A 72089-nucleotide genomic window follows, 5' to 3' on the forward strand; every position below is an offset into this window, starting at 1 on the left:
CTGAGGCTTCGGCAGAAGGAAGGGATGATACTGCATTGTCAAAGTGCTCAGGGGCATATCAATTGCCATTCCAAAAAACCCATGGGAGTCAGGTGAGGGTAAGGGGAGGGTCATACCCCCATAACAACATTTCTATAAGGAGTAATTTGGAACCACAAGGTGAGGAGGAAAACCAGCATCCCCAAGGGTCATGAGGTTCTTTGAGAGGTAAAGAAAGGGTGCAGAGAGACAAGGAAGCAACTACAAGCAACAGTAAAATGACAGAAGACTGTGCATTCCTTTAAACAAAAACATGCAATGGCAGCCAGAAGAATGTAGCTGGATGAAGCAATCACAGCCGAGTAAAATGACAATGTGTGTGTGTGTGTGTGCATATTGATGCTTTTCATCTATAGCAACTGTATCAACCAATTTATGTCTATTATGCGCTTCCCACTAGGCACCAGTGGTTTGATAAATTCACTACCCAAAACCTACTAATTGCACTAAGCACCAATTAGATTTCACATGTTGTAGTGAGAAAATGAACAAAATGTTTTAATTTCCAGTTTCGTACTCTCTATCCAGGTCCAAACTTTTATGGGCTACACACTGCAGTGCTGCATGAAAAGCTAATTAAAAGCATCACAGTTAGAGCAGTGAATGTGTGCAAACGTTTCAGCATCACGAACCTTCAAGCAGTAAAATGTCTGTTATATTGTACAGAAGATATACATGGATGGTAATTTGTCATGAATAAAAGTCCAATTAGATGGAAAGGATGGAGAACACAGACAATTATAGACCCCAATGACAATTTCCCGAGTCTTAGATACCGACGCCAGTTGTTAGCTTTTGATTAGCCCCTAAAGGGTTGCCTAAGTTACTAAGAAGAGCTGTAAAATGATTTTTGCCAAAAAGATTCAAACTTAACTGCAGTAAGCATTGTATTCAAGCTACAGCAGGGACTTTAATATCACCATTTTTGTTGGCATGTCCAAAATGCTGCCATTTTGTGTGCAATCCTGCTAGCAACAATCAAATAGATAAGACTCAACTTCAACGCATGCCAGCTTTTAAAACCTGCACTAGGAAATTTGCAGGTTGCCCTTGAATATGTAGTTTGAGGATACCTAAACTTATCAAAGAAGGTATGCACCTAATAAGGGTATTCAATCAGACAGTTGTGATAAGACTCTAACAACGCATAAACCTTTGTCTGCACCGGAGGGAACCCAATTCCTCGTATTCACCTTTAGTTATTGAGCAGCTCTCAAATTCTTCACTTGAAGCAAAGAGAGATCCACCCCGCCACGGTGCAACAATCGGGCTGCAGATTAAGAGCCATAAAATCTAAACTGGTGAGTGGGCTAGTGACTTCCCTACCTTTAGAATCTTTCTGCCTCCCAACCAAAGAATGTTAACAACAAGTCTTACTTGTCCAGGGCGTGTACTTTCAGATCATATTCAGCTGGAACCATCGGACGAAGCTCCAACTCTCTTACAACAGCCATAAAAACAGAGACAACAGATGATAAGCCACACAAAAACAGATATTATTGAGCACAGAAAACATTGTCTCCCAATTAGTGCCTTGATTTGGCAGGCACGAAGCAAGGAACCTTACAGTCTTTCCTTGAAACCTGGCAACTTTGTTGTTCCACCTGTCAATACCACACTGCACAGCAATTTGAGCAATTTAGTACGCCAGAGAATTTAAAGACAGTAACAAAAGCAAAACCCTAACCTTTTATACAGAAGTGGTTGTAGGTCACGATGGCATGCACTGACTGCTCGCACTATGCACTCTGCAATACCGGCTTGATTCATGCCTATAGAGCACACAACCAGCAATGGAAGGTCTCAGCTATTTGAAAGTATGTATCACTTGACAAACAGGACAATCAAGACTTTCGAGGACAACCTAAATCTGCTGGATGAAACAGCATCTCTGGTACCAAAAATCTCTCGTTCGTAACTGTCAACTCCTGTGTAGCAATTTAACTTGAGACCCTTTCATCAAGATTGGCAAACCCTAAGTACACTGAACCAACCATTTCAAGGAAAATAATGTGCTGTTTTATAAGATTGGAAACACCCTTATAAGTCTTGAAGGTGCAATAGTGATGTTTGAAACAAAGCTCTGCTTGTACAGCAATCATGGTCCATCGACATGATCATGGACCACAAAATGTGGTTAGGGTCTTACTAATTATATACCACCCAAAATTGGCTACGACGCTTAATCCAGCTTTAAAGACAATCACACTCCAAGGTTTTTTTCTCTGAACTCTCCAGGAAGCAAAGAGAGTCTTTGCAAAGAAGCTAAAGTGTGTTTCTGAATCTGTAGCCAGAAATATTTTACAAATGAGGTAGCAATTAAGAAATTAGAAGATGTAGCTGTTATCATGTAGCACTAGTGGAAAGCATAGAAAAATTTCTATGACCGGATTCAAGTCATAAGCACCATCTTCATAGAGCATGCCCATGTCACAAACTTCCATACAACATGATGTACATATTGTTCGCAAGGTAGGTAGGTTATGAGCCCAAAAAATTGACATCATTGTCATCTGATCCGAATGTCCAGCATAGAAAATACAAGCAGACTTAGGCAACAAATGCTAAAATGTAAACAACTAAGCGAACCAGTAGAGCCAGCTAGTGGCCTATCTGCCAAAGCCTGATCTCCTTGGTGGGCTGTCCCTGTAAGTAACCTCACATGAACTCTCTCATGGGCCACTGCATCCTGGCGTCAATCTATAAAGAACCTCGTAGGAGCTCCTCTATACCTCTCCATAATGGCCTGGATGCAGCTTTGGTAAATAGGTTGGTGGCATCACGCGTGATCTGCAATAGGTGTCGAGATCTATTAACCTATGTAGCTCTATCTATAAGAGTTTCCTGAGCTGAAAATTGATGTGTCCTAGGGTCCTGATGAGAGCTACTGATCTAGAAGAAATCTATCACCTGCCTTTGAATGGGTTCCCATGTAGAGCTCTGTAACAAAGCATGTATGGCCTGCATAGCTCCAACCAGAATAGCCCCAAGGCATCTCTGGTCAATGTAATCCATTACCCCTCAACAAAGGACGGAATCCTTCTCTTAAGAGACAGTAAATTGTCCTCGTATCTCCTAATATACTGAGCATCGACATATGCAATGCTCGGTCTCTCGCTCTTAAGTCACATAGCCTTCATATCCCCTGCTCTCAGGGTACAGAAGTGTATCTACCCATCTCTATTCGCAGAGCTGATGGAAGGAGGTCCGAAGCTGTCCTATGACACATCGAAGCCCGTGGAGAGGTGTTCATCCGTGTATCTTGGTTGTCAAATAATCCATTCTTGGCAATGTGAAGAAATGCTAGAGGAAGAGTCATCCATGTCCTCTATGTATCGATCTGCGTGAGATCCTATCTGATAATCCTATTGATCTTAGAACGTGTGAGTGCAAGTGATGGTGAGTCAAAGGAGTACTACAGGGTGACCATCTGTCCATTGTAGAGCCATGCAATTGAAACCATGCTAACTTATGTGAATACCAACATCTAGAGTCTTCTCCCATGGCTAGTTGTCGAGTCGACTAGACATAAGGGGACTGCCCATTTGGGCTAGCATATCCAATGGTAGAAGGTGCAAAGTAGCATATGGCGGGTGATGATCCTTTGTCTGAACTCCAGTTCCTGGGCTCGCAGATAAAATACCTGGGCTCGTAGACAAGTTCTTTGTCTTACATTCATGAGTTTCTAAATATAGAACTATATCTCGCCCTCTAATAATTTGAGAGAAATGAAATGAAATGAAATGTTATATTAAATGTCTTCAAAAGGCCAACATGACCTATGAGACCAAATTGATACAATCCTTGTGGATCTAGTCCAATGTCTCGGTACAAAATAAAATGAAGTAAAGTGAAAGACTAAACTAAAAGACTAAAAGCATCATCATCATCAATGTCTCATGGCATTGTCCGAGAGAGAGAGAGAGAGAGAGAGAGAGAGAGAGAGAGAGAGAGAGAGAGAGAGATGAAATGAAATGTTATATTAACGTCTTCAAAAGGCCAAAATGACCTATGAGACCAATCTGTTACAAAATGGTGAATCTAATACCATGTCTGGGTACAAAAGAACTAGAACAAAGATACTACTACTAGAATTCATCCTCATCTGCACTTTGGATGTCGAGAGAGTATGGCTCGAATCCTCTGTTGTAGTCTTCGTCGATGCTCTGTGGCCCCTCTCCTCAATCGTGGCCGTCGGGATCTCTGTAGCTCCAGTGCTCGGTCGATGAGAGTGCCAGTAGTGGTCGAATGAGTGTGGGCCGAGCTCTGCAATGATGGCTGCTCCTCTAGCTGTCCCATATCTAGTGAAAAGTAATCTATTCTGTCTCTGGGACTCTCTCTCTCTATCTCTCCCCAATAAAGTGTCTCTATATCTGTGTAACTCAAGTAGAAATAGCCCAAGACACCTCTGATCCTCATAACTCATGACCCTAGAGAAAGGACCGAAACCCTCTCTGAATAAGCAATGGAAACTGCCCCGTATCTCATAGTACACTGTGCAATGACATATGTAATGTAGCTCTGTCTCTGGCTCTAGCTGGCATAAACGGCATATCTTGCTGTCTGCCAGTATCCCTCTGAATCTACCAGTCTCAATCTCCAATTGATGTGAAGGTGTGCGTATCTAACCAATGGCACACCACAAACCATGAGACATATGTGTGTCCATGTAGCTGGGTCGAATCACAAACCCATCTCCTGTGAGGTGGAGAAGATGCTCTCTATAGAAAGCCATCTTCGTGCCTCCTGTGGCGGCTCTATCCATGTCCTCCTGGTATCCAACTGGATCAGGTCATGACGAATGAGTCTAGTAATCTCCACCCGTGTAAGAGACATAGAGGGTGCCTGAAGAGAGTACTGGAAAGGGGGCAGCTTGTCCATGGTGAAGCCATGCGTCTGAAACCATGATGTCATCTGTGCATACCAACATGAAGTGTCCCCCTGAAGAGATAATTGTCTAGAAGACTCAAGGGCCAGTCTAGCATATCTGTCTCTAGTAGTATCCCACAAGCTGTGCACAAAGGAGACTGATCTGGTAAGCGCCTCAATCTCCATAGGAGGGGCAGCTATATCTGCTAACCGTTGTACAGTGTCTTCCCCATTGGGTGCCACATGCGCTTTGGTTCTCTTGCCTCGGTCTTTGGCACCCCTGCCACCAATAGCCTCAGTTTCCTCTTCAACTGTAGCAACAACCTCTTTGGAAGGCCTCCCCAATCCTAGACTCATCAAGACTGCAGAGACCCTTGCAAGGAATGGAGCCCTACAACAAGAAGGGCTTTGTGCTATCAATGGTGTCGAAGATGGCTATGCATGTGGTCTTTTAGTGGGGACCTTCTCACCTTTGCGGGTACTTTTGTTTTGCTATTTCTTTCCTTGTTTGTTCTTGTTTTTGGTTTTTGCATGCAATTTCCTTGCTTCGGGGTGTGTGTGTGTGTGTGTGTGTGTGTGTGTGTGTGTGTGTGTGTGTGTGTGTGTGTGTGTTGTTGTTGTTTTAAAGATAATACTTATACACAAAAGAATATCATGTTCAAAAGACAGCTAGATTTAAACAACAAAAAGGTATTTGCACATAAACTTTTCTATATTCTAATAATTTATGTACAATATGGTCAGATTATCCCATAAATTAGGACAAACAGTCATACTATAGATGAAACTGGTCTTACTGTCGTTTGTGCAAGCATCTGCGGCAAAAAGCTCTGCTTTAAAATCAGTGGCCATGTCCATGAGTGACTGCTGCTCTCTATGACATAAATACAAAGATCCTCCAGAAGATGCAACCCAAGAATCAACATAAAACCTATCAAGTCCCTCTAAGATGGGGAACCCTTGTCACTTAAAACCCCGAGAAAGGCCAGAGTCAGGCCCAGCAACAGACCGCTTATCCCATGCATCCAAACAACAAATCAAAATAAAGAAAAAAATCCAATCATCCCTTTCATTACATGCAATGAAAGTGATACAAAGAGCGTTCTCCACTCCAACGTCAGATGCGTTTTACACATTGTTAAAATCCCCACCGATAGTCCATGAATCCACGGAGCAAAGCATCTACGCGCCCTTTCTCTATAGAAGGCAATGCAAGCTCTTGCCTCACTACAACCATACCGACATGAAATTAAGCCCTACACCATATAGGTGTCCCAGGTACTAGAATATCATTGTCACATAAATAAGACAGCCATCTATGCCCCAAAGAGATGCACACACAGCCAATGCAGATCACAGTCCCTATAGCAGATTTTCAGAATGCCTAAGAAACTCCAAAGAAAAACTTCCACACTAGCGAGCATGCCTCCAACAATTTGCACAAAATATCAATGTCACCAAGCAAGTGCCCCTACAATTCTTGCCAAATTTCCAGTACGTGGGTACAATACAGATGGTACAGGACCATACAGGTCATCTAGAAGAAAAAGAAAAGTACAGTACAGTACAGATGGTACGGAGCCATGCAGGTAATCCAGAAGGAGTATAGAATGAAAGCTCTTTCACCATGAAAATGGAAACAAGTTTAAACCAGTTCTTGTACCAAACTTACTGAAACAAGATGCTTGTGATAACTATCTGTTAAAGAAGCTTCTTCAACTTTCAAACATTAAAGTAAACAAGGTGAAAACTACACGATATCTCCCGAATATATTTACAGTTAAACCTGCAGAGTGTATACATGCCTGTGCGTTGGGAACTGTTACTTTCTCGTCCTTCGCCATGGGCATATCACCTTGTGATTTTGGTGTATTGGTACTCTCAGGCAGTGATAGATGTCTATATGCCAAAGGTACAACATCTGGATTCTTCACAATACCTCTTTTAAAATGAAGCCCATCAGGAAGTATGTAATTGCATCGAATATAATTTTCCGCTCCAACTTTTCTGTCAAAAATTGCAGACAAGCCATTTACAAAAAAAAATCAAATGAGATAAAAAGGATAATTGAGATTAACCAACTGGAATCCTAGCACATATATCTGATAAAAAAATGTCATTTTGACGCAAAACCAGGCGCTGAGCTTCGGTCAAACGCAAATTATCACACAGAAATACAATCCTAAGACGGTGTATTCTAGCTTTGAAGCTAATTACAACACTGAAGTATCAGAATCTTGTGAGAAGGTTGAAGGCCAATTTTTTTATAATAAAAAATTGTAACCCCAGGATAAGACATCTTCTTATGCCACATCAAATACAGAGCTTAGCATACAACCTTTTAGCACAAACAAACAAAAAATCATTTGGCACTAGAACTTCTCAGCCAATGGAACGATCAAGTACATGGAATGAGAAGCAAGTATCAGAGCATAGTGACATCGTATTGAAGTTGCTATGAATGCAGTGAACAAATTAGTCAGTGCACTAAGACACTCATTTAGGACTTTATGCAAGTAACTCTCAACACAAGCTCAACTCTACAAAAACGACGCAACAGAAATCATCTCCTGATGTCACACATCTTTCTCTTTCCTTTCTTATGTGTGTGTGTGTGTGTGTCTATGTGTGTGTGTGTGTGTGTACAGGTGCTCCTTCGCATTGCTTTCTTTGCGCAATTTTGATTTGTACAGAAGCGAAGTTCTTTTCGAAAGTTGATTTTTCAGAGTCAGGCTTATTTAGTTCAGTGGGCAGGTGTACAGTTCAGAAGTGTACAAAGTTTGTTGTGTTCAGGTATCTACCAGGTTTCAGCTCGCTAAGGTTTGGCATTATTTTGGTTCTTTCATGACAGAGTCGGTCTGCGATCTCGATCGAGTGTATAAACGTAGGAAGCCGATGGCCGCAGAGTCCTCGGAAATGGGTGAAATCCGAGCTTGTTTGTTGGAAGATTTTGAAGGTGTGAGGAACGCCTGGGAGGGCCAGGAACCCACCACTGAGTGCTTATCCCTGTGCAAGCTCTCTTGGACCCAGTGGTACAGTATACTCTCAATGCGTTTATTTTGTTCTCCTGTGCTTGCTTCTTGCTTGGGGAAAGTGATATGTCCTCCCAAACTTGACGCAAATACAAATCGGTTTTCTGCTTTGGGACACAGATCTTCCCACGCCTCGGCAAGCGTCTTTTCAAGCTCAAATGGGGAAAATTTGCAAATTCATGTTTTCACTACGGTAAATTTGGACATATGCAATCTGAATATTCCGAGACTCATTAGCAACCTCCTCCTTCAACGGTTCCACAACTTGTTGTTTCCAATGGAAAAGAGGACTCTAGATCCCCCTCCATTGGGTCTCTACCTTGCCTGATGCTCTGCCTCTGGTTAGAGGTAAAGTCAAATCTATTGGTTCCCAAAACTCTCAGAGCAAGGGTAAGCTTGCAATAACTCAGGAGACACGGAATAAGGGTAAGAATGTCGATCCAGGGGAAGGATCTCCTTTGATAACCCCCAAGAAGGCCGTCAAAACACACTCACAGCTTTCTTCTCATAACTATGTACCTCCTGTAGTGAAATCTACGGTGCAAAAACCTCTTCCTTGTAATGACAATCGTACGCTTGTGGATGCATGGAACAAGGTGGTACATTCTTACAGAGATGCAGTGAGTCATGGGGCTTTTTCATCACCTGCAGGCTTTGTTTCCACTGATGCGGGTATGGAAGATAATATAGTCGGGCCACGGTCTCTTGATGTTGATGTGCCTATGGGCAAGGATGATCATATTCCTGGTTGCTCGATTACTTCTGCTTTACTCATTGCTTGGAAAGCGGTGACAGCTCATCTTTCATGGCATGGCAGACAGCAACCAGATGAGAATTCTATACGCTTGGAAAGAATTCACTGGAGTCTGGCATTCTCATTTTTCTCTTGTTGACCATTCGCCACGTCAAGCATACTTCCTCTCTTGTCGAGGAATATGTACGGTGGATGATGTGGTTGACACGTGTGAGAATATGCTTCCTTTCTTTCGAGCGGCTGACCGCTTTGGTTTGGGTACGCATTATCACCAAATTTGGAAAGAACTTCCGCAAATGCTGGCTGCTTTCCTGCCTATTCCGTCGTTGGCCAATGGAAGCCGTATGACAGATTGGACTTTATAAAAAACATCTTTTGATGCCATTTCTGCCAGTACCATATATGCCTCTCTTCCGCGTGATTCTTGGCTCGTTGATCATTGTAATGCGCTATGGTCGTTGCATAAATCTGATCTATGGTGGAGAAAGGCTCTTACTGCAATTTGGAAGAGCCATTTGCCTCTGAAGGAACGTTTGTTTCTTTGGCGCTGCTTGTTGGGAGTTCTCCCTGTTGCAACTTTCCTTGCTACACGTCACATCAGCTCTTCTTGTTGTATCAGATGTTCAGCTTGTGAAGAGACTGTTATGTACCTGCTTTGGGATTGTCGCTTCATCACGGCCTTCCTTGCCCGCATATCATCATGTATGCGCCTTCGATTTCCCTCGGCGACTTTCCACAAACAGTTTTGGGCTTTTGGCGTCCTCTCGACTTCCCTTCAACGATTTGCGGCTTTCTTCGCTTGGGTCAGATTTTGGTCCTTATGGTCTTTGTGGCGCCAACGCAATCTTCGCATGTTCCATCAGCAAGAGGCGGATTTCTTTCCTTTTTTCAAAATATCACTTAGGCAATCCTTACAATTTGCCCTTGATGTTGAGGACATATCCCCCGATATCCTACACCTATCCTACGTTTGCTTCTAACCGCCTTTACATTTCCGAACACTTCTGTGTTCTTTCCTTTTGTATCTATCTTTCTGATGGGTTTTCCTCACTCTGAGGTTTCCCATTTGTAAATAAGTCAAATCAGATTTACAACCAAAAAAAAAAAAGTGTGTGTGTGTGTGTGTGTGGTTGTGTGTGTGTGTGTGTGAGAGAAGAAAAAAACATGTGCGACCTATGTTGCTATGCGATCTTCACCCTTCGCCGTTGCAGGTCCTTCTGCCGCCCTCAGAAGAAGAGGAAGAAGAAGAGATGGGTAGTCCTTCAAAGCGTACACACTTCTTCTGCTTTCTTACAGATGCAAAAGAAGATTGACGGCCCAAATAACCAGGGTAGTCAGTCCCCTTCTTGCGCTTTTTCAATTGCTTTTTGGATTGACTGTTCACGTCCAAAAGGATTGATTGTTCGCGTCCAAAAGCTAACTAATCTGAGTCTGAACCACCTCTTGAAGTTCTTGTTCTGTAAACATCCTCGGAGAAGGAGGTTTCTTAAGTGCCGGTTTGATTGGTGGTTATGTGGCTTTCTGCCACCACTGAGTGTGCACTTCAGCGATGGATTGTTGAGACAAAAATTTCGCAAACTGAGTGTCTTTCGCAAATTTGATCATCTTCTTTGTGCACTCGTCAACCTGCTGTCGACGTTCCCCCTCTTGAAGTTCGTACTGAGTAGGCCGAGGTGGCCCGTACTCTTACTTTATTAAATCATTAAAATCTTCTGCAAGATCTTCTCCGCATCAGAAAATGCAGAAGAAGTCGACTAATTCTTTCCGAAATCGGTAAGTGTCGCAAAATAAGGGATCGGATTTCCGAGTAAAAGAGAAATAAGCCATGCTCTGATACCATTGTAACAAACTTGGACACCCCAAGTCAAGATTCTACCGCGACACAGTAGAGATTTACTTCAAAACAGTTCACAAGAGACACGGCCCGGCGTAATTCCGTGCCAAGAGATATTGGCCCCAAAGACTGGCGCCCCTTTCGGTATTTATTTTTATATTAATCTGTGTGCAAAGTACAAAGAGCCCGCGGGTACTCACTCTCAGTCTCTGCGTCCAAATACCCTGAGAAGTGAGGCCCTTGGGCTTATTTATTCTTACAAGGGATGCCCAAAAGCAGAGCCCCAAAAAGTTAAACTCAAAAGCAAAACTGCCCAAAAGCTGGCAACGTTATTTGCGGAAAATCCATACGGCCTGTCAGCACGATTTGCAGAGATCCGTACAATCAACGCGAAAAGCGGGTTTTCGTACAATTGCCACGTCATTCTGTCAACGCATAAAGCGTGCGTCCGTACACTGCCACATCAGCAGTCAATGCATTTTTCGAGAATCTGCCACATCAACAGTTGTGTGTGTTTATGTCCGAGGGCCTGCCACGTCACCAGTTTCCCAAGTACCCCAGTACTCAGTGCATGGTCATCACCAAAAGCGAGATGAATACTTTGCATGAAGGTGATGAGAGTGAAATTGGAGAAGACGAAGTACCTTAACCAGGAGGACCGTTTCAAGATCCTCCTCCATCCCCTTCTACGCCACAGATTGCACCAAATTCTATAAAGGCTTTGGTAAAGTCTATGATGGAGATGATGCTACAACAAGAGTAGCTCAGCGGGCCTCCATGGAGCAAGCACGCAAAGCTCAACGCATCTCTCTCTCTCTCTCTCTCTCTCTCTCTCTCTCTCTCTCTCTCTCTCTCTATCTCTATATATATATATATATATATATATATATATATATATATATATATATATATATATATATATATATATAATATCAACATTCACAGTATCACTCTTTTTTCTCTCTAGTCTTTGCACAGCTCTCATGAAGTAAAAGGAACTCTCTCATTCAGTAACAAGAATCCTCTCATTCAGTAAAAGGACCCTTGAGTACGTATTGAGCACTCATCTTGAGCATTCACCATCGATCTTGCACATTACATTTACCGCAATCAAATCGAACAGTTGAGAAAAATCTACTTTGACCACCGTGAGATTGTCGATCTTGAGAGTAGGACCTTCAAGTTAAAGAAGGCACTACCGCTTGCTATCTAAATTGAGGCTATTGCATTTCAACGTATGTATCATGATGATAATGCTAAGAACTTCAAGTATCACCGCCACTAGAGTGAATATCTTTAGACCCATTGCCATAATTTGAGCGTCTGAAGTCACCAAACCTTTCAACATAGGAAACTGCAGCTTGTAGGGTCGCCAGGTTGTATGTATGAAAATATGCATTTGCAAGTACAAACGCCTTACAAAGTGCGCATTCGAACTTATCCCATATCGGAGTGTTTTTGCCATTTACAATCCGTCATTGCCACCACAAAAAAGTTGTATGCTTGAGAAGACTTTAGGTTAAGGCAATTGTTTTATGCTCCTGCAAATTAAGGTGAGAGAATTATGTCTGCATCTTGAAGGTCCAATGATCTCTAACTTGTTTATTTCTTTGATCTTATGGTTCCAGGAGTTCAATGTTGAGCTTCTTGTTTTCACTCCCAGTATTAGCTTGTACAAAAGTTTAAGTTTTGGATTGTCTACCTATGAGATCTGGCGGGCGAGACACTTCTTATGCATGCACCGATGAAGATGTTGAGGTTGAAACTACCCTATCGGCACGTTTGCTACCCACTGCTGCTGGGCAGGAGCGTGAGGACCACTCTGAGTGCCAGGCTGACGCGGTGGCCCCTGCCTACGTCGACTACAAACCTGCTGGCAGCCCTCCTCTGCTTGAGCCCTAGGCTCGGAGGGTGGCTCTGCCTGTGTACTCTGTGGCTCTGCCTGCTGTTGTTGGCTAGCCTTTGAGGGCTGGAGCTGGGCTTGTGGTGTAGGTCGGGGTCTCCTCCGTGGACAGGCCTTCGCGAGATGGCCCATCTGTCGACAAATGAAACACTGATTTGGGAGGCCCGAATACTCCACGCTCTGTCGGAACCAACCCCCACTCACCCGAGGAAGTAAGACATCTTCGGGAGAGTGTGGGTGTCCCTAACCAGAAGTTAGAACACGTACCGAGGGAATGCCGGCTGCCTTGACAGCTACTGAGGCTATCGTGCGAGGTGTCTCCAAGACAGTCCCAATCGCTGAGCCTATCCTGGACAAAAGTGGTAGGTACTCCTTCCTCAAACCAGGAAAGCAAACGGAGATGGGAAGGTCTGCTTCCTCTACCAGAACCTCTGAAGCTGGGTCAAAACCACTGTCGAAAGTGGGCTCGAACTGCTCGGATGGTCAAGGGGCTCATGGCGATGACCTTGGACGCCATCTTGAAGGTCTCAAACTCGATCTGATAGTAGCCTCATCCGAGGAACTGTACATGCAAGATCTTACCCGCCTCGGCGAGAAGGCGGGCCTAGAGAAGATTCACGCAGCTCTCCTCTGCTAGGTCTGGTGCCGAGAATCTTGCAGATGACAGAAGTCGCCAGCAGGCGTTCCACCTCTGCGGCTAGGCTCACTTGCTCTGTCGGTGATAGAGCAAGTCAAATGGAGGGCTCAGCGGGGTCGGGCGAAGAACCACACTTGCAGTGCACCTTCTCAGCAAGACCGGCAGGACTCCATAGCGTTTTCAGCCATCAAGACCAAGCTAGCGTTTTCTGCAATAGATAAGCTCTGGCGTTTTTGCAGCAGATCATCTAGCGTTTGTAGAACTCCCGGATCAGCCTGACGTTTTTGCAGACAACAGAACAGGCCTAGCGCTTTTGCAACATGCAGTCCAACCTGGCATTTTGCAGATTCCCGGCGACAGATTCAGCCTTAGCTTCAGCGTTTTCAGTTTTCAGCATTTAGACTCCCTACCGCAGCCCCCAAGCCTCGCAGATCTCACCTTCCCGCAGCAGCTCCTCGTCGCACGATCTAATCAGCAAGCGTTTGCAGATTCAGTTCGCTATTCGCAGATACAAGATTTGCAGATTTCAGTCCTTAGCGTTTTCAGAGCCTGTCTCGTTGCTGTCCTCATCGTCGTCGGCAAGTCCATTGCATTTAGACCATTGTACGAGATTTGTGCAATCAATAGCATAGACCTCTCTCGCCATAGAGAGTGGGGCCCTTGGAGGAGGGTTTGACAACATTCTGGTGTTGTATTCTTTAGTCTGAGCACCTTCATTAACAGTGTTTACCACTTGTTTATGATCATTTGCACTCTCTCACTAAGCAATAGAAGGCTCTCCCTTCCGTAGTTAAAAGGAACCCTTGAGCACAGTTTGGTGCACTCATGTTGAGCAAAGTTCAACATTCACATCCGTTGCACCTTACATTACTGTCTTCCGTTGCACCTGACAAGTCATTTCGTCTATCAGTTCCTGCACTCAAACAAGTCAAGTACAAATCAATCAGTATCATTTTCATATTCGCGAATTCCAGTTCATAAAGTCATACAACAGAATATTGTCTACTCAACAGTATCCCTGAAACCCAAAGGGACATCAGTGACTCTATATAAAAGATAGGGGTAATCTACTGACAAAGGAGGAGAGTGACTCCCCTCTTGTGCAAACCCGTTGCACTAGATTCACCCTTACTGAAATCGGGGTTCTATCGGAGTAGACTATGCTAAACCGAATGCTTCAAGGTAATGTTCCACAATTTGAGGAGTATCTGCTAGGTCCTCCTCCATCCACTTCGCATCCAATGCAAGATAGTTCTTGAATTTAACCAAGAACTGCCTAATCACTTTACCTTTAATCTTTCTATCTTTATGTGCCAATATCTGTTCTGGAACGAGTATCTCCTGGTTGTCCTCCACTTCGGATTGCTCATCCGGCTCCCCATCATCGGACACATCGCCTTTAAAAGGCTTCAAGAGACTCACATGAAAAGCATTGTGAATTCTCCAAGTATTGGGCAGCTTTAGGAGACATCATTTATCTTTTCTTTTATCTGGATAGGTCCATAGTATCTCATGCTAAGCTTTGGAAAAAGCAACTCCTTTCCCTTTTTCTTTCTGAGGCGTGCCTTCTCAAAACGTAAAGAGCACCCAATCGTCTTCCTTTAATTTCAAATCGCGACGGTGTCGATCTGCTGCCTTCTTGTGTCTTTCCTAAGATTTCGCTAAAGCCTCCCGGACCTTGGCAAAAGCAGTGTCCCAAGTCCCTAGTGTATTGGTCGGCTTCAAAAATCTTATCTTTCGTGCTTAGGAAGGGTGGAACCTTCATAGCACCTTCAATAATCTCAAATGCCGCCTTCCTCGTCAAAGAGTGGATCGTGTTATTGTAGGCAAATTCCACCAAGGGCAAATTTTTTTCCCATTGAGTCTTCTGATCAGAAATGTAAGACTTCAATAAATCCAGTACAAGTGAATTTGCAATCTCAGATTGCTCATTTGTCTACGGGTGGAAAGATGACGAGAACTGCAACCGTGCGCCAATGTTCTCCAAATAGCTAACGTGTCAAGTGGCAAGCCACTGAAGAACAGAGCCAATCTGCACATCCCAACCGAGGGGCCTAAACCCTAAGATGAAGCAACATCAGAAGAAGAAGAAATCCTACCAACTTATGGGACCCTGTCCGATGAGGCCTAGGGGATCTAAAGGCACTGAAATTAAAGCAAGGCCAACACACACAAAGCGTAGAGAATGATGACGTGGCTGTTGTACGGAACTCCCGCAAAACACACTGACATGCTGACGTGGCAGACTGTACAGACAGGCCGGCAATTTGCGTTGTACGGATTTTGCAAAACGCTCTGACAACTTTTGGCCACCCGCTTTTGGACCAGATGCTTTTGAGTTTATAGCTTTTCATGTAAAGTGCTTTTCATAGGCCAAGGGCTCATTCTCTGGCATGCTCTGCGTGAGGTGGAGAAGATGGAGTACCGGCAATGTACTGAGTTCAAGCAATATAAAGAAATACCGAAAGGGGTGCAAAGGTTTGGGGGCATTGCTCTTTGGGGTGGAACTCCGCCACTCCCCGTCTCGTGTGTCGTGCATCACTTTCAGTTCAATTGTTATTTAAAGTGCTTAAAGTTGTTCAGTCTGTTCTTTTTCGTTGGCATGTGGTGCCCATCTCGTAACAATGGTATGAGAGCTTCAGGCGTGTGCTTTTGTGAAAGCATGCCGGCCCACCAAAGAGCAGACCGACGCTTCCAAAGTCTACTGGAAATTGTATTGAACAATCTTCGTGCCCCGACCCCGGACTTATCAGCCACTCCCACCCTTGCTTCATCGCGCATCGAGCGCGCTCCCGTCTTCACCGCTTTGTCTTATATAGTATAAGCCATAAAGATCACTGGCAAAGAAGGATCAAGGATTCTTTTCAAGCCGCTGTTTTTCTCAGAGGTAGTGCCATGCAGTGGTGGATGTTTATAGCTACCAAGCCGTACACTCTAAGGACCTGGCAAGCTTCCAAGAAAATTTTTGCCTGAAGTTACATGCCTTCAGACATCTTCCTTCGGATTGTAGCTTCTGGCAGAGTGGGGTATCCTGAAATGCTTGCCACAGAAACCCTAACAGTTTGAAAATTGAAATTTCTCGAGGTCTCTTTTGGAGCTGATAACCTTGGACTCTGGAGGTCTAGTGTGATTGCTATGTCTTGGGACTACGATCACCGCCACAGGAACACTGCCTGTCCAAGAGCTTATGGACCATGTTGTGGTCTAGTGCAGGTTTCAGGATGGAAAGCCAATTGTCTTTCGCGCTCGACTGATGTTGAGATTGCTTTTGAAGTTTGCGTTCTATTTGGGAACTTGTTTGGTGATTCTGTTTGGAATTTGTTTGAAATGGATGGTATTTGTTTTGAACCTGTCTCGACTCTCGGTGCCAATTTGAATTGTTTGACTCTGGCTTTAATACTGGTTTCAATGATTGGTGATTTTACTGCGGGGTGGAGTACTGAGAAATGATGTTTGAGAATGCTTGTTTATACTCATGGCTCAGACCCTTGTGGTTTATTTGCGGGGGGAGTATAGAATGTTTGAAAAGTGTTGTTTCTACTCATGGCTTGGACCCTCGTGGTTATTTACGGGGGGAGTATTGTTGTTGTGACTCATGGCCTGGACCTGGATGGTTATTTACGGGGGGGGTATCAAGAAGTCTGAGCAGTGGTTACTCTCAGCACCTCCAAACGACGCAGGTTGTAGTCTGGGGGGCGTTTGGTTGTAAGACGAAGCAGGAGCAAAAGAAGAAGAAGTCCTACCAACTTATGGGGACCCGTTCGATGGGGCTCGGGGTACCTAAAGACACTAAAATTAAAAGCGGGGCCAACACACACAAAGCGTAGAAGATGATGACGTGGCTGTTGTATGGAACTCCCGCAAAACGCGCTGACATGCTGACGTGGCAGACTGTACGGACAATCCCGACAATTCGCGTTGACAGTGCCACATGGCAACGGTAGAGATTTCCGCAAAACACGCTGACAGCTTTTGGCCAGCCGCTTTTGGACAAGATGCTTTTGAGTTTATAACTTTTCATGTAAACTGCTTTTCATAGACCAAGGGTCTTCAAATATGAGCCAAGGACTCATTCTCTGGCATGCTCCGCGTGAGGTGTAGAGGATGGAGTACCGGCAATGTATTGGGTCAAGCAATATAAAGAAACACCGAAAGGGGCGCCAAGGTTTGGGGACAGTGCTCTACGGGGTGGAACTCTGCCACTCCCCGTCTCGTGTGTCATGCATCTCTTTCAGTTCCGTTGTTATTTGAAGTGCTGAAAGTGAAGGCCAGATTGAAGTGGAAATGGATGTTGAAGTTGGTGATGCCGAAGCTCTGTAAGTGTTCTATGAATGATGTATTGATCTTTTTGCATTGATGCTTAATGAAATCCGATTGCCGGGAGACTCTATGTGTCTAGTTGTTTGCTTTCGATGTATGTAGATTATGAATCTAGTTGTTGTTCCACTCATGTATTGATGCAAATATTGTTAAAAGGTTTGCTTTTAATGTAGGTGACAATATATCTTTGAATTTTTCTGTGGTTGACTACTCTCAAATGGGTGTATCCCCAACGTTTCCTTGTTGTGTAGAATGTCGTTTCATGTTCTTTAGGCAGTTTGACGTTTCTAGTTTGAAAACGTTTCGTGCAACATAGCTTTCTACGGTGCTTTGGACATCCATCGGGGTTGCCTCCTCTTTTGACCTCAGTTTGTATGTTGCATCAGATTCTCAAGGATTGAAGTGCCTGTAGGAGGAGCCTAAACTTAACCATTCAAACTGAGCGTGCCACAATAAAACCTTGGCATCCTCTTCCCCAATTTGAACCGAAACAAAATAACCCGAAGATGGACTGTTTTGTCTTTGTCACTTCTCTATAAGAACAGTTCAGCATGACAACTTCCCAATTTGCTTCTCCAAGTGGAAGCCCTCCTACAGAAGATCAATATTTTTTAGTAGCAAGTGACCAAGACATGGCCTCCATTTTGTTGGCTATCCAACTTTTCCTAAATCGGCAATAATAACAAGTCAATATCCTTGGTAGCTAAATTGGAGTCTGCCAGTGGTTCCCATGGGAACCGATTCGACCCTCTTCAACAGGACGAGGTCCCTGATCCAGCCTCCACCTCAGCCTCAGCCTCGACAGCCCCCCCTCCCCTCCCCCTGAGTTCCCCCCTGCTTCCGCTCCCCCAACCCCCTTCTCCCTCCGCCTCTCCCCCTCGCCCTCCTTCCTCTGTCGTTCCCCCTCGCCTCTCCTCACCCCCCTCTCTACTTGCTCCCTCACCTCCTCCCGCTCCAGTCCCACAGCCGTCCAAGGGGGCAGAGCCTTCTTCAGCTGCTAGGAGATCTCTTGGCAGCGCCTTTGCCACGAGTCGTTTAGCGAGAGAGGGACAGCCTTTCTTCAGGTGTAGAGGTCCCCTTTTGCAGCAGCTCCTCGTGGTCTGACGAGCTTCAACATTCGTTGTCGTTGGGATTTCTTTGCCTACAACTTTACACGGTTTCTCGGCGACTCCTCAACAGACCTTAAGGCAGTGTCACCAGCGTGTGACGACTATCTATCCTTTTTGTTGATTTCTTTCTTATTATTTATTTACTTTCACTTTTTGGAAACACCCCTCGGGAAATCTAACTGCCCTGCATTGCATAGCTAGTGTGGAACTGTCCAGAGGGAGTCCAGGCTTGAGGGCAAGAGAGCACTAAGGTTGGACAAGGACTATGGTTAGCCAAAGTGGGATCAATGACTAGCCAAAGTGGAATCCTTTGCTACAGAGGCTACATTTCAATTCTAGGTGTGGCTGCAGTGTACAAAGGGGGTCAGATGACCTAGAAAGATACAATGGCAGCATCTCCTAAAATTTAGGGAACTGCTATTTTGGGACCTGAAAATGTGTCCACGTCATTACCTCCGGTATGACTAGGGGAACATTTTATTACTCTGCCGCGAAGTCAACTGGGCAACCGGTCAGGATATTTTTAAGCGGCGAACCCGAAACGGGAAAATGCTTGTAAATGCGCCAAGTGGCACATTTCTGTGCACTTGCCTCCTCAAGGAAGAAGTGGTGCTGAATTTTAAGCTGGGAGAGGCTCATTTGCAGATTTTTGTCACAGGTTAAGAGCTATGGAGTGCTTCCTTTCCCTCCTATGTACAATGCGGTGCCAGGAGTGATGCCCGGCACGCTACGCACTGCCCTCTCTCTCCCCTATGGCAGTATGTTATGCCCCTCTAGTGGGCTTTTCAATTGACCAATGTACAGTTGTGTGGGTTCATGTGTGATTGCCGAGGCAAGAGCCTCTTGCACAGGTACTGGATAAGCTAGCGGCTAATCCCCCGCAGGTACAGGTGAATTCGGAGAGGTTTCACGCCAGAAATCTCGTCCGATACAAAGGGCAAGTAGCCCTACAATTGCGGGAGCTCGAGGAATTGCTACGGATGCGACCGGCACGCGAAACGGAGCCCGAAACAGTAAATTACAGCCTGCTGTGTATTTTTGCAGGTTTAGGGTTTTGGCCCTAAACGGTCCCTAATACCCCCAGGAGGTTCGGGGACACGAGGGGACCGCTGTACAGGTGATCTGGCGCATTTTCGGGGCTGAAAACAGAGAATTCAGCGTGCTGCAGATTCTCGCCAGGTTTTGCAAACCGCCCGTATGCATCGGGAAAGTCATTCAATGCGTGGGAATATTGACTGTGAAGGATCCTAGTACAGTTATGCTGCCGAAATCGGGCTGGAACAGTTGAAATTCAACCGAGCTTGTGTGGGGCATCTTGTAGGGAACCACAACGTTTATTCCCTCTTTTAAACAATAAAGAAATACTAAAAGGGGCGCCTAAGTTAAGGGCCAATCTGGTGTCGGTCTACTCATACAGCTGCAATCTAGTAACCTGTATCCCTCTCCCCTTTGTTGTGTCTTGAAAGTACAGGTAAAGTGGGCGACGAATTAAATGTGAAAGCAAATAAGGTTTAAGACTAAAGTCTACCGCCCTTTTTGGATTGAACAGGCCGGTTTCATGGTTCCACCGACGGGATTAAATCACTTTTTCCCATAGAAGTGAGCCTTGGTCAGTTTGGGCTTGAAGACACAGGGGATCACAGACCAGACACAAGGGATTGCAAGTATGGCTGACAGACCAGATGATGTGACTGAAGAGGTTTCCTCCTCGCAGGGTCAACAGACACATGAAGTGGGTGAGTCTTCAAGACCACCACAGACGGATGATGATATATTCAGGACCCAGTTGGCTACTGCTGTGGCTATGTTCACACAAGTAATGCAGAATCCGAGGTTTTTAGCCTTTCTGCAACCTCCTCTTCCGTCTCACTGGATCATCTTCAAAAGCCTGTTAAGGCTCGAACACAGGTGATTCATACTGCAGAGTCAATGGAAACACATGTACACTTAACAGAGAACATGCAGTCTCCAATACTTGTGCCTAAGGTGCAAGAATAGGTGGCTGAGATGCCAATCTTTCAAGTTGTACCAGTTCAGCCAGCCACTTTTTAGCAGCCTATAGCTGGTTCTAACGGGTAGGGAAGCAACCTACAGGCTATGCAACAGGTCTTCCCACCACCTTCAACACACCCTGGCTATTTTGGAAGTGGATCGGTATTCCAGAGCATGGCTGGTCATGCATCTGGAAATCAGTTTTACACGTCAGGAACAGTGTTTGGGGGTGCTCAAACGATGATGCCTAACCCCATGTATGGTGTCACGGGCATGCTACCAGGGTTTCAAAGCACTCAGGGCCAATTTGGGATGCCATAGGCAAATTTTGGTATGGCTGGAATTACAAATCAGCAGCCAAATATGGCGTTTCCAGGTCAACTTAATTGCGGTCAGGGAACACAAATGAACCCTAACAGTGTTCCCATGTTTCAGTCACTTCCATATGACAATTTAACGCCGTTGGAGAGGCCAACTCCGTACAAAGAAGGTGGCAAAGGTGTGACATTCACGACCTTTACAGGGTTTGATGACAGGAAGAAGGCTCTCTCATTCCTCCAGCAGTTTGACAAGGCCTATGCAGGGGGAAACTTTACAGAGGCTTCAAAGGTCCGCAAGGCAGCCACTTTCTTGGCAGGGAATGCGGGACAATGGTGGACAACTTTATTGCTGCAAGGGCAAGCTCCGTCCACATGGATTTACTTCAAGCAGCTTTTTGCAGCAGCATGGTTATCTGATGACTTTGAAGCAGATGTCATGACAGAATGGCACCAGCTTAATGCTGCCACTTGCAAGAATCTGGATGACTACAATCGGAAGTTTTGGAAAGCTCTATTTCCAGTAACTTCCTATAGGTTTGTGCCATTGACAGAACAGATTGAAAAATACTGTTGTGGCCTACCCAAAGGATTGAGAAAGTACTGCACCAAGACCAAAGTCACTACTTTGACGCAGCTCATCGAGGTAGCAAACACTGGCAATGGTTTGCTCAAGGGAGAAGATTGTGAATTTAATACTGGCGTCAAGGAAGGATCAGCCAAGAAAAATTCAGCGAAGAAGCACGTTCCCAATGAGGTTCCAAAAGGGACTCAGGAGCCAACCAACGCAGGGAAAGGCAAAGCTACTGCTGAATCAGAAAAGGGACCAGCAAAGAAATGGAAAAGACGTTTTCCTCGCAAGTCGGAAGAGCAAAAGAAGGTCCTGACCAGAGTTACCCGGAACGCGGAACGGGAACGGCGACGGGCCTCCCTGCGGAACGGGGGAACGGGAATGGGCCCGGAACGGGAACGGCGCGGAATGGCAGGCTAAAAAAACACCCAAATATTATTTTTTTTAGCGTTATGTGTTTGAATACAAGTAGTATTAGAGTCCTTTGACTCTAATACCCACAAAAAACACGATTCGAAGACCATTTAACCTTATTATGACTTGATTGGGATGTGAGGCGCCCAGAGTACATAGCCAGATGAACAACATAGCCAGATGAACAACAATGAGCAAACACAATGCCCATAGTACATACACAATGCTCTCAAATAATTGCAAGAGTAGTAGTCAGAGATAACACTTTGGAATTAATTATGGCTAACATAGTAACAAGCCTCAAGGGCCGCCAACGGCCAAGGTGCTACAAAAAAACCAAAGGGAGGCAAAGTTCAAACCAGACTTCAGTGACCACAATACCAAAAGACTGAAGGTGACAAATACCATAAAGATGCTAGTAGCTACAAATGGCAAAGAGGGCAAGGCTCAAGCAGCCATACAAAAAGGTGGATAAATGGCAAAGACTCAAGACTCAAGAGCCACTAGCCTGAGAGGCCTCCCAATCCGTAGTAGCCGGTTGTAAATCATGCACATCCTCCCATTCCTCATCATCGAGGTCTAGGTCCGGCTCGATCTCAGCCACAGATGAAGTACCTGGTGTTGGTGGATGTGCATCTCCACCCGCCTGAGAAGCCTCTTGCTCTATCTCCCACTGCGTAAAAGGATCTGTCTGTTTGTCTGTACTCTTGCAAAGCATTTTCAAATTTGCGCTGACGAAGACAAGATCATTAGCCTTCTCCACTCCAAGCCGATTCCTCTTCTTGGAAGCAATGTGGCTAAAGGTACTCCACAATTGCTCCAAGCATGAGGTACTAACTGACTGGCTGAGAATACGGATCGCCAATCTCTGAAGCTCAGGGCCATCATAGCCATAGTCCTCCCACCAAAGCACTGAACCTATTTTCCTGCGATCAATCTGAGCATCTGGACTGCCAAATGACCCTCGCATCTCTCTGTACTGTCTCAGCTGATCTCTGACAATGCGTCGCCCATCTCTGTCTAGAACCATCTTGTTTAAGATCTCTGTAAATTGGTTCATGACTTCCCTATCTGTCTCTTGCCCTGCACCTTGGAACTCTGGATCCACCATGTACGCTGCCCCGTGTAAAGGAGAGGCATATGAATTCCACCTCGAGCTGCAAAGCGCATGGATCTCCTCATATCGCTCTGCGTTCGGCTCAAGCTGTGCAAGCTGCTCAATCATGCGGTCCATTGCCTCATAAATCTTGCCAATGCAAGGATCCATGCCATCCAGAACTCGAAGCAAATGAACCACCGGTTTTACCTGTGCATCTAGACTCTTGAGCTCCTTCCAGAACTCAAGATCCTCTGCCTTATCCTCGCACAAAATCCCTGCAACTGTCTTTGCATAGGGGGAGGTGGTGAACTCATCACTGATGAAGACCTGTCGGACCGCATTTTGACATTCAGACAGCCTGCGTACAAGAAGAAAGTTGAATGCGAAGCGGGTATCTGAATACTTTAGAAGCACTTTGCCGCCCGACCTCTTGAGGTACTCACTCCGAACCAAGTTGTGATTGTTGATGAAAGTAACCATCTTCACTGCATCAGCAATGACTGGAGCAATCCAGTCTAGCTTGCCGATGTCTTTCAGAAGGTTGTTCAAGCAGTGTGCCATGCAAAAGCACACTGTCACATGCGGATAGTGGCCCTCTATGATAGCTGCTGCTGCCCTGTTTGATGCCTCCCCATCTGTGACAAAGGCCACCACGTGTTGCTCACCGATGGTTTCTATGGCCGCTGTCCACTCTGCAGAGAGGACATCGGCGGACTTGCCACTCTCAGTGGCATCATGAGAGTGCACAAAGTACATCTCTCCACTGGAGTATGCGACGAGACCATGGATAGATCTCTTCCTTGTATCGCTCCACCCGTCAGCAATGAGGGAAACGCCATGTTTTGCCCAAAGACGCTGAATGTTGAGGGTTGCTTGCTCCACGATAGCCTTCTCTCGATCGAGCAAGGTGGTTCGGAGAGCCTCTGAAGATGGCGGCACATAGCCGGTGCCATACTCTCCTATCTGTTGCACCATGACTTTCCAATACTCCGACCTATTTCGATCAAACATAGAAGAGGTTAGTATCAAAAAAGTGGAAACGACGATAACGGAAGAAATGAGAGAGAAGATTGATGAATCATAAAACAATGTACATACCTCGCTGCGACAAATGGGATATGGTCGTGATAGAAGAATCGGGCCACGGCCGCATCCACCTCTTCTTTCTTCTTTGGGTCCCAAGAGGTGGTAAGGGTCTTTTGGCGACGAATTGGACCTTTTGAAGATGCACCAACACCTACACCGGGTAGAGAGGAAGAAGGGAAAATGAGGGTCTTTGGATCAATACCTTTGCGTGCCGGCTTGGCTTTATGGTTGAATTGCCGATCCTTTTCCTCGAGCTCCTTCCTCTTCTCGATGGTTACGTTGGCACAAAATTTCACCTCATGTCCCGGCACTCGAAGAAAGTGTGCCCTCACTTTGTCATGCCCCCCTTTCCGCGTGTAAGAGCATAGCTTGCATCCCCATGCACGAGAACCTCCCGCCGCCGACAAGGTGCCCTCCGAGGTCACTTCATCCCACCACAACCATTCCTTCGCCTTTTGAGTGTTGCCCGCATGAACGGAGGGGGTTGAACGAGAAGAAGAGGCCATGGATTATCCGTGAAAGAGAGAGAGCTTGATCTTTGAGGATTTGAGAGAGAGAGAGAGCTTGAGAGAGGGCTTGAGAGAGAGAGAGGCTTGATTCCGTTCTTGCTTGAGGCTTGTGCAATGAGAAGTTGAGATAGAGAGATTGAGACTCGAGAGAGAGGCTTCACGGTTCACCTCTTGGAAGTTGAGACCGAGAGAGAGAGTTTGACCCTTGAGCCTTGAGGGTTAGCCCAAGAGAGAGAGAGGTTATGGCTTGAGAGCTAGAGGCTAGGCCCCTATGGCTTGAGAGTCGAGACTCGAGAGTTGAGAGCAAGGGAGAGATGGCCCCCTTCAAACTTCCTTGATGCTTTGGTGAAGAATGGGGGAAGGGGGGATTTATATAGGGCTGTAAAATTTAAATGGCCGTTGGCTGCCCAAATCTCCCAAACAGCTATATTTTTAAAAGATGAAAAACTGCCCGTTTCTGCCCGTTGCTGCCGTTCCGGCCGTTCCGCCCCGTTCCGGGCCGTTCTGCCCCGTTCTAGCCGGTCCGTTCCGGTGATGGCCTGCCTGTCGGAACGGCAGTCCGTTCCGACGCGTTCCCTGAATTTTTGACCGGCCGGAACGCCGTTCCGGCGTTCCAAGGCCCCATATAGGCGTTCCCCGGTAACTATGGTCCTGACGTCAGAGAACAAATGCTTCATCTGTGAGCAGCCTGGCCACATTGCTTACAATTGTCCTACAAAGAAAAGGCCAGCTGATTCTGAAGACAAGGAGGATAGGAAAGGAAAGAAGCCCATGGCTGATCTAGTGCCAGATATGGTGGGCGACAAGCCAAATTCAGATGCAATTGAGCTTTGCAGAGCATGGGGAAAGGTCAGGGATCAAACAGTGCTTATCTTCTTTGATCCAAGTGCCAAAGCCAACTTCATTTCCCCAGAATTGGCTTCAAAGTTGGGAATCAGACCTGAAGAGATGGGGTATACAACAGAGGCAGGTTTGGCATGTCCTGGCCATACAGAGGCTGTGACACCCATCATTGGAAAGTTGCGCCTACATATCCGGTCCTATGTAGATGCAGAAGAATTTTACATCATGCCACTGGACGGATTTGATGTGTTGTTAGGTATTCCTTGGTTGTTTGGTGTACAGGGAACCGTGGATGCCTACAGCAAAAAGATCACTGTACAGAGCAGGGAAAAGACTCACATTCTGGATGTAAAGCTTAAAGGGGAGTCTATTCCCACTGTATCAGCTTCTGCTATTACTTCTGTAATGAAAAAGCATCTTTCTGCGTACTTGGTTTTTGCACGTGAAGTGTCAGATTGTGATGAATCAAATTTATATGTGCTAGATAAAGAAAGGTCAATGTTTTTACAACAGTATAGTGACTATTTTTCCGATTCATTACCATCTCAATTACTGCCAGAGAGACCCGAGGACCATGCGATAGATTTGGTGCCAGGCAGTAGCCCACCAAATAAGCCTCCGTACAGGGTTAGTGCGGCTCAGCAGAAAGAGATAATGGGCCAAGTACATGAGCTGTTAGAAAAGGGGCTGATTCAGCCCAGTTCATCTCCATTCTGTTCTCCAATGTTGTTGGTGCAGAAAAAGGATGGCTCATGGCGTATGTGCATCGACTACCGTGCATTGAACAAGAATACCATCAAGAATAGGTTCCCTATACCTAGAATTGATGATATTCTGGACAAATTAGAAGGAGCAGCTATGTTTAGCAAGATAGATCTAAAGAGTGGGTACCATCAGATCCGAATTAGATCAGAGGATGTGCACAAGACTGCTTTTAGAACAACGTTTGGCCTTTACGAATTTTTAGTGATGCCCTTTGGTCTCACAAATGCTCCTGCTACGTTCAATCGGATGATGGACAGAATTTTCCGTCCACACCAGCAGTTTGTTGGTACATTCTTTGATGACATGATAGTCTACTCAAAGAATGAAGAGGAGCATAGGCATCACTTGGCCATTGTGTTCAAAGAGCTACGCAATCATAGGTTGCTCATCAATGCAAAGAAAAGTGAGTTTTTTCTGGAAGAGATTCACTTTCTGGGACACATTGTCTCAAAGGATGGTGTTAGAATGGATCCTGCAAAAGTTGAAGCGATCAAGTCATGGCCAGATTTAAAGACGGTGCATGATGTCCGAAGCTTCTTGGGACTATGCTCCTATTACAGAAGGTTTATCCGAAATTTCGCTGAGATTGCTTCACCTCTACATGCTCTTCAAAAGAAGACAGTCACCTTTAGATAGACACAGAAAGAGATTTCAGCTTTTAATCTCTTAAAGGAAAAGATGACTTCAGATCCAGTCATTGTGTTGCCAGATCTTAGGAAGTCATTTGTGGTCCAGTGTGACGCCTGTGGTAGTAGCATTGGTGCAGTGCTAATGCAAGATGGCAGGGTAGTAGCCTATGAGAGCAGAATTTTGCAAGGGCCAGAGATGACCATGCAGGTTTATGAGAAAGAGTTACTGGCTGTGATTCATGCGCTCTTAAGTTGGAAACACTACCTGCTAGGTGCAGACTTTGTTGTCCAAACGGACCATCAGACCTTGCGATACTTCTTGACACAAGCAAAGTTATCTGAAAAGCATATGCGATGGGCAAATATCTCGTCTATGTTCCACTTTCAGATTGTGCATGTGGAAGGCAAGAAGAGCGTTGTGGCTGATGCCTTGTCAAGGAAGCCACAAATTTCAGCTGTGTCAATTCCTTATCATCATGCACTTGATGATATGAGGGAACAGTATGAAAATGATGAAGATTTTGCAAGGGTCTTCGAGCAACTAACGGATGGACAACGTCATGAACACTATCTTCTTAAAGACGGGTTCATGATGATGCATGGCAGATTGTGTGTCACAAAGCCATTGAGACGCAAAGTTATGGAAGAGTCATGTCCCACCGTATGCAGGGCATCGTGGTATCGATGCTACAGTTAAAGCGGTTGAGACATTCTTCTATTGGCCTACATTGAGAAGGGATGTGGATGCCTTTGTGCGAGAATGCCTAATTTGCCAGAAGGTCAAGTTTGACAGGCAAAAGACACCAGGGTTATTGCAACCACTACCTATTCCAGATAAACCATGGGAAAGTATTGCTATGGATTTTATCTTTGATCTTCCGAAACGCAGACAGGAAACGATGGTATTTGGACCATCATTTGCAGATTCAGCAAGCAGGCTCATTTTATTCCTGTCAGGAAGAAGATAAAGCCAGATCAGATGGCACGCTTGTTTATGAGCAATATTTTCAAGTATCATGGCATGCCACAGTCGATTGTTAGCGACCGTGATCCACGCATGACAAGTTTGTTCTGGAGAGGCTTATTTGAGAATATGGGCACAACGCTCAAATTCTCTTCGTCATTTCATCCTCAAACAGATGGGCAGTCAGAAGAGGCAAATTCCACAGTCCTAGATCTGCTGAAGTGCTATGTGTCAGAGCATAAAGGAAAGTGGGAGCAGTATTTGCCATTGGTGGAGTATGCATACAATAATACAGTGCATTCATCAACTGGCAAGGCACCTTTTGAGATAGTTGAAGGTGGCAAGAAAGTTCCTCCCATACTGCATACAAAGGACAAGATATTTGAAGCAGATAAGTATGTTCAGGACATGGATGAAATGTACAAGAAGGTCAAAGTGGCCTTGGAAAAGACTCAGGCAAAGCAAAAGAAAGCAGCTGATTGTCACCGTCGTGAAGTAGTATTTTCACTTGGTGATTGGGTGCTTCTATGCTTTGAAAAGGCAAGGTTAAAGAAGATGAAGGACAAGGAAAGACTATTTCCAAAGCTCAGCATGCGTTACTATGGGCCTTTTCAAGTGTGCGACATAATCAGTGACGTTGCATATAGGCTGAAATTGCCTGACAGTTGGAAGATTCACAATGCGTTTCATGTGAGTCTTCTCAGACCCTATGTGGGTGATGTGCCAAAAGATATGCCAGCTGAAGATCAGCCGGAAGTCGAGGAACTTGACGAGATCTTGGTCCCGAAGCAGATTTTGGCACATAAAGAAAGAAAAGTGAAAGGCAAGGTTGCTAGGCGTTACTTGGTAAAGTTCAGAAACTATCCACCAATGGATGCTAAGTGGATGGAAGAAGGTGAACTTGCACAGTCACCAATTGTCTTATCACTTTACTTTGAAGCCTTCGATTTGCAACCTACCTTGACCCCTTGAGTTTCAAAGCTACATGGATTGTCAGTGTGACAATGGCTTCTGAAAAAAATGATGTACATGGTATTTAAAGTGAGCTCAAATGAAATACATGTTACATGAATGTTAGAGCTGTACAGATTGTCAGTTTGGCAATTGCTCTTATGGAATGTCCAAAAGTATGGTTAGTGCTATAGAAGTGAGTATTTCTTGTCAGTTTGTCAAGGATACAGAAATTGCTTCTATTAAAGGGTACATGTGTAACTGCATTCTTAAACTGTCGGTTTGGGTATGCTCGAAAGTGTTACTGGGCCCAACGTGTACTATAAGACAGTGGCAAAATATGTAGCTACCATTTTATCATTGGAAAGTTAGTGACTCAAAGTAATGACAGAGTGCGAAGCTACCACTATGTCATTGGGACAGGGTTCAAACGCAGGCAATACATGTGTCGACGAGGTGTTGAATACACCAGGGTTGACAATGACCATGTATGTGTCGTACATGTGTCGATAGGTGTTGAATACATCAGTGTTGACTCTGAACATGTACGACATAGATGCAAACGAGGACATTTGAGATTTCAAGAGGGGGGTATGTCACCAACATGTGACTACTATCTATCCTTTTTGTTGATTTCTTTCTTATTATTTATTTACTTTCACTTTTTGGAAACACCCCTCGGGAAATCTAACTGCCCTGCATTGCATAGCTAGTGTGGAACTGTCCAGAGGGAGTCCAGGCCTGAGGGCAAGAGAGCACTAAGGTTGGACAAGGACTATGGTTAGCCAAAGTGGGGTCAATGACTAGCCAAAGTGGAATCCTTTGCTACAGAGGCTACATTTCAATTCTAGGTGTGGCTGCAGTGTACAAAGGGGGTCAGATGACCTAGAAAGATACAATGGCAACATCTCCTAAAATTTAGGGAACTGCTATTTTGGGACCTGAAAATGTGTCCGCGTCATTACCTCCAGTATGACTAGGGGAACATTTTATTACTCTGCCGCGAAGTCAACTGGGCAACCGGTCAGGATATTTTTAAGCGGCAAACCCGAAACGGGAAAATGCTTGTAAATGCGCCAAGTGGCACATTTCTGTGCACTTGCCTCCTCGAGGAAGAAGTGGCGCTGAATTTTAAGCTGGGAGAGGCTCATTTGCAGATTTTTGTCACAGGTTAAGAGCTATGGAGTGCTTCCTTTCCCTCCTATGTATAGTGTGGTGCCAGGAGTGATGCCCTGCACGCTACGCACTGCCCTCTCTCTCCCCTATGGCAGTATGTTATGCCCCTCTAGTGGGCTTTTCAATTGACTAGTTGTGTGGGTTCATGCGCGATTGCCGAGGCAAGAGCCTCTTGCACAGGTACTGGATTAGCTAACGGCTAATCCCCCGCAGGTACAGGTGAATTTGGAGAGGTTTCACGCCAGAAATCTCGTCCGATCTCGTCCGATTCAAAGGGCAAGTAGCCCTACAGTTGCGGGAGCTCGAGGACTTGCTACGGATACGACCGGCACGAGAAACGGAGCCCGAAACAATACTGCTGTATATTTTTGCAGGTTTAGAGTTTTGTCCCTAAACGGTCCCTAATACCCCCAAGAGGTTTGGGGACACGAGGGGACCGTTGTACAGGTGATCTGGCGCATTTTCGGGGCTGAAAACAGAGAATTCAGCGTGCTGCAGATTCTCGCCAGGTTTTGCAAAGTGCCCGTATGCGTCGGGAAAGTCATTCAATGCGTGGGAATACTGACTGTGAAGGATCCTAGTACAGTTATGCTGCCGAAATCGGGCTGGAACAGTTGAAATTCAGCCGAGCTTGTGTGGGGCAGCTTGTAGGGAACCACAGCGTTTATTCCCTCTTTTAAACAATAGAGAAATACCAAAAGGGGCGCCTAAGTTAGGGGCCAATCTGGTGTCGGTCTACTCATACAGCTGCAATCTAGCAGCCTGTATCCCTCTCCCCTTTGTTGTGTCTTGAAAGTACAGGTAAAGTGGGCGACGAATTAAATGGGTGAAAGCAATTAAGGTTTAAGACTAAAGTCTACCGCCCTTTTTGGACTTTAGACTCAGCGTTGGAGTGGCTACAAACACAGGCCATAGAGTTCTCTCATCACATGGGAGACCTAGGAGTTACAGATATGCTTCGGACTCTTTGGCCATTGGCCAAGGTTGTTGTGACACCTCCAGACGCAGCAAGATGTAGACACATTGTGGTTTACTTTTTTGCTGACACGCAAAGCCTGCCATGCTATGTACACGTACATGAGGACTCCTGGACAAAGGAGGTTGCTTTACGCACGGCTCAGTCTACTTAGGCTTGGGCTGGACACTCTTTGCAGTCACGCCTATCTCGAGGACGCTCGGATGCGGATTACTCCCCATCCAAGCCTGCCTCGAAGATAGCACGGTTAGCTACTGCGGCAGCATCAGTTCTCTCTCGCTCCCCATGAGGATCGTCTCATGGAACGTACAGGGACTAGGTGGGCCCCAGTTTCAATGTCAAAGGGGCCGACTGGTCAGGAGCTTCAGCGATGCCTCGTGGGAGGAGAGATTGACCTTCTTATGCTACAAGAGCATCATCTGTGTGAGAGCCGCATTAGACGTTGTGGTCAGCTTTTGCGTGGACGGTATGAGACCTTTTGGTTAGCTGCATTTGGACCTTGAGGCATCGAGGACGGGGTATGTATGACTATGCCACAGGCAGAGCAATGGTGCATAGGGGGTGACTACAACGTGTTGGAGGAACCCTCTGATAGGATTGGTGGTAGCCATACTACTGTGCATGGAGTTGAGCTTGCAGCTTGGGAGAGATTTTGTATGACTGCGGGTTACAGATGTGTGGCAGCATTCCAGCTTTGTGCGGCCCCCAGTGTCAGGTGCAGCGGAATTAAAATGGTGAAGATCTAGTTTTACACTTCCACAAAATCCTTTCCTTATTTCCTTGCGTTAGTGAATGTTTTGTACTTCAATGAATGTTCCTTTTATGTTCCCCTGAAGAGAGGGGTTGAGAGAATGCAATAGAGATGTGTAGAGGGAGAGAGAAAGAGAGAGAAGAAGAGAGCGACACCCGATGGGGTCCCAACCAACCCTCTCAAGGGCCCCCCACACCGTTACCGATGTGGTATTTGCTTTAGATTGCGTAAATGGAATGTATACACAATGCAATACCTCAATGCAGACTCTAATGACTTGACGACGACAAATCACCGCGGTAACTCCTCGGGAAGAGGCACCTCCGGGGCTGATTTGATGCACCTTTGGATCCTTCTCGATGTGGGATTGCGGATGGCCACCAAGGGTAGATTTGGGGCTGATTTGCGCTCCCGATGTGAGAGGAACGAAGGGCTGAATGATGGCTGCAAAAACGCAGATCTGCGACGAAAAACGCAGCAGATCTCTCGCGTAGAGCAGGGCTGAAAACGCAGACCTCGATGACGTCGATGATGGGCAGCAATGTGAGCACTCGATGCCGGCGAGGGAATGGCCGAGAGGAGGCTCGATGGGCTGCCGAAGTACCAGACCGCAACGGGAATAGGCAGCGTTAGCAGATCTCGCACCGTTCGCGACGGAATGGGCTGAAAACTGAAAACGCTGGCTGATCTGCAAGGCTAAGGCTGGCGCAAGGGCTGAAACCTGCAAACGCTGGGACTTCTTGCCAAAAAACGCCACGGCTGATTTGATGTGAAAACGCTAGGCTGATCTGTAGTCTCCTGCTAGCGCTTGCTCAATCTTCTGCAACTTCCTTCTGCAACTTGTCTCCAAATGGGAGCTCTCCTGCTCCATTTATAGGTGAGGCATAGGCCTTATGAATTAATTTAGGTTGAGGTAGGGCAACTGTCCACCAGGTTTTCCAACAAATAAATCATAAAAATGCTTTATTAAAAATAAGTCCAGGGGGTCCAAATCTGGGTGCAACTGTCGCACGTCCGCCCACCCGGGAATCCGATTGACGCGCGGTCTGGCACGTCGGATTCCTCTAACCTAGAACTACATGCTCGTCATGCCAGATGCCCACCGTAGTGTAATAACATCTGTCAAGAGCTCCCATTTATGCAAGAGGGTTCCAAACTGGAAAACCTAATCTAATGGATTTGTCAGGACATGCAGGTTCTGCGAACAGGCTCACAAAGATTGCAGGTACTAATCCTCCTAGGATTCTAGACATCCCTATCTAGAGAGTTGATTGGGACTTTCTGGAGGGCACTTTACGCAGGATGGGCTTCTCAGATGCTTGGATCAGAGGGGTGTCAGCTTTGTACAGACGGGCACACAGTCAAGTACTTTTGTCAGGAGGTAGAGGTGATCGTTTCATGCTCACACGTACGGTCAGACAGGCTGCCCTCTTGCCCCCTTCCTCTTTCTGTTCTATGATGAGGCGATGAGCAGGTTTTTGGTTTCACAGCAGGTTGGTTTACGTGACTTAGCACTTCCTATTTGGGGAGATGAGCTACTGGACGCTGAGTTTGCAGACGACTCAGCCTTGTACTTGGATGGCCAGGAGGCCAACCTTCACAGGTGTGAGTAGGCTCGTGAGACTTTCTGTTGTGCATTTGGCGCACTGATCAACTGAAGAAAGACAGTGGCTTTCTCGATTGGTAGTGACCCTGTGCCCGATTGGATGCCAGGTGAGGGTTTCACGTGGATTCCCACAAGTACTGCAGTACGGTAATTGGGCTGTCAGGTTGGTTTGGACTTGTCTCCCGAGCAGCAGATTGCTCCCTCCTCCTGTCTATCAGGAGGAAGTTGTTAAATTGGAGCTCTGCACGACTCTCTGGCAGGCAGAGTTGTAGTGGCCAACAAGGTGTTGTTGGCTACTATGTGGTACATCACTTCTTGTTGGATCTTCTGGAGTTCTTGTATCAGCCAGATAGAGAGGCTGATCATGAACTTCCTTTGGTCAGGGCGCGACACTCAAATAGCCCGGGCTAGAGTGGCATGGCAAGTCATCACTCTCCCTTGTTCTTACGGAGGGTTGGGGATCATAGACCCAGCACAGCAAAGCAGAGCCCTCCTTGGGAAGTTCATCGACAGAGGACTTCTTCCAAGTGAGGAGCCTTGGAAGGCGTTCTTGCTTCAGCAGCTTAGTGCTAGGGTGCCTCAGGCTGGAGGCCCCTGGCGACCCTCGACTAGATGGATTTTCACAGAGATCCGCAAAGTTGGCTTGAGCACGAGACTAGAGGACCGCTTCACTATGAGTTTACTCCGATCTTGGGAGCAACTGTGGTGAGGCCTAGAGCAACGTCAGCCTACTTGCACGGAGGAGCGCCCGAGACAGCCCCTTGTTTGGAACCCCATGGTTAGCACTCAGGGAGGCCACTTGGTTGGTAGTCGGCCTCATGTTTCCTGGGGTCCCATGGCAGAGAGTCCAACACGTTCTTTAGGTGACTGGTTACAGTTTCAGGCTTGTCAAAGGAGCTTCAGGGCTTTCAGCTACAGGGCATGAGAGGGGTACAGAGCATGTATCAGGACATCTCAGAGGCAGCACCAGCTGAGTGGCTCACACCTCTCGAGTCAGTAGCGCCCAAATGAATGGGAGCCTTCACGCGACTGGAGGTTCTCATCTCAGTTCGGGCTTGCTCAAAGACTATACACTCCCTGTTTTCGAGCTACAGGGTGAGGGACGCTTACACCGAGTTGCAGTAGAGGCCCCGCAGATGGCAGAGTGCTGTTTTCAGAGGATCCGAGTGGTGGGCATCTGTGGGAGGACTTGTGTCATAGATCCCGACCGAGCAGCTCTTGAGACTAGCCACTGGAGACTGTGGGCTTGGGAGAGCTGTCCACTGGCACGAGTTACGTCACATACTGGCAGTGCAGAGAAAGGCTCATCTACTGCAGCACCTCATTGGCAGGAGGAGGGTCTCACAGCTGAGTTCTTGGTAGCTTTTTGGGAGAGGTTGTGGGAGTCCAGACAGTCGAGACGAGTCACTTTGTTCCAATGGCTCGTTGCACACAGAGCTACAGCAGTTGGGAGCTAGCTTGTACATAGTGGTCTCTCACCCGCATGTACAGCTTGTGACCATCTTGTGGAGAGTCAACGTCACTGTCTTTGGGACTGTCCTTTGGCACAGCAGGTGTGGCTTCATGTTCTTCGACTGATGCCAGCTCTTTCCGCAACTCGACAGTAACTTGGGGGGCAGCTGCTTGGTCCACACTCACGGGCCCGACACTTCAGTTTGAGCTATCTTCCACCAATGGGATGATAGTGATGCAAGGGGGTCGACCTACACTCCAGCCTGCCATAGAGCTTACTCCACAGGAGTGGTGCAGTGAGAGAGAGGAGTGTTGGGAGCTCATCAGTGGCCTGACACTCTGGTTCATCTGGCGGGCCCGCTGCTTCCGCATCTTCGAGGCTCGCCATGTACCACCAGCAGAGACTGTTCGGGATCTTTGGCTAGAGCTGATCCATACTCTCAGAGGACAGCTCGAGAGACTCCACGGCAGCTCGAACTGCATGAGGGAGCGCAGAGAGGCTTTCCTTCGACTCTGACGTCCTGGGCCTTATTTCACCACGGTCGAGGGTGTACTCAGATGGTACTACCGGCCACCTGTGTGGCTTTTTCCTCCTCCCATCTCTTGATTTAGCCTCATTGTGCATATGCTGTTTATTCATTGGGAGAGTCTCCCCATCATGATGATTGTAGCCCTCTCTTGTAGAGGTGGTTGTAGCCCCATGGGCAATTTTATTAACTAATAGAAAAATCTTTTTCTCGAAAAAAAAGTTGACCAAAACCCTAGACCTGAAGTAGCTTGTCCACATGCACATAGGGTTAGATGTGCACGTGACATCCCCTCCTTTTCAAAGTGACATACTGGTACCAAGCTGTATGGCGTTGAGGGAGAGCACCAACAACGTTTCGAATCCAGGGAAGGACTCTACGCCGGTCCACGTTGATGCGTGGGTCGTGCGATACTTGAACTTCATGAAGGTCTGCAATGCTTATTTCTTTGGGCCGTGCCGAAAGCGATCTGTGGCTGCTTCAATGCTCCAACTGCGTCTATGGACGTAGGTCCACTTCTTCATCAAGAATCTCCGAGGAAAATTCCTGAAACCACTTCCAACACAAAAACATGAACATACCCATTTCATGTAGAGTGATTGGAAAAAGACTGTTCTTTCCAAAAAACTCTGCATGCAATGCAAATGAACAAAGTGACGGAGTGCCAAACCGTTCATCAAACACACGCAAACCGTGAGATCAAATCTTGACCTTCTGATCTAAATCTATCAACTGTGGCAAATCACAATGGAAATGCCAATGCTTGATGCTCAATCCTTCTTGTGCTCTTTCGGATACTGATTCATGCCAAGGAAGAGACATGGAATGTGAATTCCTTGAATGCAAACATATCATCTTTTCATGAGTAATCCGCATACATCCGTGCTCATTCCTGAGTGAATCGTGTTCATCGTACAATATGGCATGCCTACGAAAAGGGAGCACATAAAGACAGTGACTAAAATACACGAAACCGTCACGAATGAAACACTCGAACAATGCGTACTGACTAATCATGCGCAGACACAATACTTCATGTTGGGGTTCTTTGGACCTCAACTCGAGAGCCAAGATCGGTTCTTCGTGATTGATCGAATCTGCTATGAGGTTAGCTTCACTAGAAAAAGCATCAACTAAACCATCATCCTTGTGAGCAATCACATCTTTATCCTGCAAATCATCATCATTGTAAATAATCACACCTTTATCATGCAAATCATATGTGTCGTGCTTTGGAGAAGACAAGACTGAGAGAGTCTCCTCTTGATTCTTTTCAAGCTTCGCCTGCACATTATAAATGAGAGATGAAGAATGAACAACTTCCTCCCCATGAATGACGATGGGAGAGTCACTTTTGGCATTGAAAGTGAAAGTATTCGCTGTCCAGTCAATGAGAGGGTTATGCTCACGAAACCATCGAATGGCTTAAAAGCATACCACATCCTGAGAGAGGAGAGACTACAAATTTCTTGCGGAAAGATGCTTGTTGAACAGTGAACAACACATCAAGGCACTCTCGTGTAATGAGAGAGTCCATACCGCGAGCGAAGCCCGACACCTCGAAAGGAGATGTCTTGCTAACCTCCAAGCGGGCTCTTTCAACAAGAGAGTCACTCATCACATCATGCATACTACCTGGATCAAACAATATGACAAAAAGATGACCCTTCACATGACCATAACACTTAATGAGAGACTAATCAATGGGAGGATCATGAGAAACTTGGGTCACACTCGTGTTCTTATGGCATTAACAGAGGATGTGGGTTCTGTGGGTTCTTTAGATTCGCTACATTCAATCTTAGGACATGTTCTTTTTATGTGACCCTTGATGTGACAATGATAACATCGACCTTCCTTAGAATAAATGCTTTGTTCTTCTGACGTGATGTATCCTCCTAAAATTCCTTGTGCTGCTTTTTCATCTGGAGTGAGCTTAGGTTTAGCAATTGTGTTAGCTTTACCTTAGATTCATTGTGAGAGTTCTTTTCCGAGAGACTAGAGGAAGATTGGTCAGAAGAGTTACCGTTCTTACCATTCTGAGGGTTCTGAGGAGTCTGCGAGGTATTTTGAGAAGATTTGTTCTCCTTAGGCTTTCCCTTGTTGTGCTTCATCTCCTGTGCGAGAGCAATCACTACCGCCTTGTTGAGATTGACGGGATCGAAGACTTCCACATCAAACCTGATATAGTCGTCCAACAATAAATGAAAGCCTCTTTGCGCTTCGCATCCGATCTGCATAATTGGGTGCCAAGCTGCAAAACACGGTTAGAAAAAGACATGACTGGAGTACCATTCTGGTTAAGATTACGTCAATCTTCTTTTAATCGCGCTAGGTACTGAGGTGGCAACAAACCGCACCTTGAGCTTGTCTTGGAAGTCGGCCCAGCTGAAAGAAAGGGGCACGCCTACCTCGGCTTCCTCTAGGTGCGCCGCCAATTGCTCCTCTTGCCACACTTGATACCAATTAATGGCATCACCCGCAAGATACATGGCTGCCGTCAAAACTTTACTATTCCATGTCTTCTTAGTTGTCGCAAAATAAGCATTAAATTGATGTAACCAAGAATGAATAACATTAGCATCCATCTTACCGTCATACTTACTAAATGTCAACTACTCCGTGACGGGGTTGTTGGAATCCGCTTCTCGACTTGTGCTACTTGATGATTCTTTGAGTGGCTCAGATTTCGAGGTGAGTACCTGTAGGATCAACCCTTGCATGCGTTGGTCTCTCTGCGTCTCACGTTCTAATTCCAAGGCCGCTAGTCTTTCTTCGGCCGCCATGCGTGCTTGCTCACAGTCACGCTGCATGGCTACCCTTCTTTCTTCGGCCGCCAAGCGCACTTGCTCACGCTCGCGATCAAAGGTGGCGCGTTGCGCCTCTTGTTGTAATATCATATCCATCATCGACTTGATCAAAGCCTCCATAGGATTTGGTGCAAACCATGGCGTAGATGGGAAAGGGGGAGTGAAACCGGCCCGTGGGGCGGTACACGTTGGCTTTCACCCGAAATTCTTTACTTTAGACACACACACAGCACTTTGCAGAGGTAACCTGTAACGAGGATTAACACCTAAGAACACACACGGCTCGGAAGCTAGAATGCTCCGAGCAGACACCGACAACCTGTAGGCCCCAAAATTGGCACCCCTTTCGGTATTTCTTTATTCTTTAACAGAGGGAATAAAACCTGCGATCTCCTACAAGCTGCCCCACACAATCTAGGCTAAGAAATACCTGTTCTTGCCCGATTTCAGTAACATAACTGTACTAGGACGCTTCACAGTCAGTATCCCCACGCAATAGGTGACTTTCCCGACGTATACGGACACTTTGCAAAACCTGGCGAGAATCTGCAGCACGCTGAATTCTCTGTTTTCTGCCCCGAAAATGCGCCAGTTCACCTGTACAGCGGTCCCCTTGCGTACCCGAACCTCCTGGGGGTATTAGGGTCCGTTTAGGGCCGAAACCGTAAACCTGCAAAAATACACAGCATGTTTTGGGCTCCGTTTCGCGTGCCGATCGCATCTGTAGCAAGACCTCGAGCTCCCGCACCTGTAGGGCTACTTGCCCTTTGAATCGGACGAGATTTCTGGCGTGAAACCTCTCCGAATTCACCTGTACCTGCAAGGGATTAGCCGCTAGCTAATCCAGTACCTATGCAAGAGGCTCTTGCCTCGGCAATCGCGCATGAACCCACATAACTGTACATTGGTCAAATGAAAAGCCCACTAGTGGGGCATAACATACTGCTTGTAGGGGGGAGAGAGGGCAATGCATAGCGTGCAGGGCATCCCTCCTGGCACCGCCTGTACATAAGAGGGAAAGGAAGCACTCCATAGCTCTTAACCTGTGACAGAATGCAAAAGAGGCTCTCTCCCAGCTTAAAATTCAGCGCCCATTTTTCCCTTGAGAGGCAAGTGCACAGAAATGTGCCACTTGGCGCATTTACAAGCATTTTCCCGTTTCGGGTTCGCCGCTTAAAAATATCCTGACCGGTTGCCCAATTGACTTCGCGGCAAAGTTGTAAAATGTTCCCCTAGTCATACCGGAGATAATGACGCGAACACATTTCTCGGCCCAAAATAGCAATTCCCTAAATTTTAGGAGATGCTTCCGTTGGGCTCCAACTGGTCTTCTGACCATCTATCCCCATTGGGACTGCATCCAAAAATGCAATGTGGCCCAACTATCGGATACTTTCAGTTGGTAGTCACACCTTGACTTTATATGAAACCGGCCCGTAGGGCGGTAGACGTTGGCTTTCACCCGAAATTCTTTACTTTAGACACACACACACACACACAGCACTTTGCAGAGGTAACCTATAACGAGGATTAACACCTAAGAACACACACGGCTCGGAAGCTAGAATGCTCCGAGCAGACACCGACAACCTGTAGGCCCCAAAATTGGCATCCCTTTCGGTATTTCTTTATTCTTTAACAGAGGGAATAAAACCTATGATCTCCTACAAGCTGCCCCGCACAATCTAGGCTAAGAAACACCTGTTCTGGCCCGATTTCGGTAGCATAACTGCACTAGGACGCTTCACAATCAATATCCCCACGCAATAGGTGACTTTCCCGACACATACAGACACTTTGCAAAACCTGGCGACAATCTGCAGCACGCTGAATTCTCTGTTTTCTGCCCCGAAAATGCGTCAGTTCACCTGTACAGCGGGGTCCCCTTGCGTCCCCGAACCTCTTGGGGGTATTAGGGTCCGTTTAGGGCCGAAACCCTAAACCTGCAAAAATACACAGCAGGCTGTAATTCCCTGTTTTGGGCTCCGTTTCGCGTGCCGGTCGCATCTGTAGCAAGCCCTCGAGCTCCTGCACCTGTAGGTCGAGATTTATGGCGTGAAACCTCTCCGAATTCACCTGTACCTGCGGGGGATTAGCCGCTAGCTAATCCAGTACCTGTGCAAGAGGCTTTTGCCTCGGCAATCGTGCATGAACCCACATAACTGTACATTGGTCAAATGAAAAACCCACTAGTGGGGCATAACATACTGCTTGTAGGGGAGAGAGAGGGCAGTGCGTAGCGTACAGGGCATCACTCCCGGCACCGCACTGTACATAAGAGGGAAAGGAAGCACTCCATAGCTCTTAACCTGTGACAGAATGCAAAAGAGGCTCTCTCCCAGTTTAAAATTCAGCACCCATTTTTCCCTTGAGAGGCAAGTGCACAGAATGTGCCACTTGGCGCGTTTACAAGCATTTTCTCGTTTCGGGTTTGCCGCTTAAAAATATCCTGACCGGTTGCCCAGTTGACTTCGCGGCAGAGTTGTAAAATGTTCCCCTGGTCATACCGGAGGTAATGACGCGAACACATTTCTCGGCCCAAAATAGCAGTTCCCTAAATTTTAGGAGATGCTTCCGTTGGGCTCCCACTGGTCTTCTGACCATCTATCCTCATTGGGACCGCATCCAAAAATGCAATGTGACCCAAATATCGAATACTTTCAGTTGGTAGTCACACCTTGACTTTATATGAAACCGGCCCGTAGGGCGGTAGACGTTGGCTTTCACCCGAAATTCTTTACTTTAGACACACACATAGAGCACTTTGCAGAGGTGACCTATAACGAGGATTAACACCTAAGAACACACACGGCTCGGAAGCTAGAATGCTCCGAGCAGACACCGACAACCTGTAGGCCCCAAAATTGGCGCCCCTTTCGGTATTTCTTTATTCTTTAATAGAGGGAATAAAACCTGTGATCTTCTACAACCCCGCACAATCTAGGCTAAGAAACACCTGTTCTCGCCCGATTTCAGCAACATAACTGCACTAGGACGCTTCACAGTCAGTATCCCCACGCAATAGGTGACTTTCCCGACGCATACGGACACTTTGCAACCCTGGCGAGAATCTGCAGCACGCTGAATTCTCTGTTTTCTGCCCCGAAAATGCACCAGTTCACTTGTACAGCGGTCCCCTTGCGTCCCCGAACCTCCTGGGGGTATTAGGGTCCGTTTAGGGCTGAAACCGTAAACCTGCAAAAATACACAGCAGGCTGTAATTCCATGTTTTGGGCTCCATTTCGCGTGCCGGTCGCATCTGTAGCAAGACCTCGAGCTACCGCACCTGTAGGGCTACTTGCCCTTTGAATCGGACGAGATTTCTGGCGTGAAACCTCTTCGAATTAACCTGTACCTGCGGGGGATTAGCCGCTAGCTAATCCAGTACCTGTGCAAGAAGCTCTTGCCTCGGCAATCGCGCATGAACCCACATAACTGTACATTGGTCAAATGAAAAACCCACTAGTGGGGCATAACATACTGCTTTCTTCTGGCCATCTATCCTCATTGGGACCGCATCCAAAAATGCAATGTGGCCCAACTATCGGATACTTTCAGCTGGTAGTCACACCTTGACTTTATATGAAACCGGCCCGTAGGGCGGTAGACGTTGGCTTTCACCCGAAATTCTTTACTTTAGACACACACACACACACACAGCACTTTACAGAGGTAACCTGTAACGAGGATTAACACCTAAGAACACACACGGCTCGGAAGCTAGAATGCTCCGAGCAGACACCGACAACCTGTAGGCCCCAAAATTGGCGTCCCTTTCAGTATTTCTTTATTCTTTAACAGAGGGAATAAAACCTGTGATCTCCTACAAGCTGCCCCGCACAATCTAGGCTAAGAAACACCCGTTCTGGCCCGATTTCGGTAGCATAACTGCACTAGGACGCTTCACAGTCAATATCCCCATGCAATAGGTGACTTTCCCGAAGCATACGAACACTTTGCAAAACCTGGCGAGAATCTGCAGCACGCTGAATTCTCTGTTTTCTGCCCCGAAAATGCGTCAGTTCACCTGTAAAGCGGTCCCCTTGCGTCCCCGAACCTCTTGGGGGTATTAGGGTCCGTTTAGGCCCGAAACCCTAAACCTGCAAAAATACACAGCAGGCTGTAATTCCCTGTTTTGGGCTCCGTTCCGCGTCCCGGTCGCATCTGTAGCAAGACCTCGAGCTCCCGCACCTGTAGGGCTACTTGCCCTTTGAATCGGACAAGATTTCTGGCGTGAAACCTCTCCGAATGCACCTGTACCAGCGGGGGATTAGCCGCTAGCTAATCCATTACCTGTGCAAGAGGCTCTTGCCTCGGCAATCGCGCATGAACCCACATAACTGTACATTGGTCAAATGAAAAGCCCCACTAGTGGGCATAACATACTGCTTGTAGGGGAGAGAGAGGGCAGTGCGTAGCGTGCAGGGCATCACTTCTGGCACTGCACTGTACATAAGAGGGAAAGGAAGCACTCCATAGCTCTTAACCTGTGAGACAGAATGCAAAAGAGGCTCTCTCCCAGTTTAAAATTCAGCGCCCATTTTTCCCTTGAGAGGCAAGTGCACAGAAATGTGCCACTTGGCGCATTTACAAGCATTTTCCCGTTTCTGGTTCGCCGCTTAAAAATATCCTGACCGGTTGCCCAGTTGACTTCGCGGCAGAGTTGTAAAATGTTCCCCTAGTCATACCGGAGGTAATGACGCGAACACAATTCTCGACCCAAAATAGCAGTTCCCTAAATTTTAGGAGATGCTTCCGTTGGGCTCCCACCGGTCTTCTGACCATCTATCCTCATTGGGACCGCATCCAAAAATGCAATGTGGCCCAACTATCGGATACTTTCAGTTGGTAGTCACACCTTGACTTTAGGCCTTTATTGAGTTCACTTCCTAGTATCCACCAACTTGCTAAGTGCGACGGGGGGACCTATATGATCTTGCTCTGAGCCTAGACATCCTCTTACCATACGAATTCCAGTGCCGCCCACTACCCATCTGCGCATTGGCCATGCAATGTCCGACCGTTAGTTACTTCAAGAAGAGGGTCTCAAAAATAAAACAAAACCCCTTGGAAAGAAACCAACAACTAAATTTAGCAGTTGCCACATCCTCGTGACATAGTTAATAGTTGCCACGTCCCCGTGACAGGGAGTGTCGCAAAAACCTCCTGGTGGGGAAAATTCTTCTTCACCACTTCCATGCTCATCACCTTCATGCAAAGTATCCATTCCGCTTCGAGTGATGATCATACACAAATCTTGGGTCCTTCAGTTCACGAGGAACTTGGGTTCTTGAGGGTGTTGGGGTCTTGGGTTATGGGGTTCTTGAGTCCTTGAGTTCTTGAGTTCTTGAGGTTCGTGAGGTTCCTCTTTAGCTTGCAATCTGTGTTAGAGAAGGATCTTCTCTTACCCGAGCTCTTCTCTTTCCCGCGGGCGCACCCCTTGGAGGCCTTGCGCTCACACCAAGGTTGCTTTTTCCCACCTCATGTCGATTAGCCGGCCGCTAAGTGTACAGTTCGCTCTCAATGAGTGAAAAGAGAAACAAGGGGAGACCGGACAAGCCCTTCTTGCTTGGGTTACCTGTCACTCTTCAAAACACGATAAGGAATCGACACGCCCAAGTGGACTTGGGTTACGTGTGACCGCAACAAGCAAAACAAAATTCTTGTGGTTCTTTCCTTGAGTGATACAGAGCACTGCCAAAGCTAGAATACGACACCAAAATGTTGTCAAACCCTCCTCCAAGGGCCCCACTCTCTATGGCGAGAGAGGTCTATGCTATTGATTGCACAAATCTCATACAATGGTCTAAATGCAATGGACTTGTCGACAATGAGATAGGCTGAAATCTGAAAACGTATCCGCTGAATTCTGACTCTATGCCGGTGACGACGGCGATGACGACGATGCGTTGAAAACGCAGATGCTGAAATCTGTGAATAGCGGGCTGAATCAACAAACGCTTGCTGATCTGACCGCGCGTTGAGAAACTACTGCGGGAGGGTGAGATCTGCGAGGTTTGGGGGCTGCGGTACGGAGTCTAAATGCTGAAAACTGAAAACACTGAAGCTAAGGCTGAATCTGTCGCCGGGAATCTGCAAAACGCCAGGTTGGACTGCATGTTGCAAAAACGCTAGGCCTGTTCTGTTGTCTGCAAAAACGCCAGGCTGATCTGGGAGTTCTGCAAACGCTAGATGATCTGCTGCAAAAACACCAAAGCTTATCTGCTGCAGAAAACGCTAGCTTGGTCTTGATGGCTGAAAACGCTATGGAGTCCTGCAGGTCTTGCTAAGAAGGTGCACTGCAAGTGTGGTTCTTCTGCCTCTTCTGCCAGAAAGTGCTAGCGCTAGGTTTTCTTATATATCTGCTTCGCCAAATTGCCCTACCCAGTTTCCCAACAAAGTCATTTATTAATAATAAGTGAAAAGTGGCTAAAATAGGAAAAATAGGTATGTGCACTATAAAACTGCTCTTGATGGGTTCTGATGATCATGCTGTGTGCAACCAGAGGATATGCAACTACTCTAAGTGCCTGGACATGCACGGCCTACGCACAGGCTCACAAAGGTGCCAGAACACTTCCTAAGTTGACCTAAACCCCAGACCTGAAGTAGCTTGTCCACATGCACATAGGGTTAGATGTGCACCTGACAAATAAAGATTCGCTCAGATCTAGTACTCCGCACAAAACACAAGGGACACTTTACTTCACTTGAAAGAACTGAACTAAACTGAAAGAAAGAGAGAGATGAGTGAGATAAGAGACAACACAGGGATGTCGGCCCTCGGGTCCCAACCCTAAGGGGCCCACTTGCTCTGTTGCCGGAGCAAGTACTTTCTCTATGCTTGCACAATGCTGACAAAATGAGTAAATGTTAAGATGTTGATGCTAATGGGTATTGATGCCTACTAATGTTGGGTATTGGGTGACATACTAAATGGTACTGAGGTACTGAAGGGGACTATGTCGAAGACGATGAAGTCCACGACAGGTACTGCGGGTTCTATGTCGAAGACAGGGAGGTCAACGACGAGGTTTACGTCGAAGACGATGAAGTCCACGACGAGGTACTAAGGGTCTTTGTCGACGATGATGAAATCGACGACGGTACTTTGTCGAAGACAGTGAAGTCGACGACGGATCTGTGTCGAAGACAGTGAAGTCGACGACGGTTTTGTGTCGAAGACGGTGATGTCGACAACGGGTACTGCTAGTCTATGTCGACGACGATGATGATGGTGACTGTGACGATGACTAAGATGGTGTCGTCGTCAAGTCCGAGACTACGATGACGATGACGATGTCGACGATGACGATGTCGACGACGACGATGGTGTCGACGACGGCGGCGTAAAAGCTGAAAACTGAAAACGCTAGATGCTCTGTTGGGGATCTGCTACTTTGGCGGTATTGCGGCCTGGATCTGCAACCATTTCGCCAAACTAGGGCTGAAATGCAAAAACACTGGCTGATCTGGCTGAAATCTGAAAATGCTAGGCTGATCTGCTGAAATCTAGAAATGCTAGGCTGGTCTGGTGCTAGATGGGAAATCTGGCGAGGATCTGCAACCGGGTGGGAGCGGGTTCTCGCGAAGCTAAGGCTGGAAACTGAAAACGCTGGTGGTAATGGCTGAAAACGATGAACCTCCTCTTCTTGAGAAAATGCTAGGGCTCCTGCTGAGGTGCTTCCTGACTGTTGGGTGCCTGCCTCGTAATGTCCCTGCTTCTTCTCAGTGCCCCATGGGTTTCTTTTATACAATTTGCCCTACCTACTTTTCCAACAAACTTACAAAAAGAATTCCAAAAGTCACTTTGAATAAAATGACTTATAAGAGGTGGTTCGCGTGGTAAAATGTTGTGCACTGCTGAAATTGCTAGGTAAAAAAAGGCGACAATTGCCTGCTGAAAACGCCAGCAAAAGGGGGTGGATTGTGGCAATGATGCTTGTTGAAAATGCTAGGTACTGTGGCGATGATGCTTGCTGAAAATGCTAGGTACTGTGGTCCTATGGCGATGAAGACCTGCTGATGAAAAACGCTAGGGGAGATGAGGTCTCTTGCTTGGAGGAAATCACCCAAGGGTGGAAGTCTTGTTGATAGAGGGGGGGAACCTGCTACTTGTGGCCTGTGTTCTCCTTGCTCTTCTCCCAATTAGTTCCAGCACTAGGTTTCTACCTAGACAAACTTACAAAATTGCCCTACCTACTTTCCAACAAAAGTCACTTAAAAATAATAAGTGAAAAATGTCAAAAAATAGGGAAAATAGGTCTATGCACTGTAAAAATGCTACTTATGGGATCTAACTGGAATCTGATGGTCATGTTGTGTGCAACCACAGGATATGCATCTAATCTAAGTGTCTGGACATGCACGGTCTGCAAACACACTCACAAAAGTGCCAGATCACTTCCTATTCTAGACTGACTTGACTGAACTGAACCCTTGTCATGTTGTAGCTTGTCCACGGACAGATAGGGTTGGATGTGTCACGTGACATCCCCTCCTTTTCAAAGTGAGGTACTGGTACTGAATTGTATGGCGTCGAGGGAGATCGTCGATAGCATCCGGAATCCTGGAAGGGACTCTTCGTCAACCAACTCTGATGTGTGGGTCGTGCGGTACTTGAACTTCATAAAGGTCTGCAACGCTTGCTTCTTTGGGCCGCGCCGAAAGCGACAAAAGTCTTATGTGGCTCCTCCAATGCTTCAACTTCGTCTAGAGTCATGCTTCTTCCGTCTTCAAGAATCTCCACGGCTGAAAATTCCTGAAACCACTTTCAACACAAAAACATGAACATACCCATTCCATGTAGCGAGTGGAAAAAATCTTGGCTTCCTCAAAGACTGTGCATGCAATGTAGATGAACAAAGAGACGGAGTGCTAACCCGTTCACCACACACACGCAAACAATCTTGTCGTGCTGATCTAAATCAATCAACTGTGGCAAAACACATTGGAAATGCCCACGCTTGGTGCTCATACTTTCATGTGCTCTTTCTACAGCTGTGTCGTGCCAAGGAAAAGACATGAAATGTGGCTTCCTTGAATGCATACTTTTCAGCTTTTCATGAAAAATCTGCATACATTTGTGCTCATTCATGAGTGAAACGTGCTCAACGTACAATATGTCATGCTTGGGAAAAGGGATCACATATAGACGCTGACTAAAATACAGGAAACGATCACGAATGAAACACTCGAACAAAGCGTGCTACTAATCATGCGAACACATGATACTTCCTGTGAAGGTTCTTTGGACCGAGGCTCGAGAGCCAAGATCGGTTCTTCATGATTGATCGGATCTACAATGAGGTTAGCTTCACTAGAGAAAGTATCAACTAACACATCATCCTTGTGAACAATCACATCATCTTCATGAAAATCAGCATGCTTGTGAGAAATCACATCTTGATCATGCAAATCATCATGCTTGTCATTGGCATCCAAATCATCATGCTCATCATCATGCAAATCCTGTGTGTCATGCTTGGGAGAAGAAGAGACTAAAAGAGTCTCCTTTTCTTGATTCTGTTCAAACTGGGCCTGCACAATAAAAAAAGTCGCCACAACTCTTTCATGTGTTGGTCGCCCTTCTCTTGTCTTGCTTTGTTCTCGCGATCAAATTCTGCTTGTCTTACTTTGGCTTCCAAGCGTGCTTGCTCGCGCTCACGCGCTATGGCTGCCATTCTGTCTTGGTACTGACGATCAATTTTTGCCATCTTTCTATTGTTCTTGCTTCGTGTTCTAACTTCCTTCCCATAAACATCTGGTCTAAAGCCTCCATAGGAGTTAGTGCAATCCTTGACGTAGATGGAGAAGGGGGAGGGTCGGAAAAACCTCCTGGTGGGGAAAATTCTTCTTCGCCTCTCTCATGCTCATCACCTCTAAGCGAAGTATCCATTCCGCTTCGAGTGTGACCATCCACTGAAGTCTTGAGTTCTTGTGGGTCTTTGGTTCTTAAGTTCACAAGGAACTTGGGTTCTTGGGGATCTTGGTTCTTGGGGTTCTTGAGTTCTAGAGGTTCTTCTTTTGCTTGCAATCTGTGTTAGAGAAAGATCTTCTCTTCACCTGAGTTCTGCTCTTTTCCGCGGTCGCACCCCTTGCGGCCTTGCACTCACACCACGGTTGCTTTTTCCCACCTCACGTCGATTGGCCGGCCGCTAAGTGCACGGTCCGCGCTCAATGAGTGAAAAGAGGCACAAGGGGAGGCTGGACAAGCCCTTCTTTCTTGGGTTTTCAAAACACGATTAGGGAAGGGAGAGCCTTCCGTTCTTAACGAGAGAGTTGATCACTAACAAAGTGAATGGACGCTGTGCATGAAAGTGTGTGAGACTGAGATAGAGAGAGAAGAGAATACGACACCAGAGACGTCAAACCCTCCTCCGAAGGCCCCAGTCTCGTTGGCGAGAGTGGTCTATTTACTGATTGCACAAACTGGTACAAAGTGGATGCATGTGACCGATGCAAGTCTAGGCTAGGTCGATGTCGACGGACGGGGATGATGAGACCGACTCAAGGGCTGAAAACGGATACACTTGTTCTGCTGTCCAAAAACGCCAAGGGCTGAAATCTGCTGCTGCTGAAAACGCTGTTTTGTTGCTCATAAAACGCTGATTTGCAGCCGTGAAAGTACTCCAAAAAAAATGCTGGTTTGGCTGATCCGGAATGGCTGAATTCTTGATGCTTTACTCGCTGATTTGCTGCTGCTGTGCACTGCTGAAATTGCTAGTAAAAGAGGCGACAATTGCCTGCTGAAAACGCGATGATGCTTGTTGAAAACGCTAGGTACTGTGGCGGATGCTTGCTGAAAACGCTAGGTACTGTGGTCCTATGGCGATGAAGACCTGCTGATGAAAAACGCTAGGGGAGGTGAGGTCGCTTGCTTGGAGGAAATCGCCCAAGGGTGGAAGTCTTGCTGGCAGAGAGGGGGGGGACCTGCTGCCTGTGGCCTGTGTTCTCCTTGCTCTTCTCCCAATTAGTGCTAGTGCTAGGTTTCTACTTATACAAACTTAGCAAAATTGCCCTACCTACTTTCCAACAAAAGTCACTTAAAAATAATAGGTGAAAAATGTCAAAAATAGGGAAAATAGACCTATGCACTGTAAAAATGCTACTTATGGGATCTGACTGGAATCTGATGGCATGCTGTGTGCAACAGAGGATATGCATCTAATCTAAGTGTCTGGACATGCACGGTCTGCGAACAGACTCACAAAAGTGCCAGATCACTTCCTATTCTAGACTCACTTGACTGAACTGAACCCTTGTCATGCTGTAGCTTCTCCACGGACACAGGGTTGGATGTGTTACGTGACAGCTCCAAACTGTGCTCAAGGGTTCCTTTTACTTTTGGAAGGGAGAGCCTTCCGTTCCTTTAGTGAGAGAGTGCAAATGATCACAAACAAAGTGGTAAACACTGTGAATGAAGGTGTTGAGACTGAGAGATAGAGAGAGAAGAATACTACACCAGAATATTGTCAAACCCTCCTCCGAAGGCCCCACTCTTTATGGCGAGAGCGGTCTACTATTGATTGCACAAATCTCTACAATGCTTTGGACTTGCCGATGATGTCGACGACGATGAGGATGACGACGAGACTGACTGAAATCTGAAAACGCTAATGGTTGAAATTTGCAAATCTTTATCTGCTAAATTCTGACTCTATGTCGATGACGACGATGCGCCGACAACGCGCTGAAAACGCAGACGTTGAAATCTGCGTTTTCCAGGATGAATCTGCAAACTTCGGTGGATCTGACCGTGCGGCGAGGATCTGATGCGGGAAGGTGAGATCTGCGAGGTTTGGGGGCTCTACTGCGGTGTCTCTATGCTCAAAACTGAAAACCCTTGTCTAACTGCTGGTTCCATTGCGGAGAATCTGCAAAACGCTAGGTAGACTGCCTGATGCAAAAACGCTAGTGATCTGCTGTTTCCTGTTGTCGCCGCCAGGCCGCTGTAGATACAAAACATTGGGCTGATCTGCAAAGCTGAAAACTCTGGCTTGTTCTTTGGCTGAAAACGCTAGGTGATCATGCCGGGGGGGTCTTGTTGAGAAGGTGCACTCCCGGATGTCTGGTCCCTGCTGCCTCTTCTGCCAGAGAGTGCTAGTGCTAGGGTTTCTTATATACTTCCTTACTCATTTTACCCTTCCCAATTTCCCAACAAAAGTCAATAATAATAAGTGGAAAATGGCTAAAATAGGGAAAATAGGTCTATGCACTGAAAAAATGCTCCTGATGGGTTCTGACTGTAATCTGATGATCATGCTGTGTGCAGCCAGAGGATATGCATCTACTCTAAGTGCTTAGACATGCACGATCTGAACAGACTCACAAAAGTGCCAGAACACTTCCTAATCTGGGTGACTGAACTGAACTGAACCCAACCCTTGCCATGAAGCAGCTTGTCCATGTACACATAGGGTTAGATGTGCACGTGACACGTGACACAACTGTCGTGAATCCAGATCTCCACCCCAATCAGAATCATTCCATCCTCGAAGAGTAATTGTGGAGTCTATACCTCCACAACACACGGTATGACCAACGAATTTGACTGCTTCAAATACTACAAGGCCTACTCAAGATGGGACCTAGCAGCTTTTGCATTGATAAGTGAGAAGTCCCATCAAGAAACTGATGTCAAAACAGGTCTTCAGCAAAATAAGAAAGTCGACCAGCTTCCGGATGCTTCGAAGCATCAGCTACATTTCAGGGGTCACACAAGGACAGTGGGTTGCAATCCATCGAAGTAGACAGCAGCTTACTCGGTCATACCTTCTTGGACATATTCCAATTAAAAGTTCACTTTCACTTGAATCCTATAACAAGCACTTGACATGAGGATGTTGGATCTAAGCTAAAGATACTAAGCATATCGATCACCAACGAACAAGGTCCAAGCTGAGAACAGAGCATTTCACAATCAACCTGAAAATAGCCGAAAGAAACTAGAGCAATACACAAACCTTTGTCTCAGTTCATGCATTTAGCACATATTGGAAGCACCAAGAGGATACCTACCGAGCGATATTCATGTCGGAAGCTACATCCAAAGAGCAGTAACAGAGTTTCTCCTTCACATCCTCCATTATCCATTGCTCATCCATCATGTTCAGAGTTCTATAGGAAACAAGCTCCTTGAGATAATTGGTGAGCGCCTTGCCACCAAGATCAATTCGCTTCACAGCAGCATTGCAGGTGACATTGTAGACAACTGGTGATGTGTGTGTGAAAGAGAAGCCCGAGTCGACAATAAGGCTGCAGCGTGACCGAGCAAGGTCACTGTCAGGGTTCCTGTGCTGGAGGTAGTGATGGGTCATGGAAGCAGGGTCTGCGACAAAAAGAGAGCGAAAACCAAATTCTTCAAAGATTAGCTCATCAGTGAGCTTTTGTATAGAAGGAAGAGTGAAGGGGGGTTCAATGAGCAGCAGGGAAGTTTCTGAGGGTCGTATCTTGAGAAGGGTTCTGAAAATGCGCTCCCATATCTCTTTCTGCAGTTCTGAAGCAATGAGGTAGCCACGATCGGCAGGGCGGCGTATGCCAAGGCGCTGAAGCTCGTCGCATGCAAGGACTTGGTCTGCAACAAGCCACCGCTGTTTGCCCGAGTGAGGCCGAGCGACACAATTGGGTACTAGTGCTTCTGGGTTTTCACTTCCAGCAACCCCTGCTTTGCACCAGCCAGCCCCGTTGTCCAGCACAACTGCCTTCAACGAAACCCCTCCTCCACCACCACCCCCTCCGCCTCCAGCCCCAACCGACGCTCGAGTCATGGTGGGCTACTATTGATACGCATAACGAAATTTAACCATCCTGCCGGAGCCGCGAGATTTCATGAAGCAACAGTCTGAACTATCTACATATGCTTGAGCACGAAAATAGAGATAGAGCAGCCACATCGTGGAGGTGAAATTATGTGTGGAATCTGAGGCAATGCTCAAACTTCAAAGGGTGCGCACATGCGTTGTCAGCTCCTAAGGTTTTTCTCAATCCCGATGAAGCGGCTGGAGCTCTATTTGCGCACATGAGCACAAAAAAGGAACGAAACTAGCGATTTTCTTGCGTCAACGAGCTAGGCTTTTGTGGCGATGCCGCTCGCTTAGTGGCGAAGACAAAGAGAGCCCCAAAAATTGTGCAACCGTAGCGTCCAACTGTGTGCATTGCCCAACTTCAACGGGAAAACCGTGGCAGCAAGAATTTGATTGCCACGTCACAGTTTCTGGCCGCTGCAACCTACTACATCGTTCATGTGCGCACCGCTTCAAGCAATGCTCAGGTTTTTCAATTTGGAAAATTGGGTGGTGGTGGGACTTTCTATTTTTTAAAATAGTAAACCCGAAAAAAAATAACCGCCCCCCAAATCTCCCCCCCCCCTCTCTCTCTCTCTCTCTCTCTCTCTCTCTCTCTCTCTCTCTCTCTCTCTCTCTGTATTGCGCGTGTGTGTGGGTGTGTATGCGAGCACGTGGTCTGTACTCCGACTCTAGGTCTCGTTGATGGCCATGGCCGACCTGCTGTCTGTAGCTGTGGTCGCACGTCGACAGCCCAGCAAAAATGCCACGTCAGTGGCATATTGTTTGAGGCTAATATTACTAACCTTTAATATTACAAACTCTTCATCTCTGGAAAAAATTTAATCCTGAATCTACATATGCTTGAGCATGATTCATATAATGCACTTCATCACTAAGTAGGGAAATTCATATAGGGCGACAAATGAACTGTATTGAGCTTGTTCAAATTGCATAAAACTTTCTATTTTTGGCATGCAAAAGGCCTTACTGCACTATGAGTGAAGGTCGTTCAAATTCATTGCTTGACAAGTGTCCAAAGGGGGCTTAAAAGTCTTGTGAATAGAAAGACATCATAGTCTTATTTTTCTAAGTTGCATTCACTTTTTGGATTAAAAAGTGTATTCATAGGTGTTTGATCCCATGATTTGAGGTATTGATAAAAGGTTCTTTCATTTAAAAACTTCATTAAAATTTATTTGACTATCTTGTTTTATTATTATTTATGTTTATTAAATTTATATTTTTTTATGAAAAAGTATTAAAAAGATGTGTTTTAAATTTAAATTATATTGTTTTATTTTACTTCTTTCTCATTTTATTTTATTTCAAAATGTTGATATGCAATGTGCATCTTTTACATTATTTACGTGGGGCTCTTTGTAATATATAAACTACTTGTGACTATATATGTATAATAGATCATACAATTTTATATTAAAACATAACAAAAATTTCATGTGATTATGGGCACGTATTTAAACTTGCTCTCCATCATCTCCCCTTGACTTAGCAGGACTTCGTGCCTCCTCACCTTGTTTTAAATAGAAAGCACGAAGAAAGCTTAACCGCCTCCCAACCTGTCTTGGGTCTCTCTCTCTCTCTCTCTCTCTCTCTCCAAGATTGTATGTCTTCATCCACTACAGAGCTGAGTACATTGGAGCATCCGATGCCAACAATGCAGTTGGCACTTGTCATTCTATGTGGATATTGAGTTGTATCTTTAGTCTGTTAGTAGTCCCAACCTCAAGGAGGGGGTTGTAGGGTTCATAGGCTTTGTCCTAAAGTCACCATGGAGCATTTCCTTAGTCTATTGGGCATCCTAGGTGGCATGTGGCATGTGTAGCATTTCCAAAAGAGGCATTGGTCATAGGCTACCTCATGTGGAGCATTTCTAGAGCATAATATCAAGTGTAGGAATCATGTAGGCATGAATAAAACCTCTTAAATATGTAAATTCGAGTTTGACTCTAAGAATAGGTTGTTCCAAGTTTTCGTGCATGAGGTAAGCAAATGCTACCTCCCTAGTCCTATATAAGCACCATTTTTGTACTCATTTCCACCAAGTAATCAATTTCATTTTGTGTCTACACTACATACAATTTTCATCGAGCAATTAACATTGTGGTTAGTATGAATGCAACTCTCTTCTATTCAACCTAAACCGAACAAAAACCACGAAGGGGCTTGAACTCTTGAAGAAGTATGTCATGCTTGCCAACACAAGACAAAAGGGCATCAACCACAAGAACTTGAGTTTTTCAATGATCATGGACCATGCCTGCTTTGTGTAGCTCACATGCGTCGTGATCAAAAGCTAGGATAGCACATGGTTGACATGATAGTAGAGATTGCAATCGATATTAGAGAAGGTATGAAAGAGGATAGGCCATAACAGAGAATATGAATATAGAAGAGAGCGTAGCCAAAGGGATGGTGATCGAAGGACTCAACATGAATATAACAATGATGAACAATGAGACTCAAGCATGAGTTTGAGATGATAGAAACTATAGCTCTTTGTGATGGAAAGCTAGGACAACGAATGATTGACTTGATGATGAAGAGTGCAATTTACATGGAGAGAAGTTATGAAAGACAAAGAGACCATGACATAGATTATGAAAGATAGAAGAGATTGTAGTGAAAAGGATGGTGATCTAAGAACTCATAGAGATCATGGTGATGATGATGAACAAAAAGATCAGACCAGAAACGATCAAGATGATAGAAACCCTAGCTCTTCAAAAGGGCATCAACCATAAGAAATTGAGTTGTTCAATGATTATGAATAATGCCTACTTTGTGCAACTTGTAGACTTTGTGATTGAGAGCTAGGATAGTGTATGATCGACATTATGATGGAGATCGTGATTGACATGAGCTAATGTGAAAGAGGAAGAGGTCATAACAAAGAGGATGAATATAGAGGAGATCATAGCTAGAGATATGATAATTGAAGGACTCACAAACAACATGATGACAATGATGAGCAATGACGATGATGAACGTAGAGACCAAAGCAAGAGGTGTCATCTATCAAGTCTAAAATAGTTTAACGTAATGGGTTCTCTTTCATGTCTTGTAAATGCCAAAAATAAAAGTAACCCTACCCAACACAGGAAGAGAAGCAGGTTGTGACCCTCTAGCACTGAAGAAGATAACATGTATATGGAGGAAAGGCACGTTCCCTACGGTTTATAATAATTGGGTGAATGATTTTTTTAACTTTTTTATGGGCATAGCATACGAGCATGTATGATGTAATGCATTGATCAAGTCTTTTGAAATCCATGTATGTAAATTTGTATATGGTTGGCCTAAGGCCTTTTTGTCAAATGAGCCCACATTTTGGACCATGTAGCTAAAGCTTAGTCGTGGACCACGTGATTAAATCGGACATTATTTGCATGCAACTTCGAGGGGTTCACTACATGTAAACCCTCCGTATCACGTGCGTTCAAGGTTTATTTGAAAAAGTCCTTACCCGTAGATTTTTCATGAGTAAAACACACCTTTTCCTATTTGATTTGTGTAAAACTCCTTTGTTTGGCGCCCTACCCTTTTGCCTGTTAAATAAGGGTAAAATCCATGGTTTGAAACCCTATTATGTTGAACTCATGTGCTATATTAAAATATCTATGGGTGGCACACTCCCCTACACGAGTCTTCTACGCAATGCTTTTGCTAGCTTTGTTCAGTGCTTTTCACGTTTTCGTACATCGAGAAGTGTCAAGAGTGAGGTGAATGTTTTTATTTCACACTATGTACGTGCCACGGCACGACAATGTGTTGATTTTCGCAACACACGACCAGTGTTTCCCATCTCATGTGCATTCATCATCCTCATGCCGTCGATCCTCATTTGAGGGACAACATGAAAAGCCAATAGCCACTTCTTTTTGCAGGGTATTGAGGCCGTCACCTCAAACACAACACCCTTCTTGCCCCACTTGCATGTGAGCAATGGTTGTTGTCCATTAATTTTCATTGATACTAGTTCAAGAACCGCCTTTTCAACTTCAAAACCTCCATCAACATGGACCCCTCCATGGTTATAGGCTTTGTGGAATAGCTCCATAGGAAATTCTCTGCATGCAGTGTTAGGTTTTGGAGAGATGGCACTAGCCGTCAAACATTTGCACATTGTCAACCCGTCCGCCACCACCTTATGTTGATGAATGTGCTCTTTGTTGTCACTTGTTTCCATGAGGAAAAAATGATGGGCCTATGACTATTGCACAACCTGGCTAGCTATGAGGAGCGACTAGCCGCATTGGACCCTTCATCGGTGTAGGTTGAAGCAAGTGCACCGGATAAAACAATCGCTCGATATTGTCTTCGATTTCTTTGGGACTACAAAAGTGTGATGGGGCCGCACATGTTCTCCCCAGTTCAATGGTAAGCATTCGATTGCATGAACTTGGTGTTAATGACACATGTGCATAGATTTTTGTGAAGCTTTGATAAACAACACACAGAGGAAATATAAGAACGCATGTGTAATGTTTTGGAAGGCTTCGATTGGTGCAAAATGATAGAGAAAAAAATAGCATTTAAGCATTTGGGAAGATGAACTCTTGTCAAGGAAAAAGTAACATTTGCGATCTCCATCATCATCTCTTTTGCAACTACTACCATCGTGTTGAATGTTGCATTCACTTATGCTCTCATGGCTACCATCACCATTGCTTATGTGTTGTTCATCTTCTTTTAACACAAGGAAAGAGATCGCGGTGTCGTGCCGCTTCGCGGGCATGAGATGAAAGATGAGGAAGTGCATGTATTTTGGATTTTTTCCAATCTTACAATTAATGCCAAAATCTGTTATGAAAGCAGGATGACTAGAATGTATGCTAGTTGTGGTTTTTGGAGCCATTAAATGGGGTTTGATGCATGTAGGTGAGGATATCGAGATACTGTCAAAACGCGGTTTAATAGGCCAAAATTGTAGTTCTCAACATGCTCTCCATGACTGTCTTTACGGCTCGTCAATCGGAGTCCAAAGGAGAAAGATATGGCCATTATAATAATTTTCGAGGGCCAGTTTTGTTGGTGTTTGGACCCGCCTTGGAATGTGCCGAAGAAGTTGAATCAAGTTTAATAGGAGTCCGATCGCTAGTGCTCAAAAAGGGCCACAACATGTGTTTTATAGGGCTCAAATTGGGCATCAAATGCTCAACTTATGGCCATATCAATTTTCTATTCAGTTTCGGACATCCATGAGTAGGGAAAATTAATGTTGATGCGGTTAAAGTTGTGCTCAACACTGCTCTAATCAAAATCTATGGGTGCTTGCAATGCTTTAATTGATATGTACCCCAAAAATTATGCTTGGGAGTGTTTGGGTTGGTATGTGTGCGCTTTATCGCACGTGTCAGAGGCAAGGAACTTGCCAAACACTGTGTGCGAGCCACGAATGGCTGCAAGCACACAACTAGATAATCCTAGCAAGCTCAAAGAGGCAATGTGTGTGTCACTCACCGCTCAATGCTTTCCGTCGTGAAGGATCCTGTGCCGCGAAGAAGAAGGAGCCGCCTCGCCGCCGTAATGCTCGATCTCTCTCTCTCCCTCTCCCTCTCCCTCTCCCTCTCTCTCTCTCTCTCTCTCTCTCTCAAGCATACACACACACACACACACACACACACACTCATGACCACAGGAAGGAGAACAAGATAGAGGTAGAGCAAGAGCACTTCTTAGCCTGCACCTCAAAGAATGAGGATTTTAGGTCAAAATGGACCTTTAATAACAATCTGACCCATTCACACATGGGTGCCCACAGTGTGGCCGATCATAGTAAAAATTATGTAAAAATGGGATAAGTGGTGCGCCTCTCATCGGCAATCACCTACACACCTATTGGACCGACAAGCCCGGTCCATGACTCAAATAAATGATAAGGTGTCCGTCGAAGGTGATAGGGTGTCCGTGAGGGTTAACATGGCCCCCTTCCTGATGTAGATTCCATCCTCGGAAGCTAGTCGAGGTGGAAGAGCATCTAGTTTGCAGTTTGGAGCTTTCTTCAAACACTGGAAAATCAACCAAAAATGGCATAGTAATTGCATCCCATATATAATTAAAAATCATATTCAGTGAGTAGACACACAAATTGATTGATAAGAGAATATTAAACAATTTTTCAGTAGTAAACATTAAACTGTAATATAATCAAATACATAAGCAGTTGTAAATGTCAAAAAATAAACAAGTCTAGGGTCGCTAATTTAATGGTCGAGAGGCACTAGAGGTCAACTATCAATACCATGGGCAAACTTCTCAATTTTCTCTGGTCAATTAAGTTGTTTAATCGCGAGAGAAAAGTATTTCATGTCCGAGGGTTAACTAGAGGCTATACCTAGAAGACCTTCTAGTTAAGCTACGATAAAAGGAATTGCTTATGAAATCATCGCCTAAAATTATTCCCTTTTCTTGACCCCCCAAAGTGTTTTCCACATTGATTTAATTTTTGAGTGTGTGCTTATTTTGTATGTCTTGGGCTTTTTGCTTTTTAAGAAAAAGCGCTTACATTGGGAACCTCTAGGGCTCTAGTACCATAGGCAACACATGTGAGTGAAGTACCAAAATAAGATTTTACATTGCTGGCACTTTTGTTTTTCATTGCCTTTCAACTTTGTAACTTTGGGGGTTCATATTGACATTGTTACCCTCCCCAGGCTCATCACAATAGTAAAATCCCTTTATAATAGTTAAACTAAAGGTCAAGAGGGGTGAAGCCCACTAGAAAGCACTAGTACATTGCACACAATGCTGCCTAAATCGGATTAAGAACCTAAAGTAACCATTGACAATTAGGAAGGCATTTTCCATGGTATTAAGAGAAGATATCTAACACTTATCTTGGTCAAACTAGCTTAGTCAGACTGCTTGATTCATAAACCTAGACAAGGGACTATGACATAAAATTATATTGAATCTAATGTTTAATACTAAGCAAATGCGTTGAATATTATGCTACAAATCACAGATAAAGCAGAAAAACATGGATGCTAAAAAAAACATGAGGCAATGATAATGGACAAGAAACACCTTATCGGGTTGATGATCGCGCTCGATTCGAAGATTGAACTAGACAAAGATTCAAAATCTCAACAACTACAATGCATTCCTACACACACTAGAAAACACAAGGAATACCTCTAGGAGGCACATCAGTAGGAAGAAGCACCAACCTTTATTGAACACAATCAAAATAACCTAAGGAACCCTAACCGAATTATTTGCACCCCCCTAGAGAGTCAAGGGAACAGGATATTGAATAAATGGGCGGGTAGCCCTAGGTCTAAACCCCTATCCTCGTCATTGTCGAGAAAAACAAAGTCATCATCCATGAGACCATATGTGCCATCCGTGTAATCATGTAAATCTTCCTCATCATTAGAGGTACAAATGCTCACTAAGAATGTCACTAGATGTCTATAGTCATCTTGGTCAAAAGGGTAAGCGTGTGCAATTGGAGAGACATTCTCTACTAAGTAGGGATCAGTCGTGGTCAAGAGACGTATCAACCATTCTAATTCCTCAAAATTCTTCTCACACACTAGCGTATCTACCAAATCCCATTCACATGCAAGCACCGGGTAGACTATATGAAACACTTGTGAAAAGTAAAGAGGGTACCTCTCACCCAAGGTAGGAGTGGATGACTCTAGCGTACTAGCCATATTTGTACACACTGATAGATGCTGGTTAGTGTGAAGATATTATAAGGGTCATGTCAAAAGGTCGTGTTCTTATACATAATGTGTTATTATGATTTTTGGGCCGTTTGCTAGAATTTACAGGTTTCTAGCTTTTTGTTTGGTGACTTGCTCTTTTACTTTTTTATTTTTGTTTTCTTGAGTATAGGGTTGTATATATACATTCCTTAAGATTGGGGGATTGAGAGGTTAGGGAGGAAGGTTAAGAGAGGAGCAAGTGAACGATGGATGTCAACAAACACTCCCCCCTTCCTTGGGTAGATCATACCTTTTGGAACGATGTCGTCACCTTTTGAAACCAATTGTTCCAAGTTGTTATGGGTGAAGACTTTGACCAATAGTTTTTGACCACCCTATGCATTTCATCTAGTTGCAAGGGTAGTAAGGTACTCTCCCATTATTTTACTTGCAACGTTGTTGTATGCGGTGAACTTACAACGGGAGGTGAAAATTCTTTTTTGTTTTTATGGATAATTACAATGGTAGGTGGAGGTTGTGTCGAAGCTTGTATTTCTATGTATGAACTACATGAAGAGCAAGAAGCTTTATTTGTTTTTTCTATAATTGAGCTAAGCAAAACAAGTCATTCTCGCTTGGGTACCCAAACTAGCTCTGGGTCAGGTGTATAGTGTTCTATGATCTTTCCCTTTCCACAATCTTCAATCGGCTTTATCGTTTTACAGGATTTGACTCACATGAGTCTCTAAGTGACAAGTAAGAACACAATCTTTGTACCCAGATTTGATCATTTACTTCATAGTAGCCTTGGGCTTCCAATAGTCATTTAGGAATCCAGCACAATGTTTTCTTACATTTCTTGGAGCGAGCAGGGTGTCTCTTACAAGGATCCTGCTTTTTAGCATCAGAAATGGTGGCTAAAGATGCTTTGGAAACCCACTTGTATGTTTTCTTTGTTATATTACATTGAGTCTTGTGTATCTCAAGCTTTATTTCAGATACAGAAGTTGAAGCTCTAGAGGGTTGGGCTATAGGTACAAATGGTTCAACCTCTTGGACATGCAATGTTTTGGGTTTTATTTCCTCCGGAGGTGATATCTCAGGGACTATCTCTTGAGTGGAAGGGCTAAGAGTTGGTTTCTGTGTTGTGACACTCCCATTCTCCCAATTAGTAGTGCATTTGGTCGCTATCATCCACGTGCGTCCTAGGTTTATATTGCCTTCCATAGTTATAGCAGGCATGACCAAAAAGTCTTGAGCTACAACCCCATTGTCATAACTGATAGAAGTGTGCCAAGTTTCAAAAACCGTAGTTTTTTTCTTGTTGATATCCTTGACTTGGATGGTACTCTCAGATAGAGATGGATTTCCTACCTGACACCACACTCCATACGACAACATATTATATTTAGCACCCGTGTCCAATAAGGCATTATATAACACTTTTCCATAGGCGCTATTTAGCTCAAGAGGGTATCATAGAGGTGTATCAGAGTCCAACCAATCATCCTCTATTTCAACTTGAAACACATGTCTTACTCCAAGGTTGGCCTCTCATTGGCGTCTTATACGTTGTTGTGGCTCCTTAGCCTCAGCTTGAGCTTGTATCTTTTTCAATTCTGCTTGTGCCTTAGCTTTTTGTTTATTATGGATGGCACGTAGCTCCTCTTGGCTTAAAGGATCATAATATCTTTTAAATTTACTCTTATTGAGGAATCCAATGGTTTCAACTCCATCAAGAGTTTCCATACGAATGGTACCTTGTGGGGTGATTTCACATACTATATATGGTCTTTTTGCGGCATTTTTTAACTTTTTCTTCTCATTACGCACTCCATACATAAGGACTTTATCCCCAACCTTGATATCTTTGTTCTTTAGATGACGGTCAAACCATTTCTTTCTCCTATCTTTCTTCACAAGTGCATTTTGCATAGCCAATTACCTTTCTTCATCTAACCTCTCAAGGATATATAAATGCTCAACTAAAGGGTTGCCATCCCAACCTTCTTGTGAAGCTACCCACAAACTAGGAATTACAAAATCCCATGGCATAACTACTTCTTGGCCATATACCATTTTGAATGGTGTACAATTAATAGCCACTTTGTAAGCAATACGATAAGCCCATAGACATGATGTCAGCTTCAAATCCCAATTTGTGTAATGAGCTTCCACCGTTTTGGTCAATACAGAAATTAAATTCTTGTTAGTGCTCTCAACTTGGCCATTTGCTTGTGGATAATAAGGTGTAGACTTATGGTGGGCTATCATGAAGTTTGTCGTGAGTTTCTTTATCACTCCATTTATAAAATGAATACCATTGTCACTCACAATATCAAAGGGACAACCAAATCGCGTAATAATGTTCTCAAAGAGAAACTTAGCAGTTGACCCTGCATCAGCCTTGCGTGTCGCCTTGACTTTCGTTCACTTTGTCACATAGTTAGTGGCAACAATAATATATCAAAATTGAGTGTTACAAGCTGTCAGACTAATTGAGCCTACAAAGTCTAAATCCCATTTTTCAAATGGTTGAGTCACTTTAATAGGATGTAAGGCCGGCATCTTATCCGTTGTGTGATTTTGTAACGTTGGCATTCATCACACCCTTTTGCAAAAAGTGATGCATCCTTGAATAAGGCAGGCCACCAATAGCCTGATTGCAACACCTTTCTAGCAGTTAGTTTTTCTGAGAAATGTCCTCCGGCTATACCCATGTGGGCTTCTTGCAGTATATACAAATACTCATCCTCATGAGCACAACGTCTAAGAATTTCGTCCTTCCCTAGCTTGTAGAGAGTTCATGCAATTAGAGAATAAGGTTCACATTCCTTTAATAGTTTTTGAGCTATATCTTTACGAAGCTCTTTGGGTGGAAAACCGTTAACTAAAAAGTTCACAATTTTCTCACTCCATTCAGACATGGTCTCTACTAGGAACAGGGGAGTGTCAGGAAATTCATTATCAATTCCAGTAGGGGCTTCACCATTGGGTATGCGAGACAAATGATCTGACATGACATGTATTTTATTGGGTCTCACCACAATGGTAAAATCAAACTCAAGAAGAATTAACAACCATTGTGTAATTATTTTCGTGGAACAAGGTTTATTCACTAGATACAACAACGCTTGATGATCAACATAGAAGACAAATTTGTTGGCAAGAAGGTAGTCACAAAATTTCTTTACTGTATAAATCATAGCTAAACCTTCCCGCTCTGTAAAGGTGTAGTTCCTCTCAGCATCATTCAATTGAAAACTTGCAAAGCTAATGGGGTAGTCCAATTTATGTTCTCCTGGTTGAGTTAGAACACACCCAATAGCAAAGTTCAATGTATCAATATGCACATGGAAAATTACATTCCAATTGGACACTCGTAGAATGGGAGCACTGGTTAAGGTCTTTTTTAATAACTCATAAGCGTGGTCACACTCTACGGTCAAGTGGAACTCAATAAGAAGCTCGTACAATGGGCGAGCTATCTCAACAAAGTTTAAAATAAACCGCTGGTAATAACCAACATGGCCCATGAACCTTTGAACTCCTTTATAGTTTGTAGGTGGTGGCAAATTGGAAATGGCTTTCATTTTGCTCTCATCTGTGGAAATCCCATTTTTGAACACTATATGCCCTAAAATGACTCCACGTTTAACCCAAAATTGGCATTTGAAAGGGTTTAATGAGATGTGATACAATCTGGCCTTTTCAAACACTTTTCGTAAACAGGATAGATGTTCTTTCCAAGAGGAATAAACACAAAGGTCATCTAAGAAGGCTTCACAAAACTCCTTCAAATACTCCCTAAAAGCAGTGTTTATTAATCTTTGGAAGGTAGCAGGGCCATTGGTTAAGCCAAAAGCCATAACATGAAATGCGACCACCCCAAATTTGGTTATAAAAGCAAAACTCCTTCAAATACTCCATAAAAGCAATGTTTATTAATCTTTGGAAGGTAGTAGGGCCATTGGTTAAGCCAAAAGCCATAACATGAAATGGGAACACCCCAAATTTGGTGTAAGCAGTTTTACCTTGGTCCTCTAGTGCAATTGTGATTTGATTGTAGCCAGAGTACCCATCTAAAAAGCTATAAGCTTCCTTCCCTGCAACTCTTTCAAGCACATGTTCCAAATATGGCAAGGGGTAATGGTCTCTCCTAGTGGTGGCATTGACCTTCTTGAGATCCACGCACACTTTGAGTTTCCATTCTTTTTTGGCACAATAACTATTGGAGACACCCATTCTGAGTGCTCAATAGGGTATATGAACCCGCATTTAACAAGCTTTTCAATCTCTTCTTGAACAATTTTTGCATACTTATTAGGATTCATTGGGTAGGGTCGTTGTTGGACTCGTTTAGCCATGTTATTCATGGGAATTGTGTGTTGTATATATCATGATATGTCCAAGAAAATATATCCTTGAATTCCCTGAGAAGCTCCTTAAGTACATATTCCTTAGTCTCTGTCGGATCTTGGGCGATGAAAACAGGTTTGGACTCCTCACCTAGGTCTGCTAACTCTATTTCCTTACCTATCACTGGACCATCATAGACTCCATTACTTCCATCGATAGGTGTTCTTTGGGCCTTTGTATACATAACCTTACGCTCCTTCTTTGTGTAGGATTTGAAATGCTCAGGTGCAAGATGTAAGTCTGTGGGGTCTTGTTGTTCTATGGACTGTGATTTCTCTTCAACTTCCTTTTGTTGTTGAGCTAACTCATAATTTTGTCGTCTCCTTACAGTACGGCTCAACTTTGTATTATTTGTAGCTTCTAGTTGTGCAATGTCAATGGGTTGTGGACTACACACATGACGCTTTGAAGGTATTCTCCCCAGTTATCTACCAACTTCCGCTTAGCATCACATGTCCCCACATAATTAAGCCATTCTGCAGTAGATTTCTTTTCATTTATTCTAGCACGCACATTTGCTAAATATCATTGCCTCTTATATCTCTTACTCTTCTTGTCTAATTTTTATTATGGCAGATCTCCAGTGAAGAGTCACTAGATGAATCGCTACTTGTGTCTTCTCCCTCTCCCAGATAGATTGACATCTAGGGTACCATTGGGCCCTGAATAGTTTGTCCCCACATTTACACCAAGATTTAACTCAGATTTTTCATCCTTAGAGTCAATCTCAATTGATGATTCAACCCCCAAATCGTGTGGGCTATAGTCTTTTGAGACACTACTGGTTCCAATGTCATTCAAGCCTTCGTTTGGTAGGTCATCAGAAGCTATATGAATTTCTCCTATCATATTTAAAGGTACAAGTTGTAGCATTTCATCCCGCTCAAGTGTTATCCAGGTCGTCCCCCTATTTCCCCAAGTATCTATGGTTGCTACTAGGTGGACCCAGTCCACATTGTCCGACTCAGTCATCCCACGTAGAACATCCATATAAGGGGAATTTTCCCCAACATCAGTGTCCTTTTACACGTGTAACAATACTGAATGGGACCGAGTGAATTGTGGTTTCAAATCTATGATCAATTATAAATCTGTTTCCTAGAGGATGTGCTCGACCAATTACAAGACAACCGAATGACAGAGTCTTGGAACTACAAGTAGACATGGTTTTTAGATCAGTCATGCACCATTTTTGCTTCCCTCATGAAATGACGTCCTAAGATCATCTCAGATGATAGAGTGTGCTTGGAAAAATCCATAAAAATGAAGGTATGCCTTATTTGTGTCCAAAGACCTTGATCTTGAGATATTCTAGCATCCCAATAGGTTTAACAATAGTCCCATTGGCCATCTTTACCACTATGTTTGTAGTCCCAAGGTGAGGTCTTCCCATAGTTCTCCATCAATTCTTAGTTACAATGCTAACCCCATCGCCACCATCAAGGATTCCCTTCACAGTTAATCCCTTGGTAGTGATTGGTATGGTCGCATTGGATTCATCACCTTCAAAGTATTGTCCCAACTTGTTAACAGGTATTTCAACAAGAGAGTTCTCATCTAGGTTGGGTTGTGGATATAAGTGTTCCTCCTCTATTAGCACCTCCCTCTTGTGTGAGTACATTTAGTGGTACCACATGTGTACTTTGTGTTGGCTCCTCAATAACCTCAATTAAGTTCAATGGCATGATCTTTGGCGCATTTGGATTATTCAAACATTGGGCAATCAAATGATCTATGCCACATCGATCACACATGATTATTGGCATTGTAGATGTGCTCGCTTGATTAGTTTGCATTAGTGTGGCATTCTTTTGTAATCTAATAGGACACTCGGTTGCACGATGTGGACCCCCACACTTGTAGCATTGAAGAGGTGGTCTCTTGGAAGTGAATTTGATATTTTGGCTTGTTGCTGCAAGAGCAGCTACTTGATAGACAGGTTTGACTTGTCCCCAATAGTCCTCCATGTAGTATTGTGGACTTTCTTCAAGTGTATCAATTCCATAGGCAACATTAGGGTCTATCTCATCCTCGCAATCCACACAAGCAATAGATGACTCACAACCCACTTGATTCACAGAAGTGATTCTTGGATGTGGGGTTGCGGTCCTAACAGAGGAGGTGGTAATGGTGACGTTTGAACAACATTTTGGACCCTAGGGACCATGTGTTGTGATGGTTGTTCAAGAGGTGGGGCCATCATCAATGCAAGCACTCGAGGTGTGTCCGTCCATGCTAAGGTTGGTCTATTGGCCATCGCATGTTTAAATACTATGCAATCCTTGGCTTGATGACCATACCTCCCACATGCATTGTAATTCCCATTAAATTTTACTCTGAACGTAAGGCATTCACTGGTATTATGTGGAACATAGCAAACTGAGCAACATTGTTGCTCCCTTCTTGGATACATATGATTGTTTTGTGGAGCACGATTGTCTCTAAGACTTTCTTGAATGGCCTTGGTGAGATTTGCTAAAGTCATCTCATATATCTTTGGCTCTTTAGCAATAGGCTTTATGGTCATTGGCTCATGCCCCGATGCTTGTGAGCTAGTAGATTTAGGCTCAATAGACACTCTTTCTCCTTGAATCATTAAGTTGTCCTCCAATTGGATCGCATTGGTGGTGACTGCTTCCCAAGTGGTGATACCTCTAATGACTAGGCCATTGTAGATATCCTCATTTTGTAGTCCCCTAATGAATCTATCAAGCAATTGGTTATTATTGAAGCGCTCATTTGGATTACAACAAGAATTCAAATGCTTCAAACGACTAATAAAGTCTCTCACGGACTCCCCTTCCTCTTGTTGGGCTTTCTGGAGTTGAGATGCTACACCCCAAAGTACTCTCTCTCGTTTGTACTCTTTCAAGAACAATCTCCTACGAGTAGGGTAAATCGTTTTCTCTTCCACCCTTAGGGTTTTCTCTTCCACCCTTAGGGTTCTATACCAATCTCCAGCCTTCCCACTCAAGGTCAGGCTTAAAGCATTACACTTATGCAGGTCATTGTGTTCTCCTAGGGAATTGCATATTTGTTCAAATACTTCGATATGCTTTCTCACATCCCCGTGTCCACTAATTTTTTGTGTGAGCTTGGCTATTTGTACTGCCTGACTTCTAGGCTCTCTATCAATTTTGGACATTGCCCACCGCAGAATTACTTATCCACTTGCCATGGTTCGTCACATGGAGCGTCCAATGCTGATTTCACGTTTTTGGAATGGCAGCCATGTAGAGTAGTGGATGAAAAAGTGCAATGCAGATGGCAATGAACGTGCCATTCGCGATTATGTAACCATTGAAGGAACAATAGAGCTATTCCAAAATAAAATTTTGTAGATGATTAATGCTCTTCTTCAAACCTTGAAGTATTTGTATGCACATGACTACCTCCACAATGTTCTACACTCCCAAAACATGATGCTCCATTTTGGAAAGAAGGGCGTTTACGGAGGCATTGTGGATTGGGGGTCATGCAGAAAGACAAAAATAAGGGCCCACTTTCCTTCTCTCTGCAATTTGCAGATAGAAACTAGAAAGCAAAGAAAAATAAATTTTCCGTAGGCCACCCCTGAATGTGTATCTACTAGTCCCCCCCCCCCCCAGACTAAAGCCATGGACTTCTCCATGTTCCATACTTGTAAACGGCTCTTAAATTGCATGCCAGTGCCTCATGAACAAAACAAAAGGGATTTTTTGAGCAATGTACTTATACACCTTGAGAGTGGCAAGCGAAACAATCCCTCATTCTAGCCTAACGCTTTTGATCTCTCTCTCTCTCTCTCTCTCTCTCTCTCTCTCTCTCTCTCTCTCTCTCTCAACGGTGCCCATAGAGTGGATTATGACATTGTAATGACTTCTGGTCTATGACCAACTGATGACTAAAGTGATGATTTGATTTTTGTACCGTTTCTAGTGGCAAATGTAAATTATGTAGTTGATTCAATTATTCTCTCTCTTTCTTGTAACATGTTGGTAGATACAACTGAATACGTGGTTTTAACGTGATGACTTTTTGACATCGCGTCGAGTCTTTCTAATCATGACATGTTTGCTTGATTTGCAGATATGGAAGAAGAACTCAACCACGTTGAAGGTAAAGTGATCTTTAAAGAAGAGAGAGAGAGAGAGCAAGTGATATGGTAAGGAGAAAAATCTTGGCAGCTATTGCCAACATCAAAGATGACGAGTCTTGGTTGCAAGGTGAGCCACTTAGTCTCAAGGAGTGCATGAAGCTATCCCAAACCACTTTGTGTGTCAACAAATATTTCAAACTAGTGGCAATGCAAAGGAATCATGTCCAAAAAAACACAAAGGGCTAGCACGAGTACTGCTATGAAGATTTATATCACGAGAGAGGTGTATGCCAAACAATAACCAAATGACAATATACTTCATACAACACTATTATGTTTATGACATCATAGAGAGGTGGGTGGATTGGTTAGACCGCCCAAAGAATGCTGGTGTTGGCCATGGTTGCATTGCAAAAAAAGTGGCAACAAGAAACATCAATAACCCAATGCCTACATGCAAACGCCCTATAGTTCTACTTCTTAAAGAGTTAGAGACACTCATTGAATTAGCGAGCCACGGGCAAGATCTTGCAAGCCAAGGAGAGACACCTGACATGTTATGCGATCAAACCCTTGAGCTTGAGATAGAGCTAGCGGAGGCCCAAGCAAAGCTGCAACAATATGCCTCCTTGTATGGACCTTTGCCAGACAAGGCTGGTCCTTTGCAACAAGGACTTGCAAATCAATTTTATGAGCTAGAAGTATTGAGTTCCAGATAGATGACCTACTAAACAAGCTAACACAATCATTGGCTTAAGCAACCCCTCACTTTCACATGTCTATTTCTCAAGAAGCCAATGTGTTGTATGTGAAAAAGTGTAGCCCCCCCCCCCCCCCAGAGATATTCATGTTAGATTTCCAAAATACACTTGCAAAGCACTATAGATTATTACAGCTAAAAAGAAAGGTGGTGCTCACAAAGAAGTTTCTACGGACGTTGGAGTGTCCATTGGCAACGAGGAGATGGAGTATGTGCTTACGCAAGAAAATGAGAAATATCCTTCTCAGCCAATTCCTCTTGATGGGTGTACTTCAACGTCAACAACGGGCCCTATCACAACTAAATCTTGCAAAGCATCATCAAATGGACATACACTGTATGAAGCGTTAGATAAGCAGTGGTTGCTTGAGTTGCACTAAAATAGACGCAAGCTTTTGGGGTGTAGAGTGAGAAATATCCTTCTCAATCAACTCCTCTTGATGGGTATACTTCAATGTCAACAACGGGCCCTATCACAACTAAATCTTGCAAAGCATCATCGAATGGACAGACACTGTATGAAGCGTTAGATAAGCAGTAGTTGCTTGAGTTACACTGAAATAGACGCAAGATTTTGTAGCGTACGGTATACCATTCAATGCTATGTGCAACCCCTTATTTCAATATGCTCTAATGAGCACATCCATAATAGGGTTTGTGCTTTCTGATTACCAGAAGATGAGCACTTAGTATTTAAATAAATTGAAAGATGGTATTGAAGCCATTTGCAAGCACACAATAGTGGACTTTGTTCTTGCATATGGTTGCACCATAGCGTTAGATGGATGGACTAACTATCAGAAGAAGCCGTTGATCAATGTGATGCTTATCAACCCTACAGGGTCGATGTTCATAGAAGCTATTGACACCTCGTTAAAAGAGAAGACAAGAGACTATCTAGCAAGGGTATATGTGCGCGCAATAGCAAGGACATGTGGGCCAAAGCATGTGACTGCAATCGTCACAAATAATGCATCCAACTATAAGGCTGCAAGAATGGCTATCCAAGTTAAGTACCCAAAGATTACTTGGGTGCCATGTGCAGCGCATACTCTTAATTTTCTATTAAAAGACATTGGTAAAATGGCTTGCATAAAACAAACTCTACTAGATACAAACCATGTGGTGAAATTTATCAGAGAGCATCAATTTTTGTATGCCCTTTTTTGAAAAAAGTCACCCAATAAAACTTTACAGATATCTTGTGCAACAAGGTTTGCTACCGCATATTATGTTCTTGCCACCTTGCAAGAAGTAAAGCCGACATTGAATGAAACTATAGCTGATAAATGATGGGATGCATGGCTCAACAAGTATCCTAGCTATCAGGATGTAGCTACAAGATGTGCACAGCTTGTCAACTTGCCAGTTTTCTAGCATAATGTAGAGAGGGTCGTCACTTTGGCAAAACCATTTGTAGATATTTTGCAAACTGTTGATAAAGACTCTTTTATCTTTGGCCGAATTTATTGGTATACGTCAGAGGCCTTACGCAAGGTAAGAGAGCACACTGGCTTTGGTGCAAATGATAAAGCTGTCATAATCACAGCTGCCAACAAGCGATGGATGCAGTTGCATACGCCATTGCATGGTGCGGCATTTGCCTTGGATCCTAAATTCCAAATGCATCAACAGTCTGCCAACAAAGAAGTCACGACCGACTTCAAAACAGTGTGCTTCCAACTCTTGGGACAAGAGGATGGGAAAGTAGCTTTTCACTAGCGAGTTGATTATGCTAACATAATTGGTATATTTCATGATCCATGGCATATAGATGTCATTGCCAAAACAAGTGTGTCTCCATAGTGAAAAAATTATGTGGGAAGAAGGTGGAGTTGCAACACTTTGCAATAAGCGTTTTATCAGTTGTACCATCAAGTGGAAGCTACAAGAGAAATTGGTCGACATTAGACTTTATGCATACCAAAAAACAAAATCGGCTTCATTCTAAACAGGTTTTTGATTTTGGTGTATGTTTTTTTGCAACATGAGACTTATCCTTAAGATGGTAAAGATTGCACCACGAGCATCGCAAAAGCACTATGGTGTCTTCCAAACCCATGAAGCTATTGTTGCAGAAGTTGATGACGACCATGATATGGAATGAAAGATAGCCTCCAAATGTTCAGGTAGATGAACTAGATGATAATCACATTATTTGTAATCTTAGAACTACAATTTTCTCTCTCATATCCCCCTTTTTGTATTCTCAAAAAGACATTGTGTTATATCTAGCTGTAATTGCGAATCTGATTGCAAAAGTGTTTGTAAAACTTGAGAGAGAGAGAGAGAGAGAGAGAGAGAGAGAGAGAGAGAGAGAGAGAGAGAGAGAGAGAGAGAGAGGGAGAGGTGACCATCAAGTAGCATAGGTCGATTGGTGGAGTGTAGTAGGCATAATGCTACACTTCTTACTTCAAAGTGACCTATAGGGTACTTAGTTTTAGATCAAGACACATCATCATTTGTACTGCATAGAAATGCAAGGGTGAAAAGGGAGTGGAGAGATGCATACTTCATGTTGTCTTCCATAGACACTCCATTGTTCATCACTACATGACTTATTGTTGTCTTGGATGTAGATACATATGATGTTAGGCGTACATCTGAGATTGTTAAGATGTCCAATGATGATCGTGTTTTGAGTTACACACACTTCATCATGGACTAAATTAGGCCACATTATTGCTATTACTACATAACAATGTGAGGGTTAACGCTCGTCAACCTAAGAGTGGAGAGATGCATACGTATGCCCTCTTCTTCTTAGCATGACGTTGCCCATTATGCTCGTACTTTCTAATCTGTAGATACGCCATTGTTGATCACTAGATGACTTGGTGTTGTCTTGGATGTAGATACATACGATGTTTGGCTTGAATTTGAGATTGTTAAGTTATCCGTTGATGGTTCTGTTGTGAGTTCCACACACTTCATTATGGACTAGATTGATTAAACTATCAATCAACATTACAACAATGTCTAGGACTTGTGCTGAGCGTACCTTACACAAGCTGGGATGTTCACATGTACACTCCTTCGATCGTTTAGGTGTATTCTCTATCACTCTACATTCCCCCCGGGTCCAGTTCTTGTGATGAGCGTACCACACACTCCTGGCCTGTCCACCTCTCTCTCTCTCTCTCTCTCATTGTGTGTGCTTTGTCTGTCTTTTAACTTTCAATAGTTTACTGTTAAGTGTATGGTTTGCAATCATAACATAGTGTCTTTGGCTACAAATTATGTCACAGTGTTTATGGTTCAGAATCATGACATGATTTTGATAGTTTATATTCATATCATAATGTCTATACTTTGAAATTATATCTTATAGATATGGCAGACACCAAGCTGGCAAAACATCAACAAAAGTTCGTCTCCGAGGTTATAGTGTGCCACTTTCACCGCATATCAGAGACCGAGCTTTGTTGCTATCC

The 72089-nt window shown here is 44.7% G+C and overlaps 1 protein-coding gene across 4 annotated transcripts; it reads right to left on the reverse strand.

Moving 5' to 3' along the window:
* Positions 1-676: 676 nt before the first annotated feature.
* ARP6 (actin-related protein 6) lies at positions 677-51899 on the reverse strand. Of its 4 annotated transcripts, none has more exons than XM_086518257.1 (8): positions 50956-51899; positions 6714-6915; positions 1904-1967; positions 1727-1811; positions 1607-1657; positions 1417-1479; positions 1233-1309; positions 677-1007 (listed from the first exon to the last, which is right to left on the reverse strand). In XM_086518257.1, the coding sequence occupies exons 1-8, from the start codon at positions 51702-51704 to the stop codon at positions 931-933; spliced, it is 1368 nt and encodes a 455-aa protein (XP_086374383.1). In that variant the 5' UTR covers positions 51705-51899; the 3' UTR covers positions 677-930. The 4 variants fall into 4 exon arrangements, with proteins under 4 accessions (XP_086374383.1, XP_086374384.1, XP_086374387.1 ...); XM_086518258.1 differs by having other exon boundaries at positions 677-1004; positions 50956-51898; XM_086518261.1 differs by having other exon boundaries at positions 1139-1309; positions 50956-51896.
* Between the last annotated feature and the right edge of the window lie 20190 nt (positions 51900-72089).

The sequence above is a fragment of the Adiantum capillus-veneris genome, chromosome 8, assembly GCF_014529385.1.
Source record: "Adiantum capillus-veneris isolate H3 chromosome 8, ASM1452938v2, whole genome shotgun sequence".
Lineage (NCBI taxonomy): Eukaryota > Viridiplantae > Streptophyta > Polypodiopsida > Polypodiales > Pteridaceae > Adiantum > Adiantum capillus-veneris.

Bases quoted from the DNA above. Each gene is read 5' to 3' on its own strand.
- ARP6 (XM_086518257.1), bottom strand. From the start codon at position 51,704: ATGACTCGAGCGTCGGTTGGGGCTGGAGGCGGAGGGGGTGGTGGTGGA. The intron at 1,480-1,606 runs GTAAGGTTCCTT...GGCTGTTGTAAG, and splicing joins CCAGGTTTCAAGGAAAGACT to AGAGTTGGAGCTTCGTCCGA. The intron at 1,008-1,232 runs GTGAATACGAGG...GATTGTTGCTAG, and splicing joins GAGCTGCTCAATAACTAAAG to CAGGATTGCACACAAAATGG.